Source organism: Adiantum capillus-veneris, chromosome 23 (assembly GCF_014529385.1).
Source record: "Adiantum capillus-veneris isolate H3 chromosome 23, ASM1452938v2, whole genome shotgun sequence".
Classification (NCBI taxonomy): Eukaryota; Viridiplantae; Streptophyta; class Polypodiopsida; order Polypodiales; family Pteridaceae; genus Adiantum; species Adiantum capillus-veneris.
Window position 1 is genome coordinate 101929716 of NC_140953.1, and position 66246 is coordinate 101995961.

General features: G+C 45.1%; 1 protein-coding gene across 1 annotated transcript; it reads right to left on the bottom strand.

Annotated features, from left to right (window-relative positions):
* Positions 1 to 728: 728 nt before the first annotated feature.
* Positions 729 to 52086, bottom strand: LOC147428257 (uncharacterized). The gene is made up of 8 exons (XM_086497303.1): positions 51954 to 52086; positions 50207 to 50338; positions 50021 to 50102; positions 4962 to 5016; positions 4187 to 4292; positions 3873 to 4076; positions 3703 to 3779; positions 729 to 1139 (listed from the first exon to the last, which is right to left on the bottom strand). Exons 2-8 carry the CDS (start codon positions 50327 to 50329, stop codon positions 1058 to 1060), a joined length of 729 nt encoding a protein of 242 aa, XP_086353429.1. The 5' UTR covers positions 50330 to 50338; positions 51954 to 52086; the 3' UTR covers positions 729 to 1057.
* Positions 52087 to 66246: the final 14160 nt, after the last annotated feature.

The following is a 66246-nucleotide window of genomic DNA, read 5'->3' on the forward strand; positions in this document are numbered from 1 at the left end:
GAGAGAGAGAGAGAGAGAGAGAGAGAGAGAGCATCTATATGACCTATGAGACATATACCAAATTACATGCATGTTTCATCTTATCAAAGACAAGTTAGAATTAGGAAAAGCTTAAACAGCACATGATACTTAACTAGAGTATGTTAACATCTATAACTTCAAGCAAATGTGGCCTATCAAACCCGAACAAGAAACATATATGTTGATGTTTTCTTTCGACAACACCTGATAAACAATGTCATCATGAAATTTTCAACCCATGTTAGCATACTGTATAATGCTCGAGGTCTTGAGCACAAATGTTTGCATCCAGAAAGAGTTCATTGCTTTACATCGACTGAAAACAACTCAAAGCTTTTTGGTCAACATACCACCCTATAATTAATGCATTGAGAATGTTTTGTGCTTTCACAAATACACTAATATTGGCATACATGGTTAAAGGCGTGCCAAGAAAGATGGTTTTTCTTCGACAATCAGTTGACTAGTCGCATCTCACACACACACAAGCCCGCGCGCGCACGAGCATGCGCACATGCAACTAGCAGCATGCACAGGAGCCAAGGAAGAGGGGGACTGATAACAAACAAGCATTCTCATCAATTGTAGGTCTCAAACAACAGGTGGCCAACCTTGCTTCTTTTTGCTATGGTCTCTAATTTAATTGTAATGGATTGATTTTGCCCCTTATTGGTTGAGCATAGCTCCCAATTTTCAATAATTAGGCAAGCTAGAAACTAATTTAGATTACACACATTGATTTCTCACTAACATGGCAAGACGAAACCACCACGAACATGTACTGTGAGCTTCCTTTCGGATATAAAATTCAGCATTTCACATAGCGGTCCTTCAACAATGAATTTTGAATTGAGGGGGACTTCTGTGTTGAGACTATTTATCAAGGACATCCAAGACTAAAACTACTTCAGCATTTCAGCTACTCTGCCATGTCCAATTTATAGCGAGAAAATTTTAAGCACTATTGAATGGAATATTGCTGCTACCATGTTCTAGTACGTGATGACAAGGTCAAAATGTGGCATCCGCTCGTTTGTCAACGACTTCTTGTTTGAAACTGCTCAAAAAATGCTTTTGAAATTTCATAGAAGTGCTCCTCGTCATGTGTTTTCTTGTCTCTGCAACAAAGGATAAAACCCTCTCTCTCTCTCTCTCTCTCTCTCTCTCTCTCTCTCTCTCTCACACACACACACACACACACACACACTACAAACCAATGAAGAATCTTCTATTGAAATGAGCATCTCAAAGGCACAGTTCGTAAGATCGATATACAAAATATACCGATCACACATGTAATCCCAAACTCCATAAAATATACATTAACCCCAAGGCTATTTCTTGGTTCTCAATCTCTCAAACCTCCCAACATATATATGTTACCTGCAGCGGAAGTGATTGATGGTGATAGAGAGGATGAGTGCTCAACACGTAGACAAGGTTCCTTCTACTTGATGAGAGAGATGTGCAATAGACAAGGTGAGAGAGAAGAGAGAATGATTCTGTGAGATAAGTCCCAAATTCTCCTCCAAAGGCCCCCTTCTCTATTGCTAGAGAGGCTTTTGCTTTAGATTGCACAAATGCTAATAAAATCGAACTAGATGCTGAGATGCCAATGGGATCATGCAGTTGATGATTGGATCTGAGAGGCCGAGGGCTGGAATCTAAAAACGCTAGTAAACTTGACTTGGATCTGCAAAAGCCGATGTGGAGGGTGCTGATGAGGGTGATGAGGATGGGGTGAAATCTGCAGACACTGGCTGATCTGAAGGCTGAGGCTGATCTGATGCAAAACGCTGGTGTGGATCTGCTACTAATGGCTGGGATTACTTACACTAGCGATGCTGAGAGGTTGTGGCTGATGATGCTGATAAAAAACACCAGGGATTCTGAGAAGGAAACACTGGGGATGGTGGTCCTGCTGAGGTACTGGATCGGGTACTAGGTGTTGAATGAATGAAAGGGAGAGCTCCTGGCTCTCCTCTATATTGCAAAGAGACTGGGTCGAGCAGAGCCACAATGCTAGATGATATCCCACAACTTTGCTCATAAATGTCACTTATTAATAAGTTGGGACCTACTGATAAGGAGTGCTTCACATGCTGTTAACTACTTAGGCCAGATACTAATGCTAGAGTCCTGTAATGGGAACACTCCCCAGTGCCTACACCTGGCAGATACTCGTGCACTAAGAGGGTTAGCAACTAATACAATGTGCCTGGACATGAACGTCCTCCGTACAAGCTCACAAAGGTGCCATAACACTTCCTAGGCTGTCCTAAACTCTAGGAGTAGGAGTTACAGCTTGTCCACATGCACATAGGGTTAGATGTGCACGTGGCAATACATTTTTATCAATTCCAAGAGGTGGAAAATCCTCCTCATACTGTGCCATAAGCACAACAATAGGAATCTCATCTTTATCTGTATTCTGAACTACCTGAACTCGCTTTATCCTTTTGTGCTTGATAATGATCTCAGTCGCTACGAGCACAAAGCGAGAGAGAGAGAGAGAGAGAGAGAGAGAGAGAGAGAGAGAGAGAGAGAGAGAGAGAGATGAAATGAAATAAAATGTTATATTAACGTCTTCAAAAGGCCAAAATGACCTGAACTCACTTTATCCTTTTGTGCTTGATAATGAGCTCAGTCGCTTCGAGCACAAAGAGAGAGAGAGAGAGAGAGAGAGAGAGAGAGAGAGAGAGAGAGAGAGAGAGAGAGAGGATTCTCTATGTTTAGTCATATATTTCCACGTCGAGCACATGGACATCAAATCTATTGCTGGTTTGTGGGTCTCTGAAAAGATTTTGAGACAATACCTAGAGCAAGATTGATGCATATAGTGTGTGACTTGGGCGGGCTGAAAGAGATTACATCGAGTATCTTGGCACTGTACAAGATTGTGACAGGTAGTGCGTACTACTAGAGGGACTATCGGAGGTAGTTCACTCCACCATTGGAATCGAGCATATGGACGTCCAGAAGATATTGTTCAATGTTGGCTGGCTAGAGGGGCTACAAAGACAGTTGGAAGAATTATAGAGCTATGCACAAGATAGAGATTTGACTGTCAACCTTACAAGACCAAGGTGATGAAATTTATAATTTAACACCACAACACAGTGACTGAGGGCATTAGCACTAGTGTTCATTTATCATGAGGAAGTGGTGAAGTATGTAGAGTCCTACACGTTTTAACAGGACTGTCTTATGAAAGGCGTGGCAGCTTCCAGACTAGGCTCGGAGCGGATGTGCTCATCGGTACAATTTCAGGAGGCATGCACTACACTATGGATGTTTGGTACATAGGTGACATCCACATAATTGTGCGGGGTACACATTTGGCATCTAGTTTAGACCATCACAGTCAGCAACAGTATACCAAAAGTAATTCAAAGCTGTAGTCTACATAGCAATGCTGGAGAAAAACCTGAGTCTGCCATCCAAAAATATAAAGTTTTACCTATGAATTAGGATTAATGGGTCAAGTATACACAAATTTTCAATTAAAGTTACAAATTTTTCCCTTTTTTTAATTCAAGAAAAGGTTTTCTTTTAGCAGGAAAACTTGTTGCACTTACGTGAATGTATAATATGAACAAATACATAAAATATATAGATGCGGATGTGGAAACAGACCTCTCTGTCATACCTAGAAACTATTACTAGAGGTAACAAACTGACCTGGCGTTTTTCTCTTGATGTTGTCGCAGGTATTCATTTGCCATATCAACATTTGAATTGAACAACTCCTTTGCAATCTTCAAAATTAAAAAAACAAGGGAGTGAGTGAAAGTTTTGCTGTCTGCACTGTATAAACAAGCATATGATTTATATCCTTTAGATATACTTACCTCCTTTTGTGTTTTTTCCCAATTCTTTCTTTCCATATCTAGCTGCAAATCATTCTGTTTGCGGTCTTCCATTTCCTGGCGTAACCGTGCATTGTGATCTTCAATCTGTTGATTCCAAGCTTCACAAATTCTCCTGGTTACGTTAGCTTCTTTCACGACCTCCCCATCTTGGAACTGATATCGTTGCACTGGTAAAAGTCCAACCTACACAAGACTCCCAATCTTCACATCAGTGTGTTTGTAATGAGTTTCAATCACATTACAGAATAATGCAAAACAAAATAGTTGGCAATAATGGGAGAATGCAAACACACTTTTTCACTGAGTTCATATGGTCGATGTTTCCACCGCTCTGTAAACTCCTCATGCTGTTTTGTCCAGCATTGCTCCAGAGTAGATCTGGCTTGAATTCTCTGTTTTCTGTTATTATCAAGCGAGGTTCAAGTCTCTTGTAAGACCTTTCTCAATCCAGTTGATGTTTTGTGGTGGTACCAACATAAGTGTATATGATGCCGTACATAAATAAACACAAGCTTACGCGGTAGTCTAACTGGATGTTCTAAATGCTGCACATTTGCATGCAAGTGCATGTAACATGATGCAAAAACTTCATACTCAGTTGCATTTATCCCAATACACAGGCATAAGCTCGTTTACTAGCCCCAAGAGTCAAGAGAGTTCTTGGACTCTATCTACTGTACATGCCTTCAATCAACTGCAAATGTTGATTCCAATTTTTATCTAGTCAAGACCTTACCTTTCTTGCATCACATAGCTACTTCATTGTTCGTATAAACCAATCCTTGTTTCCAGAACTCTACATCTAGTACAAGGTGGTCCTACCATGCTGCCATCCTCTCTTTGCCTGAGAGTCGTCTTGAGAATGTTCCAACTTGCACTTCATCGAGGGAGCAGTTTCACACAATAAAATTTTCTATGCTTTTATGTTAATTCTACCTGTATCTTCGTCGTAAGTGTGCAGACACACATACGCATGTGCAAAAATACATCTACAGGTGCAATAGATACATCCTCGTATGAAAACAGTTCTATCTCTGAAAAATCTGAACACAAGTCTAAGTTTCACACCTTAATTCCTCATCCTCTTTGTCCCAACATTGCTTTTCCAAAGCTTTTCGACTTTCTGACAACAACAAAATCCAGAGTAAAACTACATGCTTCCTTACCTCAAAACAACTTCCAAAGTACATACAGAATTGCAGGGCAATATATACAGAAGATAAAATAGATCAAGTTCAATCTCTGGATTGGACTCCTCTTATGTCTTCCTACTCCACTGCAGACAAAGGAATGGCCTGGTAGCTTATGAGGAATACTCTGGCAAATGGCTCCTCCATTGATAGTGGGGAGAGAGATAAAGCAAGGGGGTCCTTCAAGAGAGAGGGGTCAAGCATAACTCTACAGGGTAGGGAGGTTTGGCCACCATCGCACAGTAACTTACCCTCACACTAAAAGCCCTTCTGTGAGGCTCGCTGCTCGCTACGCTGTTCTCTCACCATCGCTGCCTTCCCCCCCCCCCCCCCCCCCCCCCCCCCTCTCTCGTGCTGCTCCTTTGCCATTGCTGCGCACGCCCTGCAGCCCCCGCTCACCCCCTGCAGCCTTGCTGCCCTCCCGCTAGCTCCTCGTCGCCCACCAGCACCCCTCAACCCCACCCCACCCCCCCCCCTCTTTCGGCCCCCAACCCACCTCCCCATCCCCTTGCTTGCTCAAGGCAGGGTTGCCGCCTCCGACCTCTCCTTGGTGCCCTCTCTTGCATTCGCTCTTCTCCGACTCGCCGTAGTAGCAGCAAACACAGATGGAGGATTTTGCTCCGCCACAGAGGGACTCAACGAAAGACCCCTCGCCCGACCCCGCGGAATCCACCATCCAACTTGCTCTTTCGCCGACAAAGCAAGCGAGCTTAGAGGCAGAGGTGGTGCACCTTCAGGCCACCTCAGATATCTGCAAGATTATCGGCACCAGACCTAGCACAGGGGAGGTGCGAGATCTCCTCCAGGCCCGCCTTTTAGCAGAGGTGGGCAAGATCATCGACGTACAGTTTCTCGGACGTAGCTACTATCAGATAGAGTTTGAGTCTTCCGAGATGGCGTCCAAGGTCATTGCAATGAGCCCCCTAGCCATCCGAGCAACTAGAGCTCACTTTCGGCAGAGGCACCATGGATTTGATCCGGCTACCAACATTCTCATTGAGGAGGCAGACCTTTCCATCTCAGTTTGCTTCCCAGGCCTGAGGAGAGAGTACCTCCCGCTCCTTTCCAGGATTGGCTTGGAGATTGGGGCTGTCCTAGAGACACCTCATCGCGGCAGCTTCTGTAGCTACCAAGGCAGCTAGCACACCTACAGTACGTGTTCTGGTTTGTGATACCCACACCCTCCCGAAGGTTGTTCTACTACCTCGGGTAAGTGGTGGTTGGTTCACCAGAATGTGGAGTATTCGGGCCTCCCGAACCAATGCTTTATTTGTTGACATATGGGCCATCTAGCAAAGGCATGTCCACAGAGGAGGCGGACCAGACCTTCAGTCAGACCCAGACCCAGACCCAGACCCAGCCTCCTAGGTCTGGCCAGACACAACAGACAGAGACACACGTAGCTCAAGCAAATCCCTCCTCCGAGCCTGGTGCCCAGGCAAAGGAGGGATGGTAGCAAGTCCATGGCCACCACGCCAGTTCAGCCCCCCTGGTGATCGCCCTACACCAGGGCACGGCAAAGGGTTCCCACAGGGAACCGTTTTGACCCCTTACAGCAGGACGAGGCGTTCCACCCTCCACCTCAGTGTCACCGCAGACAGCCCCTCCTCCCCCCATGCCACCCACCGCCACACCCCTGTCTCCATCTCCCCCACCCCCCCCATGCCTCCAGTTGCTGCCCCCTCCCCTCCTATTCCACCCACTATTCCCCTTGCTTCCTCATCCTCTCTTGCTCCTTCCCCACAGCCGGCTCAAGGGGCAGAACCTTCATCGTCTTCTAGGTCTCTTGATAGCGCTTTTTCCACGAGCCGCCTGGCGAGGCCTACGACTTTACACGCTTCCTCAGTGACTCTTCACCAGACTTTGAGGCGGCTTGCTTCAAAGTCCATGTACTGTTTCTTGTAGCTAGAGGGATAGATGCCCTCGACACAGCAGTTGGTTCTATTTTCCTCTATGTGGCAGGGACCAGTCAGAGTGGACTCTCGACTCTGTGATGGATTGGCTTCACGCTTAGGCTCTTGAGTTCTCTCACCACACGGGAGACTTGGGGGTTACAGATTTGGTACAGACTCTGTGTGTCACAAAGTGATGACGTGGCTACCGAGAGCAAAAAACCCTAATTTCTGCCAGAAACCCTAAAACCTGCAAACCCTAATTTTGCCAAAAACCCTAATCTACAAAAACACGAATTTCTGGAAACCCTAACCCTAACTGCTGGCTGAAACCCTAAAACTGGCGGCTGAAATGCCACGTGGCAAGCAGTACGGATTTCCGGAATTTTTTTTTTTAACGAGAAAAAGATCTTTCTATTAGTTAATGAAAACTGCCCATAGGGCTACAACCACCTCTGCGAGAGAGGGCTACAACAAACATGATGGGGAGACTCTCCCAATGAAAAAACAGCATATAGACAATGAGGCTAAATCAAGAGATGGGAGGAGGGAAGAGCCACACAGGTGGACGGTAGTGCCATCTGAGCACACCCTGGACAATGGTGTAGAAAGGCCCAGGGCGCCAGAGTCGAAGGAAAGCCTCGTGGCGCTCCCGCATGTGGTCGGAGCTGCCCTGTAGTCCCTCAAGCTGTCCTCTGAGAGTATGGATCAGCTCTAGCCAAAAGTCACGAACAGTCTCTGCTGGTGGCACAGGGCGAGCCTCAAAGATGCGAAAACAGCGGGCCCGCCAGATGAACCAAAGTGTCAAGCCATTGATGAGCTCCCAACACTCCTCTCTCTCACTGCACCACTCCTGTGGAGTAAGCTCTGTAGCAGGCTGGAGTGTAGGTCGCCCCCCCTGTATCACTATCATCCTGCTGGTGGAAGATAGCTCAAACTGAAGTGCCGGGCCCATGAGAGTGGACCAAGCCGCTGCCCCCAGTGTATTGTCGAGCCGTGGAGAGAGTGGGCATCAGCCGAAGAACTCATAGCCACACCTGCTGGGCCGAGGGACAATCCCAAAGACAGTGACGCTGACTCTCCACCAAATGGTCACAGGCTGCACATGCGGCCGAGAGACCACTATGCACTAGCCAGCTCCCTACTGCTGTAGCTCTCTATACGACCAGCCACTGAAACAAGGTGACATGCCTCGGCTGTCTGGAGTCCCACAGCCTCTCCCAAAAGGCTGCCAAGAACTCGATTGTGAGACCCTCCTCCTGCCAATGACGTGCTGCAGCGGGGCGGGCCTCTCTATGCTGCAAGTATATGACGTCCAAGCCGAACAGTGTACTGAAAGAAAGGGACTCCTGGGTGGTCTGCATAAGAGAAGGGGTCCCTCCATAGCCACTCACCAGGATCCCACTGCACTCGTTCCAGTGGACAACACTCCCAAGCCCATAGCCTCCAGTGTCCAGTCTCAAGAGCTGCTGGGTCAGGGTCTATGACGCAAGTCCTCCCACAGATGCCCACTACTCGGATCCTCTGAAACAGCACTCTGATACCTGCAGGGCCTCTACTGCAACTCGTTGTAGTCGTCCCCTACCCTGAAACTCGAAGAACAGGGCTGGGACAGTCTCTGAGCAGGCCCTGACTGAGATGAGAACCTCCAGTCGTGTGAAGGCTCCCATCCACCGGGGTGCTACTGGCTCGAGAGACATGAGCCACTCAGCTGGAACTGACTCTGAGATGTCCTGACACATGCTCTGCACCCCTCTCATGCCCTGTAGCTGGAACCCTGGCACCTCCTCTGACAAACCTGTGAATTCTAGCCAGTCACCTAGAGAGCGCGTTGGACCTGCTGCCATGGGACCCTAGGAAACATGAGGCCGACTACCAACCAAGTGGCCTCTCTGAGTGCTAACCATGGGGTTTCAGACGAGGGGCTGCCCCTAAGTAGGCGCTCCTCCGTGCACGTCGGCTGTCTCTGCTCCAGGCCACGCCGTAAGAGCTCCCAAGATCGAAGCAAACTCACGACGAAGCGGTCCTCCAGTCTCCTGCTCACACCAGCTCTACGCATCTCTGTAAAGATCCATCTGGTCGAAGGTTGCCAAGGGCCTCCTGACTGAGGCACCCTAGCACGAAGCCTCTGCAGCAAGAACTCCTTCCAGGGCTCCTCACCTGGAAGAAGTCCTCTGACTATGAAGGGCTCTGCTCTGCTATGCTGGATCAATGATCCCAAGCCCTCCCTGAGAACAAGGAAGCGTGATGACCTGCCAAGCCACCTTGGCTCGGGCTATCTGAGTGTCACATCCTGACCAAAGAAAGTTCCTGATCAGCCTCTCTACCTGGCTGATACAAGAACTCGAGAAGATACAGCAGGAAGTGATGTACGACATAGTCGCCAACAACACCTGGTTGGAAACTACTACTCTGCCAACCAGAGAGAGTCGTGATGAGCTCCAATGTAACAACTTTCTCCTGATAGACAGGAGAAGGGGAGCAATCTGCTGCTCGGGAGACGAGTCCAAACCAACCTGACAACCCAAGTACCGAACTGCAGTCCCTGGGGGAATCCACCTGAAACCCTCTCCTGGCATCCAGTCTGGCACAGGAGCACTACCAACCGAGAAAGCCAATGTCTTTCTCCAGTTGATCAGTGCGCCCGATGCACAACAGAAGGTCTCCAAAGCCTGCTCACATCTGTGAAGATTGGCCTCCGAGCCATCTAAGTACAGAGCTGAGTCATCGGCAAACTCAGCGTCCAATAGCTCATCTCCCCGAATAGGGAGTGCTAAGCCCCGTAAACCAACCTGTTGTGACACCAAAAATCTGCTCATCGCCTCCGCATAGAACAGAAAGAGAAAGGGGGCAAGAGGACAGCCCTGTCTGACCGAGCGTGTAAGCATGAAGCGATCACCTCTACCTCCTGCCAAAAGCCCCTGACTGTGAGCCTCTCTGTACAAGGCTGACACCTCTCTGATCCAAGCATCTAAGAAGCCCATCCTACGTAGAGTGCCCTCTAAAAAGTCCCAGTCAACTCTGTCGTATGCCTTCTCAAAATCGAGAAGAAGAATCACGAGGTCCTCACCACGGAGCCGTGCCAAGGCAGAAGCCTCCCAGAAAGTAAAGATGTTGTCAAGGATACTGCGTTCCTTGACAAAACCTGTCTGAGTCCCATGTATAAGGCTCTCTAAAAGTGGCTGAATCCTCAAACTCAGAGCCTTGGCAAGAATTTTGTAGGCTGAGTTGAGGATGGTGATGGGGCGCCACTATCGAATCTCATCCAAGGAGCCACCCTCCTTGGGAATGAGGTAGATCAGGCCCTCACTCGTGCTGTCAGGCATCACTCCTGTGTGCAAAATGTACTGAAAAGCACAACAGAGATCTGGGCCAAGCAGGTCCCAGTACTCCAAGAACAAGCTGGGAGTCAACCCATCCTCACCTGGACAGCTACCATGGGGGAGGGCCCTAAGAGCCGTGTGCAGCTCCTCAAGCTGAAGTGTAATCTCTAGCCTCTGACGCAACCTCAAACGCATCTCCTCAGTCACAAGACATGGCTGCCCAAACCTGCTCCCTGCATGCATCCTGCCGCTCTGACTGGGACTCAGCAGACAGTAACTCACGGCAGAAGTCAGTAGCAACTGCATGCATATCCTTGGGCTCACAAGCAACTGACCCATCGGGCCTCCTCAATTGACTGACCTTGGCATGCGAGTGCCGAGGTCCCACTGTCTCAAAAAGAGCACCAGTCACTCTGTCACCCACCTGAGTCCACTGAGATGACTGTCGGTGGAAAGCAAACTCATGACGCCTCTCCTCTGTGCTAGCAAGCTCCTGTCGAGCCTGCTATAACTGCTCCTCCAACCATGGACTGTCTGGATGCTGCTCCTGCATCCTCTGTAATGAAGCAATGCCCCGTCTGAGACGCTGCTCCGCCTCTCTCGCTGTAGCCCGACGAGCTAGAGACTCCTGAAGTAAAAAATGGCTAATCTGAGCTAGGCCTGAGGCCACTCTGTTTGCAGGAGAATCCTGTCTGTCCATGCCCTCTGTCTAGAGAGCCTCTACCCTCTCTCTGAGTGCTGAGTCCAACAAGACCCTCTCTGGGATGCGAAGCATCGTGCTCCCACTCCTCTGCATATCTACCACTGTGAGGATCACTGGTGCATGGTCCGAGAAGGAGGTCCCTGCCGAGATGCCCACACTGATCCTCCCAAGTCACTGAAGTGGTCACTAGTGTAGAAGCGATCTATCCGCGATAGATTCACTCCTCCCACTCTGCGGTCCGATCTAGAGAAGGCAAGACTGTCTGGGGGCCTCACAAAACCTGAGTGTTGCCATGTATCCGAGACCCTCAAAGTCATACACAACCTCTCCCGAGCTGCCAACTCGACTCCATGCACAGTAGCATGGCTACCACCATGTGGTAAGTACTACCTCCGTAAACCTGGAAAGCAGACCGAGATGGGGATGTCTGCCTCCTCTACTAGAACATCCGAAGCCGGGTCAAAACCATGTCTCCACTGTCGTAAGTGGGCACGTGATGCTCGGATGGCCAGTGGACTCATAGCTATGACCTTGGACGCCATCTCGGAGGTCTCAAACTCGATCTGATAGTAACCCCGTCCGAGAATCCGTACATCCAAGATCTTGCCCACCTCTGCGAGAAGGCGGGCCTGGAGAAGGTCACGCAGCTCTCCTCTGCTAGGTCGGGTGCCGAGAATCTTGCAGATGACCGAAGCCGCCTGCAATCGCTCTACCTCTGCGGCAAGGCTCGCTTGCTCTGTCGACGAGAGAGCAAGTCGAATGGTGAGCTCAGCGGGGTCGGACGAGGGGGCTTCAGGCGAGTCCCTCTGTAGCGAAGCTGGAGCCTCCATCTGTGTCTACTGCTGTGGCGTAAGAAGAGGGCGGCGGGAGGACGCTGCAAATAGGCGCGCAGAGCACTGCCCCAAGGGAGACTCAGTGCTGAAGGAGCCGAATGCAGGGAGCTGTCGGGATGAAAAGAACCGACCGGCCGGCGGATGGTGAGGGGGGGGGGGGAGGCGGAAGCAGGCAACAGGGACGGCAGTGGTGGCGCGAGCGGCAACAACGGGCGGGGGCGGGGACAGCTAGCGCGAGCAGGCAGGGCAGCGAGGGCTGTATCAGACTTGGACCCTCCAAGTCAAGAATCAACCGCGACAGCACCAAATAACCACTTCAAAACAAGTCACAGATCACAATAGATGTACACTGGTCCGACGGAGTCCCGTGCCTAGAGATATTGGCCCCAAAGACAGACACCCCTTTCGGTATTTCTTTTTATATTAATCAGATCAAAGTAAAAGAGAGTAGCTAGGGTTTCACTCTCAGACTCTGCGTCCAGATGCTCTGAGAAGTGAGGCCCTTACCACTAATTTATAGATTACAAGGGATGCCCAAGAGCAGAGCCCCAAAAGCTTGAAAGCAAAAGCAGATTCTCTCTCTCTCTCAATGAGAGTCGGTAAAAAGCAAGTTCTCTTTTTCTCTTTCTTTCTCCCAAATCATAGCAAAAAGCTGAGATCTGCGTCGCTCAAAATTTCCGCACAAAAAACCAAAAAAAAAAAAAAACTAGACCCTGACGATTTTCAAAAATTAGGGTTTGTGGCAGAAATTAGGGTTTGCAGGTTTTTTTAGGATTTCTGGCAAAAATTAGGATTTCTGTTGTCCGCCACGTCATCACTTTGTGACATACCCCCCTCTTGAAAGCATTGTAATCGACCGCGATTACGCCTGCAAAATAGACAAAAGCCATAAACCGTCTTAGCAGACACTGACTGTTAGTACCTACGTACTAGGAACACACATCTAGCACATGTACAAAATCGACAGTCATATCACACGACATCACAAGACATCACATGATATTCAACATTCATTCGGATCTTAGACCATGATTTATCGGCAATGTAGCTAACAATCACATCTAGGTCCAATCGGAACCTCATCGATGTCCGATTGACTAACCCCTATTGCAACCATGTCTATTCAAGATCAAGTAGACCAAAATGCTGCAGTCATTTCGTCTATCAGTTCCTGCACTCAAAAGAAGTGAAGAAACAAATCAATATCATTATCAGGAATTCCATTTCATAAAGTCATCCAGCAGAATACCGTCAGCTCTCAGTATCCCTGAAGCTCAAAGAGACATCAGTGACTTCAGTATCAAAATCAAGGCATCTGTTGACAAAGGAGCGGAGTAACTCCCCTCTTGTGCATCCCACTGCACCAGATCTTCGGCCAAGCTGAATTCTGGGTTCCGTTTGGAGTAGACTATGTTAAACCAAAACATCGAGGTAAAGTTTCACAATCCGAGGAGTATCTGTCACAAACGGGAGCGCATAACAATATAAAATATACTCGGATAAATAGAATTTATCACTTAATACAGAAGCCAAAGGATATAGAGAGAAATAAATAGAGAGAGAGAGAGAGTGACAAGATCGACACAGTACTGGGGACCAAAAGATGGGTTGGTTCCCCCCCTTAAAGAGAATCCTTTATTAGGGAGAATCTTTTTACAAGCACAAGAACTGGAGAAAACCCCTCCGTTCTAATTCTCTGACTCGATGGTCGTTCCTTCCCGTAAGGGAAATCCGAGAGACGGGCTCTCAATCCTTTTTCCGTCTGTACTCGGAGTCGAGACTCCACAGACAATTTTCGAATTCCAAGAATGGAATTCCCAAGCGTAGGCCGAAGCCTTTTCGCTTCTCCTTCGCGATGAAGTACCTACAAACACACGCAAACGCACGACAACAATTCGTATAGCGAATCCACAATAGATACCTGTCGCTCTTGCGCGGGAAAAGCGACTTCCGTGCTTCGTAGTCTCGCGATCTCTCAAGTCTTTTGGCAGCAGAGTCTTCTCTTGCTGACGTTGGTAACCTCCTTTCAGTGAGGGCATCTGGTGCTTTTATAGCTCCTTCACCACGGCACGAATAGCTGCCCACGTAGAGATCGCGACCGTTTTTTTTTTTTTTTCCTGTTCTACCTGAAATAGGGAGAGAGAATTCGCTGGCTAGTTTTGTTGCTTTATTTTCTAAGTGGCTGCCCACTTATTAAGTGGGCGGCCGACATATTTTAAAGTTGGTCTGAACCTGCCCAAAAACTCAATAAAACCTTATAAGTTAAAAACAATGCCTTTCACAACACTTCCCAGGCGTCCTTGGATGCAACCACATGCACAAATGCAATGCATACATAGATTCCTCGTGGAAAAGCGTTTGCTCTTCTCGAAAAACTCGTTAAAATATTCCGCTTTTTAAGAAAAGCTTCTCAGAACCCATCTTTATTCTTGTGCTTGCGTCTTTACGCGTATTCCTCTTTTCCAATTCGGATTTCCTCTCGACTATGGATATCCCCTTTCCGATGCACCCATCACCCACCTTGTGACGCATCAAGAATACCCATCACTAGTCCTTTCCTACCGAACTTACGGTACAATCCCCTTCACGATGCTCTATGTCACCCATCCTATGACGCATCAGAGATGTCCGTTCCCGGATGGTCGGATACTTCTTTACTGATGCTCCCTGTCACCCACATCCGTTGTGACGCATCAGAAGTACCCGTTCCTAGTGGCCTTACAGATATTCCTTTTCACATTGCTCCTGTCATTATTTTGAATGACGCACTAGGGATACTCTATATTCGGATGTCTCCAGTGAGAAAAACCCTCACTTAAAATTCCAATAATTCATTTTATGTCAGATAAAGCCAATTTAGCAACAGTATCTGCTAGGTCCTCCTCCTCCATCCACTTCGCATCAAATGCAGGAAAGTTCTTGAACTTAACCAAGAACCGCCTTCGGACTTTACCTTTCTTCGTATCCGTATGTGCCAAAATCTGTTCAGGAACAAGGGTGTCCTCGTTTTCTTCCACTGCGGGTTGCTCATCAAGCTCCCCATCATCAGGCACATCACCCTTAACAGGTTTCAAGAGACTCACATGCAATGCATTGTGAATCTTCCAAATATCTGGCAGTTTCAATCGGAAGGAGACATCATTTATCTTTTCAGTAATCTGGAAAGGTCCGTAGTATCGCATACTACGAGCTTTGGAAAAAGCCTCTCCTTTCCCTTTTTCTTTCGTAGGCGTGCCTTCTGAAAACGTAAGAGCAATCATCCTCCTTCCGTTTCAAGTCGCGACGATGGCGATCCGCTGCCTTTTTCTTTCGTTCTTGAGACTTCTGTAAAGTCTCGCGAACCTTGGCAAAAGCTGTATCCAAATCTCGCGAATATTCATCCGCTTCAAATATCTAATCTTTCGTGCTCAAGAAGGATGGAACCTTCGCAGCACTTTCAACAATCTCACATGGCGTCTTCCCCGTCGAAGAGTGTATCGTGTTATTGTAGGCAAAGTCCACCAAAGGTAAGTTCTTTTTCCATTGAGTCTTCTGATCCGAGATACAAGACTTCAATAAATCTAAAATCACTGAATTGGCAATCTCAAATTGCCTGTCAGTCTGCAAGTGGAACGATGACGAGAACTGCAACTGCGTGCCAATGTTCTCCCAAATTGCCTTCCAAAACAAACTCATAAATCTGGGGTCTCTGTCGGAGACAATCGTCTCACACGTGCCATGTAATCGGAAAATCATCGTGATCTTTCTGTGTTCTCGGGAGATCAAAAATGAAATCCATTGCAATACTTTTTCAGGGATCGATTGGTATGGGTAAAAGCTGTAACAATCCTTGTGCCTTATGCCTGTCAAACTTGACCTTCTTGCATACCAAGCAACTGCGCAGAAACTCTTTCACATCCTTTTTGAGTCTCGGCCAAAAGAAGTATCTCTCTACCCCCTTCATGGTGGTAGCAATGCCGCGATGACCCGTAAAAGGTAGACAGTGGCAATCAGTCATAACCTTTGCTCTCAACGGTAGTGTAACGCACAACATAGTCTTTTTTCATCAAGTAGCCTTCCCGAAGGGAGTATCCAGCTACTGTCTCCCCATCCCGTATCCGTGTGAAAATATCTGCAAAATCTGTGTCTGTGGCATACTGATCGACCATATCCTCGAAGCTCCAATGATGTATCGTGGAAATAGCCAGAACCGACGGCTTCCAAGACAAAGCATCTGCCACCACATTCTTTTATCCCTGCACGTGGACATTCTGGAAGTGAAACTGTGACAAGATGTTCGCCCACCGCATCTGCTTTTCCGAAAGCTGCTTCTGTGACAAGAAGTAGCGTAAACTATGATGGTCTGTAAAGACAGTAAAATCCGCTCTGAGTAGGTAATGTCGCCATTGAGTAAGAGCATGGATAACCGCCAAAATCTCTTTCTCATATGTCTGTGCTGTCATCTCTGGCCTAGAGAACAATCGGCTCTCATAAGCTATGACATGGCCTTCTTGCATCAAGACCGCACCCAGACTACGACCACAAGCATCACAATATACTTCAAATGACTTCTGCAAGTCCGACAAAGTCAAAACAGGTCCTGTAGTCAATTTCTCTTTCAAGGTCTGAAAGGCAATCACCTCTGTGGATCCCCACGAGAAAGGTACTCCTTTCTGTGTCAAGATATGCAAAGGGGAAGCAACCTCTGCAAACTTTCGTATGAACCGCCTATAGTACGAACACGGTCCCAAGAAGCTTCTAACTTCATGGACATTCCTCAAATCGGGCCAACCACGGATAATCTCTATCTTGGCTGCATCCATTTGCACTCCTGCTGATGAGACAATGTGTCCCAAAAAGTGTATCTTTGGTAGGAAAAAATCACTTTTCTTTGCATTAATCACTAATTTGTGATCTCGTAATGCCTGAAAGACCTGAAGCAGATGATCTCTGTGTTCTGCCTCATTCTTGGAGAAAACAATGATGTCGTCAAAGAAAGTGCCACCAAATAGCCTGTACTCTCGAAAAATCTTGTCCATCATCCGGTTAAATGTCGCAGGAGCATTGGTTAAGCCAAAAGGCATCACCAAAAACTCAAATAACCCAAAAGTCATCCGAAAAGCTGTCTTGTAGACATCTCCTGGCGCCATCCTGATCTGATGATATCCACTCTTCAAGTCAATCCTGCTAAAGCACGAGGATCCCTGTAACCTGTCGAGTATATCATCGATCCTAGGAACCGGAAATCTGTTCTTAATGGTGATTTCGTTGAGAGTGCTATAATCGATGCACATTCTCCAAGATCCGTCTTTCTTCAAAACCAACAACACTGGAGAGCAATACAGTGAAGTACTAGGCTGGACAAGACCCTTTTCCAAGAGGTCTTTCACTGGGTTCATAATCTTTTCATTCTGTACTCGGCTCACACGGTAAGGTGGCCGATTCGGTGGCGCGCTTCCACGTATCAGATCAATGGTTTGATCTTCAGGCCCTCTGAAAAGCAATCGGCATGAGTGTGGAGAAAAATCTTGGCGTTCTTTTGATCATGTCAAAACATATTCAACCTTTATCCATCGTTCAGTTCTCTCCCAAAAGAATGAGTAGGAAACTGAAGTTCATCAAGCTAAGCCCTTCATTTATCAAAGTCGCTTTCTCGGCCCGGTAGTCAACCACGGCGTAGTTCTTGTGGTACCAAGGGATCTGAGTAGAACGTCACTCGCGTGCCCTGAACACCCCTGTCATTGCAAACAAAGTTTGTCAATGCTTGGTGTAATCGCAACATCCCATCCGGGTGCCAATCGAACTACCTCCGCCTGTGGCATCAGTCTGTCGGGCGTAATTCCAAATCGAGCCGCCAAGGCCCAATTCCAAGTGAAAAGAAGTTGGCCTTGGCTCCTTCAAAAGAGCTTCCTAATCCTTCACTTTGCCCCAAAAGCGGCAAAGTTTGTACTTTCATTCATTAGATTCGGAGCAGGTCCCACGCCATGTGGTACCAGTTATGCTTTTCTATCTGCCTTTTCTGCCACGTTCCTCAGCTACTCTCGAACTCTCAAGCTTGTCGTCGTCTTTATCATTCTAATCTTTCTGTGCCTTTTTAGGGCACTTCGCGGAGATATGTACATGTTCCCCGCATCCAAAGCGCTTCCCCTCTCTGATGAAGCGAGCTCTCTCCTCAGGAGTAAGCTTGGGTGTGCATCCTTTTTCTCTGGGTTGCTCTTTTTCTTTCTACTTTCATTCCCAGAAGTTTGTTCGGCTCGTTGTGTCATGGCCTCATCTGTGGGGTAGGTCAGACTGCCAGAGTGAATGGCAAAGCCCCGCTTCGCATGACTCATCAACTCCTGAATAGAAGCTGACTTCTGTTCCAAGCAGTGATCTCGGATCTCTGTAGGTAGACCCAAGGTAAACCGCTCAATCTGTTCTCTCAACGAGATCTTCTTGAATGAAGAGGCAGGTAGAAAAGAGCTCCAGAATCTTTCACAATAAGCATTGATTGTATCTTTCTTGGTCATCCGAAGATGGTTCCAAGCAGCTCGTACATCTCGTTCATATTCTTGCGTCAACCAAGAAGAAATAAAAAGCTTCTTAAATTTCAGCCATTTAACTGGCGCAGTCTTGTTTAAAAGAAGCGTGGACCACCAAGTACGAGCATTCCCCTTAAAATAAGAGGCAGCTCTCCGAATCTTTGAGTGCTCTGAATAGCGTCCTCCCGCGAAAGCGATGTCAAATTGTTGTATAAAAGACAAAGCCTTCAAAGCATCTGAGTATCCTGAAAAAGTATCAAACTTGATCGAGTGGCCACCTTCCTTAAACTCTCGGACTTTCTTGCTTTTATCTTCGAGAAAGTCCTACTGGTTGGCTTTGTAAAAGTTCTTCTTGTTCGCATAAAAGTTTCCGTCATCGGAATCTGAGCTGTCTGTAGACGAGTCCTCAGTAGAACTGTCAATCTCTGGGCGAGATTTAGGCTTCTTTGCCTTTTTCTTGCCCTTTCCGAAGCTTTGTTGCTTGCTTCGATTTTTGCTTTTTCTGTCTTCTTCGCTCGAGTCTGAAGAGCTAGAAGAACTGTCAGAAGAAGAAGAAAAACTGGGTAAGCCTTCAAACTTGACACGCTTCTTCTGTTTCTTTGCCTTGTTGAATGTCGACCGACGACCCAAATATCCCGGGAAGTCGATGCCTTTCTTCTGCTTTTTGCCGTGCTTTTTGTCTTTCTTTTGCACGTCGAAAAGCAGAGCAATCCGTGCATCAACCATGTTCTCCAGTTCCTTCTCCGTATATTTCTTGGAGGCAGAAGGTTTCTTGAGAGCGGGTTTCGGGAGTGGTGTTGTGGTTCTCTGCCACTCCGTCTATACCTCTTCCAAAGAGGTCTGGCTCATATATTGTGCCATCTTTGGGTCCTTGGCAAAATTGAGCATCATCTTTGTTGCATCGCCAATCAATTGACAACGCTCCATCTCTTGCTACTCCGCCCGAGTAGGCGGGCCATACTCCGTGCCGGAATCTTCGTTGTGATCCCTGCCCGCATCTCCAGATGCAGAGGGAGTCGACTGATCATTGCCTGAAGCCATAGGTGCCGCGGAAAAAAAATTGGGGATCGGATTTCCCGTAGAAGAGAAATCGGCCGTGCTCTGATACCACTATAGCAGACTTGGACACTCCAAGTCAAGAATCAACCGCGACAGCACCAAATAACCACTTCAAAACAAGTCACAGATCACAATAGATGTACATTGGCCCGGCGGAATTCCGTGCCTAGAGATATTGGCCCCAAAGACTGGCGCCCCTTTCGGTATTTCTTTTTATATTAATCAGATCAAAATACAAGAGAGTGGCTAGGGTTTCACTCTCAGACTCTGCATCCAGATGCTCTGAGAAGTGAGGCCCTCACCACTAATTTAAAGATTACAAGGGATGCCCAAAAGCAAAGCCCCAAAAGCTTGAAAGCAAAAGCAGATTCTCTCTCTCTCTCTCTCAATGAGAGTCAGTAAAAAGCAAGTTCTCTTTTTCTCTCTTTCTCCCAAATCATAGCAAAAAGCTAAGATTTGCGTCGCTCAAAATTTCCACCAAAAAGAAAAAAAAAATCTAGACCTCCGCGATTTCCGAAAATTAGGGTTTGTGGCAGAAATTAGGGTTTGCAAGTTTTTTTACGGTTTCTTGCAAAAATTAGGGTTTTTGTTGTCCACCACATCATCACTTTGTGACAAGGGCAGTGGGTAACGTTGGGGGGGGGGGGGGGGGGGGGGGGGGGATGGCGCAGCGAGGGGGAACAGCAACAGCGAGCGTGAGGTGGTACGGATTTTCGGATTTTACGGGCTGAAAAAAAGTAACTTGGGTGACGCAATCTAGTTGCTTTTCTCTACGCAAGTTGTGTGAGGAGAGAGAGAGAGAGAGAGAGAGAGAGAGAGAGAGAGATTATCTGCTTTATTTTATGAAAGCTCTCTTGTGTGAGAGAGAGAGAGTTTGCTTTTGGAACTGAAGCTTTTGGGGCTCTGCTTTTGGGCATCCCTTGTAATCTTTAAATAAGTGGTTTAGGGCTGACTCTGCAGAGCATCTGGGCACAGAGTCTGAGAGTGAAACCCTAACCGCTCTCTTGTACTTTGACATTGATTTAATACATAAAGAAATACCGAAAGGGGCGTCAGTCTTTGGGGCCAATATCTCTAGGCACAGAACTTTGCCGGGCCAGTGCAAATCTATTGTGATCTGTGAATTGTTTTGAAGTGGTTATTTGGTGCTATCGTGATTGATTCTTGACTTGGAGTGTCCAAGTCTGTTACAGTGGTACAAGAGAACAGCCGATTTCTCTTCTACGGGAAATCTAATCCCCAATTTTTTTTCCCGCGGCACCTATGGCTTCACGCAAGGATCAGTCGACTCCCTCTGCATCTGGAGATGCGGGCACGGATCACAACGAAGATTTCGGCAGAGTATGGCCCGCCTCGGCCTACTCAGGCGGAGCAAAAAGAGATGAAGCGTCGTCAATTGATCGGCGATGCAACAAAGATGATGCTCAGTTTTGCGAAGGATCTGAAATTGGCAAAATATATGAGCGAGACTTCTTTTCAGGAAGTGCATGCGCAGTGGTAGAAAACCACTACACCACCCCCGAAACCCGCTCTCAAGAAACCTTCTAATCACAAACAGTATTCAAAGAAGGAACTAGAAGAGGTGGTTGGTGCACGGATTGCTCAGCTTTTTGACACGCAAAAGAAAGCTAAAAAGCACGGCAAAAAGCAGAAGAAAGACACTGACTTCCGGGGTTATTTGGGTCGTCAATCGACATTTGACAAAGCAAAGAAACAGAAGAAGCGTGTTCACTTTGAAGGAGTACCTAGCTCTTCTTCTTCTTCTTCTTCTTCTTCTTCTTCTTCTTCTAACAGTCCTTCAAGCTCTTCAGATTCGAGCGAAGAAGACAAAAAAGGCAAAAAGCGAAGCAAGAAACAACGCTTTAGAAAGGGCAAGAAAAAGGCAAAGAAGCCTAAATCTCGCCCAGTGACTGACAGTTCTACTGAGGACTCATCTACAGACAGTTCAGACTCCGATGACGGAAACTTTTATGCGAACAAGAAGAATTTTTATAAAGCCAACCAGTATGACTTTCTGGAAGATAAAAGCAAGAAAGTCCGAGAGTTTAAGGAAGGTGGACACTCGATCAAATTTGATACTTTTTCAGGATACTCAGATTCTTGTAAGGCTTTGTCTTTTATACAGCAGTTTGACATCGCTTTCGCGGGAGGACGCTACTCAGAGCACTCCAAGATTCGGAGAGCTGCCTCTTACTTTAAGGGGAATGCTCGCACTTGGTGGTCCACGCTTCTTTTAAACAAAACTGCGCCAGTTAAATGGCTGAAATTTAAGAAGCTTTTAATTTCTTCTTGGTTGACGCAAGAGTATGAACGCAATATACGAGCTGCTTGGAACCATCTTCGGATGAACAAGAAAGATACAATAAATGCTTACTGTGAGAAATTCTGGAGCTCTTTTCTACCCGCCTCTTCATTCAAGAAGATCTCGTTCAGAGAACAGATTAAGCGGTTTACCTTGGGTCTACCTTCAGAGATCCGAGATCACTGCTTGGAACAAAAGTCAGCTTCTATTCAGGAGTTGATGAGTCATGCAAAGCGGGGCTTTGCCATTCACTCTGGTAGTCTAACCTACCCCACAGATGAGGCCATGACACAACGAGCCGAACAGACTTCTGGGAATGAAAGTAGAAAGAAAAAGAGCAACTCGGAGAAGAAAGATGCACGACCCAAGCTTACTCCTCAAGAGCGAGCTCGCTTCATCAAGGAGGGGAAGTGCTTTTGGATACGGGGAACATGGACATATCTCCCCAAAGTGCCCTAAAAAGGCACAGAAAGAACAGAATGATAAGGACGACGACAAGCCTGAGAGTTCAAGAGCACGTGGCAGAAAAGGCAAGATGAAAACAGGACTAGTTCCAAATTGTATGGGTACCGATCCCAACACCATGGACGATAGTACAGAACTTTGCCAAGCTTGGGGCAAAGTGAAAGATCAAGAGGTCCTGATCTTCTTTGATGGAGGAGCCAAGGCCAACTTCATTTCACGGGAATTGGCCGCGCGGCTCGAGATCACTCCCGATCGGATGGGACCACTTGCGGAGGCAGTTCTAGCGGCACCCGGCAAGGACGTAGCCATTACACCTGTCATTGGCAAACTTAGGTTGCATTGTCAGGGGTATTTAGGGCATGAGGACTTCTTCATAATGCCTTTGGAGGGTTGTGATGTTCTCTTAGGGATTCCCTGGTACCACAAGAACAACGCCGTGGTCGATTATCGGGCGAGGAAAGCGACTTTGACTACAAAGAAGGGCAGAACCATTGTACTTGATATTAAACTGAAGGGCAAGTCTGTCCCTATTGTATTGGCTTCGGCCGTTTCAAAATTAATGAAATCCAGTATGTTTGTTTACTCGATCTTTATGAAAGAATTGAGTGATAAGGATAGGACAAATATGTCTAAACTTGATAAAGAACGCCAAGATTTTCTCCACTCTCACGCCGATTGCTTCTCAGAAGGCCTACCAAGCGAGTTGCCACCTGCTCGTCCTGAAGATCATACCATTGATCTGATACCTTGAAGCACACCACCGAACCAGCCAACTTACTATGTGAGCAGAGCGCAGAATGAAGAGATTATGAACCAAGTGAAAGACCTCTTGGAAAAGGGGCTTGTCCAGCCTAGTACTTCACCGTATTGCTCTCCAGTGTTGTTGGTTTTGAAGAAAGACAGATCTTGCAGAATGTGCATCGATTATAGAGCTCTCAACAAAACCACCATCAAGAACAGATTTCCGCTCCCTAGGATCGACGATATACTCGACAGGTTACAGGGAACCTCGTGCTTTAGGAGGATTGATCTAAAGAGTGGATATCATCAGATCACGATCGCGCCGGGAAACGTCTACAAGATAGCTTTTCGGACGACTTTTGGGTTATTTGAGTTTTTGGTGATGCCTTTTGGCTTAACCAATGCTCCTGCGACATTTAACCGGATGATGGACAAGATTTTTCGAGAGTACAGGCTATTTGGTGGCACTTTCTTTGACGACATCATTGTTTTCTCCAAGAATGAGGCAGAACACAGAGATCATCTGCTTCAGGTCTTTCAGGCATTACGAGATCACAAATTAGTGATTAATGCAAAGAAAAGTGATTTTTTCCTACCAAAGATACACTTTTTGGGACACATTGTCTCATCAGCAGGAGTGCAAATGGATGCAGCCAAGATAGAGATTATCCGTGATTGGCCTGATTTGAAGAATGTCCATGAAGTTAGAAGCTTCTTGGGACTGTGTTCGTACTACAGGCGGTTCATTCGAAAGTTTGCAAAGGTTGCTTCCCCTTTGCATATCTTGACACAGAAAGGAGTCCCTTTCTCGTGGGGATCCGCAGAGGTAACTGCCTTTCAGACATTGAAAGAGAAATTGACTACAAGTCCAGTTTTGAATTTGTCGGACTTGCAGAAGTCATTTGAAGTATATTGTGATGCTTGTGGTCGTAGTCTGGGTGTGGTCTTAATGCAAGAAGGCCATGTCATTGCTTACGAGAGCCGATTGTTCTCAAGACCGGAGATGACAACACAGATTTATGAGAAAGAGCTCTTAGCAGTTATCCATGCTCTTACTCAGTGGCGGCATTACCTACTCAGAGCGGATTTTATTGTCTTTACAGACCATCAGAGTTTGCGCTACTTCTTGTCACAGAAGCAGCTTTCGGAAAAGCAGATGCGGTGGGCGAACATCTTGTCACGGTTTCACTTCCAGATTGTCCATGTGCAGGGACAAAAGAATGTGGTGGCAGATGCTTTGTCTCGGAAGCCGTTGGTTCTGGCTATTTCCGCGATACATCATAGGAGCTTCGAGGACATGGTTGATCAGTATGCCACAGATATAGATTTTGCAGATATTTTCACACAAATACGGGATGGGGAGACAGTAGCAGGATACTCCATTCGGGAAGGCTACTTGATGAAAAAAACCATGTTGTGCGTTACACAGCCGTTGAGGGAAAAGGTTATGATTGAATGCCACTATCCACCTTTTACGGGTCAACGCGGCATTGCTACCACCATGAAAGGGGTAGAGAAATACTTCTTTTGGCTGAGACTCAAAAAGGATGTGGAAGAGTTTGTGCGCAGTTGCTTAGTATGCCAGAAGGTCAAGTTTGACAAGCATAAAGCACAAGGATTGTTACAGCCTTTACCCATACCCACGGGCCCCTGGGAAAGTATTGCAATGGATTTCATTTTTTATCTCCCGAGAACACAGAGTGGTCACGATGGTATCTGGACTGTTATTGACAGATTTAGCAAACATGCTCATTTCATTCCAGTGAAGAAAACAGTCAAGCCGGATCACTTAGCGAGACTGTTTGTGGCCCAGATCTTCAGATTATATGGCATGCCTGAGACGATTGTCTCCTACAGAGACCCCAGATTTACGAGTTTGTTTTGGAAGGCAATTTGGGAGAACATTGGCACGCGGTTGCAGTTCTCGTCATCGTTCCACCCGCAGACTGATGGGCAATCCGAGATTGCAAATTCAGTGGTTCTAGATTTATTGAAGTCTTATCAGAAGAATCAATGGGAAAAGTCCCTACCTTTGGTGGAATTTGCCTACAATAACACGATACACTCTTCGACGGGGAAGGCGCCATTTGAGATTGTTGAAGGTGCTGCGAAGGTTCCACCCTTCCTAAGCACGAAAGATAAGATTTTTGAAGCGGATGAATATACGCAAGACTTAGATACGGCTTTTGCCAAGTTCGCGAGACTTTGCAGAAGTCTCAAGAACAACAGAAAAAGGCAGCGGATCGCCATCGTCGCGACTTGAAATTGAAGGAGGATGATTGGGTGCTCTTACGTTTTGAGAAGGCACGCCTAAGAAAGAAAAAGGGAAAGGAGAGGCTTTTCCCAAAGCTTAGTATGCGATACTACAGACCTTTCCAGATCACTGAAAAGATAAATGGTGTCTCCTTCCGATTGAAACTGCCAAATACTTGGAGGATTCACAATGCATTTTATGTGAGTCTCTTGAAACCTTTTAAGGGTGATGTGTCTGATGATGGGGAGCCTGATGAGCAACCCGAAGTGGAAGAAAACGAGGAGATCCTTGTTCCTGAACGAATTTTGACACATAAGGATACAAAGAATAAAGGTAAAGTCCGAAGGCGGTTCTTGGTTAAGTTCAAGAACTATCCAGCATTGGATGCGAAGTGGATGGAGCAGGAAGGACCTAGCAGATACTCCTCAGATTGTGAAACTTTACCTCGATGCTTTTGGTTTAGCATAGTCTACTCCAAATGGAACCCAGAATTCAGCTTGGCCGAAGATCTGGTGCAGTGGGATGCACAAGAGGGGAGTCGCTCCGCTCCTTTGTCAACAGATACTTGAATTTGATACTAGAGTCATTGATGTCTCTTTGAGCTTCAGGGATACTAAAAGCTGACAGTATTCTGCTGTATAACTTTATGAAATGGAATTCCTGATTATAATACTGATTTGTTCTTGACTTCTTTTAAGTGCAAGAACTGATAGACGAAATGACTGCAGCATTTTGGTCTGATTGATCTCGAATAGACATGGTTGCAATAGGGGTTAGTCAATCGGACATCGATGAGGTCCCGATTGGATCTAGATGCGATTGCTATCTACATTGCCGATAAATCATGGTCTAAGATCCGAATGAATGTTGAATGTCATGTGATGTCCTGTGATGTCAAGTGATGTCTTGTGATGTGACTATCGATTTAGTACATATGCTAGATGTGTGTTCCTTGTACGAAGGTACTAACAGTCAATGTCTGCTAAGACCGTTTATGGCCTCTGTCTGTTTTGTAGGCGTAATCGAGGGTGATTACAATGCTTTCAAGAGGGGGGTATGTCACAAAGTGATGACGTGGCTACCGAGAGCAGAAACCCTAATTTCTGCCAGAAACTCTAAAACCTGCAAACCCTAATTTCTGCCAGAAACCCTAATCTGCAAAAACCCTAATTTCTGGAAACACTAACCCTAACTGCTGGCTGAAACCCTAAAACGGGGCGGCTGAAATACCACGTGGCAAGCAATACAGATTTTCGGATTTTACAGGCTGAAAAAAAGCAGCTTGGGCGACGCAATCTGGTTGCTTTTCTCCACGCAAGTTGTGTGAGGAGAGAGAGAGAGAGAAAGATTATCTGCTTTATTTTATGAAAGCTCTCTTGTCTTAGAGAGAGAGAGTTTGCTTTTGGAACTCAAGCTTTTGGGGCTCTGCTTTTGAGCATCCCTTGTAATCTTAAATAAGTGGTTTAGGGCTCATTCTGCAGAGCATCTGGACGCAGAGTCTGAGAGTGAAACCCTAACCGCTCTCTTGTACTTTGACATTGATTTCATACATAAAGAAATACCGAAAGGGGCGCAAGTCTTTGGGGCCAATATCTCTAGGCACGGAACTCCGCCGAGCCAGTGCAAATCTATTGTGATCTGTGAATTGTTTTGAAGTGGTTATTTGGTGCTGTCGTGCTTGATTCTTGACTTGGAGTGTCCAAGTCTGTTACACTATGGCCGTTGGCCAAGTTCTCAGTGACACTTCCGGACACAGCAGGATGTAGACACATAGTGGTACACTTTTTTGATGGCACGTAGAGCCCACCATGTTATGTATATATACATGAGGACTCGTGGACAAAGGAGGTAGCCCGATGGACGGCACTCTCTTCTTGGGCCTCGGTTGGACAGTCTTTACAATCACGTCTATGTTAGGGTTGCTCGAATGCGGATTATTCCCCATCCAAACCGGCCTCGAAGATAGCGAGGTTGGCTGATGTTACAGCATCGGTTTTCTCTCACTGACTCCATGAGGATTGTCTCATGGAATGTGCAAGGATTAGGAGGACCCCAGTTTCAGTGCCAACGGTGTGGGTTGCGTCAGGAGCTTCAGCGATGCCTTGTGGGTGGTGAGTTTGATATTCTTATACTTCAGGAGCATCAACTGTGTGAGAGCCGCATTAGACGATGTTGTCAGATCTTGCGTGGTCGCTATGAGACATTTTGGTCAGCTGAAATTTGGACCTGGTGGTATCTAGGGAGGGGTATGTATGACTATTGCGGACTCATGGCAGCAGGCCATTGTGGGCATAGGTATTATTATTGTGCCATGCAGGGCTCAGTGGATTACTATGCGGGTTTACAGTTGCCTCATTGGCTTCCTGAACATATATGCGCCAATGTGGCAAGTGCACGAGCAGAGTTTTGATCTCATATTGTAGAGTCTCTACCGCGTGCAGAGCAGTGGTGTGTTGGGGGAGACTTCCTTACCATCATACTTACTAAAAGTCAACTTCTTTGTGACTGGGTTGTTGGAGTCCGAATCGCGGCTTGCACCACTTGAGGAACTACCAACGTCTTTGGCTGGCTCGAACTTCGAAGCGAGAATGTGTCGGACCAACCCTTGCATGCGTTGTTCACTCTGTACCGCACGCTCTGCCTATCGTTCTGCAGCCGCCAAGCGCGCTTGATCACGCTCACGCTCCAAGACGTCCTGTTGTTCTGCTTTTCTTTCTACTTGTGCCATCGCAACGCGAGTCATTTCTTGTTGTTGTACCAACATCTCCATCATCGACTTGACCATCGCCTCCATAGGATTTGGTACAACTCGTGGCGTAGATGGGGAAGGGGGAGGGTCGGGAAAACCTCCTGGTGGGGAAAACTCTTCTTTGCCACTCCCATGCTCACCACCTGTATGCGAAGTATCCATTCCGCTTCGGGTGATGACCATGCACTATGATCTTTGGTTCTTAAGTTCACGAGGAACTTGGGTTCTTGCGGGTCTTGGGTTCTTGAGGGGCTTGAGTTTTTGAGGTTCTTGAGGTTCTTCTTTTGCTTGCAATCTGTGTTAGAGAAGGATCTTCTCCACCCGAGTTCTGCTCTTTTCCGCGGGCGCACCCCTTGGCAACCTTGCGCTCACACCAAGGTTGTTTTTTCCCACCTCACGTCGATTGGCCGGCCGCTAAGTGCACAATCCGCTCTCAATGAGTGAAAAGAGGCACAAGGGGAGGCTGGACAAGCCCTTCTTTCTTGGGATTCCTATCACTCTTCAAAAACACGATTAGGAACCGCACACGCCCAAGCGAACTTGGGTTCGTGCGACCTCAACAAGCAAAAAAAAAATTATGTGATTCTTGAGGTTTTTTCCTTAAGTGATAGAACACTTCCAAAGCTCTGGTACCAATGTTAGGTGCAACGGAATGAATGTTGTACTTTTCTCTAGATGAGTGCTCCATACTGTGCTCAAGGTTCCTTTTGTTCTTATGGAAGAGAGAGCCTTCCGTTCTTAATGAGAGAGTGCAATGATCACTAACAAAGTGAATGGACACTGTGCATGAAAGTGTGTAAGACTGATAGATAGAGAGAGAAGAGAATACGACACCAGAGACGTTGTAAAACCCTCCTCCGAAGGCCCCACTCTCATTGGCGAAAGTTTCAAAGTGGTCTACTATTGATTGCACAAACTCGTACAAGGGGATGACTGCGAACTGATGCAAGTATAGGCTATGTCGATGTCGACGACGGGGATGACGAGACCGACTCTAGGGCTGAAAACTGATGCACTTTATCTGCTGTCCAAAGACGCCAATGGCTGAAATCTGCTGCTGCCGAAAATGCAAGGAAAAACGCTGTTTTGCTGCAGGTTGTTCGTGTCTTTTGCTACCCTTAAAAAACGCAGATTTTGCGGCCTTGAAAGTGCTCCAAAAACGCTGATTGGGCTGGTTCTTAATGGCTAAATTCCTGAGGCTGTGGCGATGCTGAAAATGCTAGGGTCTGGGAGTCTAGGGCGATGAGGATCCTGCTGAAAAACGCCAGCAAAGGGGGAACTGTGGCGATGATGTTGTGGATGAAAAACGCCAGCAATGGGTGGTCTATGGCGGCGAGGCTTCTTGATGAAAATGCTAGATGTTGTGGGTTCTTGCTTGGAGGAAAAACGCCACCAAGGGGGGGATCTTGCTCTAAGAGAGAGGGGGAACCTGGTGCCTGTGGCCTGTGTTCTCCTTGCTCTTCTGTCAAATAGTGCTAGCTTAGGTTTGCTTATATACAAACTTACTCATTTTGCCCTGCCTACTTTCCAACAAAAGTCACTTAAATTAATAAGTGAAAAATGTCAAAAATAGGAAAAATAGATTAAATGCACTGGAAAATTCCCTGAAGGATTCTGATGGATTCTGATGGGAATGCTTATGATCATGCTGTGTGCAACCGGAGGATATGCATTTACACTAAGTGCCTGGGCATGCACGGTCTGCGAACAGACTCACAAAAGTGCCAGAACACTTGCTAATCTAGACTGACTGGACTGACGGAACCCTTGTCGTGCTGTAGCTTGTCCACGGACACATAGGGTTGGATGTGTCACGTGACAAAAGAACAAACTGAATAGACTTTTAGCACTTCAATAACAACTGAACTGAGAGAGAGAGATAGACGACCACGCGACAGGGAGTGGCGGAATACCACCCCAGAGTATTGGCCCCAAACCTTGGCGCCCCTTTCGGTATTTCTTTATATTGCATCAACACAGTACAAGCCGGTACTCCAGACTCAGCACCTTCTCCAAGAAGCATGCCAGAGAATGAGCTCTAACCTCATATTTAAAGCAGAATTACCAGGGAACGCCCCTACCAAGGCCTGGACCGCCGGAAGGGCGTTCCGACCGGCTGCAGGTGCCCGGAACGTCCAGGCATTCCGACAGACCAGGGAATACCGGAACGGCAGGGGGGAACACGGCCGGAACGTCTCGGAACGGCCCGAAACGGCAACAATGGTAAGAAAGCATAAAGGGGCAGATTTTGGGTGTGTGTTTTTCCTTATAAATTGCTCCCCCCTCACCCCTTTCCTTCCCAAATGCAACAAGCCTCAAGGCTCTCTCTCTCTCTTCCTCTACCCTCGCGCTCGGGCCTCAAGCTCTTAAGCTCTCTCTCTCTTGGGCTTGCCCTCAATTTTCAAGGCTTCAAGCTCTCTCCCCCTTGGTCTCAAAAAGTGAAGCCTCTCTCAAGCTCTCTATCTCAAGCATGCATTGTGTTTGTTGTGAACGTACTATTACCGCGCATCACCACACGATGCAATCAAGCCATAATAAGGTGGAATGGTATGTTTTTTGTGAGTATTAGAGTCAAGGGACTCTAATACTACTTGCATTCAAAGTTCAAACACATAACGCTAAAAATTGTATTATTTGGGTGTTTTTTAATGCCTCCCGTTTCGCGCCGTTCCCGTCCCGAACCCCTTGCCGTTCCCCCATTCCGCATGGAGGCCCGTCGTCGTTCCCGTTCCGCGTTCCGAGTAACTATTATTTAAAGGCCCTAGGTCCCAAAAGCAGTTTACACTGAAAAGCCTTCAAACTCAAAAGCATCTCGTCTAAAAGCAATGCTCAAAATCTGCCAGCGTAAAATCCGGAATTCTGTACAACTGCCACGTCAACAATCAGCGCAAAACGCAGAAATCCGTACAGCATGCCACGTCATCAACCAACGCGATTTCTTGTGTGTGTGTGTGTGTGTCCTGCTTTATTTTAATTCTTTATGTCACTTGGGGCCCCATCGGACGGGGTCCCCATAAGTTGGTAGGACTTCTTCTTCTGTTACTTGTTCTTCTTAGCGTTTAGGCCCCTCGGCCAGCATCTGTAAGTTGGCTCCATTCATCAGGGCTTTGACACGTCAACAGTTTGTTACATCTCCCCTTCTGCAAACAACTCAAGTTAGCTCAAAAAAAAAAATCCCAGGGTCATTCCGAGGGACATTCCGAAGGACAATCAATTTGCTCTTTTTGTTAAGGAGTTAGCTTCTCCTTTCGGCTCTTTTGATCAAGGAGTTAGCTTCTCCTTCGTCCATATCGGAACTCATGATATTCCGGCGTAGTAAAATTAGCCATCACGCCCAGACCGTATTGATCTTCCACGGGTGTCTTGATGCACTAAAATTACATACCCACGCAATCTCATCCAATTAGGAAAATTCAATAATTGGCACATCACAATGCAACACAAATGCTTACATATGCATGTTACAAGACATAGAAACATAAAGTCGTCGATGAACACTCCTCCAGCATAACCTATCAAGGTCTGGGCCGAGAGATATTCAACGACTCCCTCATCACTCCTCCCGCATAACCTAAAAAGGTCCGGGCCGAGAGATATAGAGGTCTTTTACAACCAAACGCCCCCCAGACCGCAGCCTGCGTCGTTTGGAGGTGCTGAGAGTAACCACTCCTCAGACTTCTTAATACTCCTCCCGCATAACCATCCAGGTCCAAGCCGGGAGTCACAACAACAATTATTTTACAAGCACACAACCAAACGCTCTCCAGACATTTTGTCTGCGTCGTTCGAAGGTTCAAACAATAGCAAAACAACATTTCTCACTACTACACCCGGCAGTAAAATCAACAATCATTGAAACCAGTATTAAAACCAGAGTCAAACATTTCAAATCGGCACCAAGACAGGTTCAAAACAGATACCATCCATTTCAAACAAATTCCAAACAGGATCACCAAACAAGTTCTCAAACAGATTTCAAACTTAAAAAGCAATCTCGACATCAACCGAGCTCGAAAAGTCGACTGACTTTCCATCCTGAAACCTGCACCAAAAATTAGGGTTAGATTCCTTCCGTAAGGTCGTAGCCGAGCGCAGCATGGTCCATCAACTCTTGGACAGACAATGTTTCTCTGGCAGTGACGGTAGTCCCAAGATAGCAATCGCACCGAACCTCCAAGGTTATCAACTCAAGAAGAGACATCTACTAAGAGATGTCGAGAAATTTCAAGATATAATCTGCTAGGGTTTCAATGGCAAGCATTTCAGGATACCCCACTCTGCCAGAAGTTGCACTCCGAAGGAAGATGTCAGAAACCATATAACTTCGGGCATAATTTTTTCTTGAAAGCTTGCCAAGTCCTTGCAAGTGTGCGGCTTGGTAGCTATAGACATCTGCATGGTAATGTCTCTGAGAAAAAAAGCAGCTCGAAACAAATCTTGGATCCTTCTCTTGCAAGTGATCTTAATGGCTTATGCCCTGTAAGATATGAGCGGTGAAGACGGGAGCGCGCCCAATGCGCAATGAAGTAAGGGTGGGAGTGGCTAATAAGTCCAGGTTGAAGGCCGAAGATACCTCGAATAAATTCCAAAAGTCTACTCTTTTGTGGGACCGGTATTCTTTCAGAAAAGCACACGCCTGATGCTCTGATCCCACTGTCACAAGATGGGCACCACGGGCCAATAGAAAAGAACAGATTGAACAGACTTTTAGCACTTCAATAACAATTGAACTGAGAGAGAGAGAGAGAGAGAGAGAGAGAGAGAGAGAGAGAGAGACGACACGCGACACGGAGTGGCGAAATTCCACCCCAACGAGTATTGGCCCCAAACCTTGGCGCCCCTTTCCGTATTTCTTTATATTGCATCAACACAGGACAAGCCGGTACTCCAGACTCTGCACCTTCTCCAAGAAGCATGCCAGAGAATGAGCCTAACCTCATATTTAAAGGCCCTAGGCCCCAAAAAGCAGTTTACAATGAAAAGCCTTCAAATTCAAAAGCATCTGGTCTAAAAGCAATCTTAAAAGCTGCCAGCATTAAATCTGAAATTCCATACAATTGCAACGTCAGCAGTCAGCACAAACGCGGAAATCCGTACAGCATGCCACGTCATTAGCCAGCATGATTCTTGTGTGTGTGCGTGAGTCCTGCTTTATTTTAATTCTTTATGTCACTTGGGGCCCCATCGGACGGGGTCCCCATAAGTTGGTAGGACTTCTTCTTTTGTTACTTGTTCTTCTTAGGGTTTAGGCCCCTCGGCCAGCATCTGTAAGATGGCTCCATTCTTTAGGGCTTTGACACGTCAGCAGTTTGTTACAGCAGAAGTCATTCGAAGTATATTGTGATGCTTGTGGTCGTAGTCTGGGTGCAGTCTTAATGCAAGAAGGCCATGTCATTGCTTACGAGAGCCGATTGTTCTCAAGGCCGGAATTGACAGCACAGATATATGAGAAAGAGCTTTTGGCGGTTACCCATGCTCTTACGCAGTGGCGACATTACCTACTCGAAGCCGATTTTACGGTCTTTACTCATCACCAAAGTTTACGCTACTTCTTGTCACAAAAGCAGCTCTCGGAAAAGCAGATGCGATGGGCAAACATCTTATCACAGTTTCACTTCCCAATTGTCCATGTGCAGGGACAACAGAACTTGGTGGTGGATGCTTTGTCCCGGAAGCCATTGTTTCTGGCTATTTCTGCGATACATCATAGAAGCTTCGAGGATATGGTCGATCAATATGCCACAGTTACAAATTTTGCAGATGTATTCAGTCGAATACACAATTGGGAGGTTATAGCGGGATATTCCATTCGGGATGGCTACTTGATGAAGAAAACGATATTGTGCGTTACACAGCCGTTGAGGAAAAAGGTTTTAATCGAATGCCATTGTCCACCATTTACGGGTCACCGCGGCATTGCTACCACCTTGAAAGGTGTGGAGAGATACTTCTTGTGGCCGAGACTCAAGAAGGACGTGGACGATTTTGTATGCAATTGCTTGGTATGACAGAAGGTCAAGTTTGATAGGCATAAAGCACACGGATTGTTACAGCCTTTACCCATTCCCACCCGCCCCTGGGAAAGCATTGCAATGGATTTCATTTTTGATCTCCTGAAAACACAGAGTGGGCAGGACGGTATATGGATTGATATTGACAGATTTAGCAAACAAGCTCATTTCATTCCAGTGAAGAAAACACTCAAGCCGGATCACTTAGCAAGATTGTTCATTGCCGAGATATTCAGATTACATGGCATGCCTGAGACAATTGTCTCCGACAGAGATCCCCGATTCACGAGTTTGTTTTGGAAGGCTATTTGGGAGAACATTGACACGCGGTTGCAGTTCTCGTCATCTTTCCACCCGCAAACAGATGGGCAATCAGAAATCGCAAATTCAATCGTACTGGATTTATTGAAGTCTTACATCTCAGATCAGAAGACTCAATGGGAAAAGTATTTGCCCTTGGTGGAATTTGCCTACAATAACATGATTCACACTTCGACGGGGAAGGCGCCATTTGAGATTATTGAAGGTGCTACGAAGGTTCCATCCTTCTTAAGCACGAAAGATAAGATTTTTGAAGCCGACCAGTACACGAGGGACTTGGACACAGCTTTTGCCAAGGTTCGGGAGGCTTTAGAGAAATCTTAGGAAAGACACAAAAAGGCACCAGATCGACATCGTCGTGATTTGAAATTAATGGAGAACGATTGGGTGCTCTTGCGTTTTGAGAAGGCACGCCTGAGAAAGAAAAAGAGAAAGGAGCGGCTTTTTTCAAAGCTTAGCATGAGATACCTTTCTAGATAAAAGAAAAGATAAATGATGTCTCCTTTAGATTGAAGCTGCCCGATACTTGGAGGATTCACAATGCTTTTCATGTGAGTCTCCTGAAGCCTTTTAAAGGCGATGTGTTCGATGATGGGGAGCCAGATGAGCAACCCGAAGGGGAGGAAAGCGAGGAGATACTCGTTCCAGAACAAATACTGGCACATAAAGATAGAAAGATAAAAAGTAAAGTGATAAGGCGGTTCTTGGTTAAATTCAAGAACTATCCCGCATTGTATGCGAAGTGGATGGAGGAGGAGGACCTCGCAGATACTCATTAGATTGTGAACCTTTACCTTGAAGCATTCGGTTTAGCATAGTCTACTCCGATAGAACCCCGATTTCAGCATGGGCAAATCTAGAGCAGTGGGTATGCACAAGAGGGGAGTCACTCCACTCCTTTGTTGACAGATTGCCCCGATACCTTGATTTGATATAGAGCCACTGATGTCCCTTTGGGTTTTAGGGATACAGCTTGTAACAAACTTGGACACCCCAAGTTTAGAATCTATCGTCGCGACACGAGGAGAATCACTTAAAATACTTCACAGCTTTAAAATCACATTTCAATTTGGTCAACACGGCCCGGCGTAGTTCCGTGCCCAGAGAGATTGGCCCCATAGACTGGCACCCCTTTCGGTATTTCTTTTATATTAATCTTTGAGCAAAGTACAATCCCCGCAGGAACCTCTGCTCTCAAACTCTACATCCAGATGCCTTGAAGAGTGAGGCCCTGAGGACTCTTTTATTCTTACAAGGGATGCCAAAAGCAAAGCCCCAAAATCAAAAGGAGTTAAACTGAAACCGGCCCGTAGGGCGGTAGGCGTTGGCTTTCACCCGAAATTCTTTACTTTAAACACACACACAGAGCACTTTGCAAAGAGAACCTGCGACGGGAGTTAACACTTGAATACACACACGGCTCGGAAGCTAGAATGCTCCGAGCAGACGCCGACAACCTGTAGGCCCCAAAATTGGCGCCCCTTTCGGTATTTCTTTATTCTTTAGGAGGGTAAATTACAAGGTAAGGTCCTGGGAATCCTTCACGTGTATCCACCTAGATACCATTTGATTTGGCCAAATTTCGGCAGCATAACAACCCCAAAACTTCAATTCCCCTGCTGGAACTCGCTTGCACTGTCGTATACCCTCTGATTCCTGTCCAAAAACAGTAAATTCAGCACGCTGTATTTACTGGGTTTTGCCCTGTTTTCAGCCCCAAACAGTCCCCTAACTGTCCTTTGCCAGTGGGGCACGATTCCCAATGATCCTGGCGTCCGTATGGCTGAAAAACAGTCAAATTACAACGCATACACAGCGCTGATTTTGCACCTGTACAGTGAGGTTATGACCCTCACCAGTGCCTGCTTTGGAGCAGCAGTTAGCTACCCCTGTTCCTGCTCAAGGAGGCTCTTGCCTCAGCACAAAAGCATGAACCCACACAACTGTACATCAGTCAAATGAGTAGCCCTCTTGTGGGGCATCACATAACTGCACGTAGGGGAGAAAGAGAGCAGTATGTAGCGTGCGGGGCATCACTCCCGTCACCATACTGTGCATAGAGGGCAAGGTAAGCATTCCATAGCTTCTGTACCTGTTACAATCCGCCTGTGGCTGAAAATGGCGCCCCCTTTGATGATATGCAGCTCGTTTTTGCCTCCCAAAGTGGCAGAATCGCTCACAAGCTGACACGTCGCCCAGTTTCCGAGTTTGGGCTTTCCCTGCTAAAAATATCTCAACTGGTGCGTAAGTTGACTTCGCGGCAGAGTTGTAAAGTGTTCCCCTAGTCATATCGAAGGTAATGACGCGAACACATTTCGTGGCCCAAAATAGCAGTTCCCTAAATTTTAGGAGATGCTTCCGTTGGGCTCCCACTGGTCTTCTGACCATCTATCCTCATTGGGACCGCATCCAAAAATGCAATGTGGCCCAACTGTCGGATACTTTTTGTTGGAAGTCCCACCTTGACTTTACGCCTTAATTGAGTTCACTTCCTAGTATCCACCAACTTGCTAAGTGCGACGGGGGGACCTATATGATCTTGCTCTGAGCCTAGACATCCTCTTACCATACGAATTCCAGTGCCGACCACTTCCCGTCTGCGGGTTGAATCTACCGTTCACATTGGCCATACAATGTCCGACCGTTTGCTACTTCAAAAAGAGGGTCTCAAAATAAATAAAATAAACCCTATTGGAAAGAAACCAACAACCAAGGTTAGCAGTTGCCACATCTCTGTGACATGGTTAATAACTGCCACGTCCTCGTGACATACCCCCCTCTTGAAATCGCAAACGTCCTCGATTGCATACCATAAATACACGCCACTGATGATCTTGTGCTATCAACACTCTTTTATCATCGCATGTATCCGCAAGAAAGGTCGTAACATACATAGATACAAATGACTTAATGAGGCCTTCATACTTTTGCCATTTCTATCTACGGCACTGAATTCATATGTACATTCGATGTACTAGCTCTATCATTACCCCTCCTTTGCACACGTTGGGTTGGGGCATAAGTAGGCTGTAACCCAAAGGCTTCAAGGTAAAGCTGCAATACATTTGGTGACTCTGACAGTTCATGCTCTTCCATCCACTTTGCATCCATAGGCGGATAGTTCTTGAACTTCACCAAATAGCGTCTTGCAACTTGTCCTTTAACTTTTCTGTCCTTATGTGCCAAAACTTGCTCAGGTACCAGGATCTCATCAAGTTCCTCAACTTCTGGCTGATCCTCAACTGGCATATCTTCTGGCACATCACCCACGAAGGGTCTTAGAAGACTCACGTGAAACGCATTATGAATCTTCCACGCATCAGGCAATTTCAGCCTGTAAGCCACATCGTTGATCTTGTCAAGCACTTGAAAAGGCCCATAGTAACGCATGCTGAGCTTAGGAAACAGCCGTTCCTTGCCCTTCATCTTCTTTAATCTTGCCTTTTCGAACCTTAAGAGAACCCAATCACCAGGTGATAGTAGCAATTCACGACGGTGACGATCAGCAGCCTTTTTCTGTTTTGCCTGAGTCTTCTCCAAGGCAACTTTAATCTTCTTATACATCTCATCCATGTTCTCAACATATCGATCTGCCTCAAAGATCTTGTCCTTTGTGTGCAAAATGGGAGGAACCTTTTTGCCGCCTTCAACAATTTCAAAAGGTGCTTTGCCAGTAGACGAATGCACCGTATTATTGTACGCATACTCAAGCATAGGCAAATATTGTTCCCACTTGCCCTTATTATCTGACACATAGCATTTCAGCAGATCTAAGACAGTAGAATTGGCCTCTTCTGACTGTCCATCAGTTTGTGGATGAAACGAAGACGAGAACTTGAGCGTAGTACCCATGTTCTCAAACAATCCTCTCCAGAACAAACTGGTCATGCGAGGATCACGATCACTGATAATCGATTGTGGCATACCATGGTACTTAAACACATTGTACATGAACAAGCGTGCCATCTGATCAGATTTTATCTTCTTCCTGACAGGGATAAAATGGGCCTGCTTGCTGAACCTGCAGATAATGGTCCATATACCATCATTCCCGGTTGGCGTCCTTGGAAGATCAAAGATAAAGTCCATAGCAATGCTTTCCCATGGCTTATCCGGAATCGGCAGTGGTTGTAACAACCCTGGTGCCTTTTGCCTGTCAAACTTGACCTTTTGGCAAACTATGCATGCTCGCACAAAGGCATCCACATCTCTCCTCAAGGTAGGCCAATAGAAGAACGTCTCTACCGCTTTAACTGTTGCATCAATGCCACGATGCCCTGCATACGGTGGGACATGACTCTCTTCCATGACCTTATGTCGCAGTGGCCTAGTGACACAAAGTCTGCCATGCATCATCATAAAACCATCTCTGAGGAGGTAGTGCTCGTGATGTTGCCCCTCTTGTAATTGTTCAAAGATCCTTGCAAAATCTTCATCAACAGTATACTGTTCCTTCATGTCATCTAACTCATGATGATAAGGAATTGACACAGCTGAAATTTGTGGCTTTCTTGATAACGCATCAGCCACAACATTCTTCTTGCCTTCCACATGCATAATCTGGAAGTGGAACATGGAAAGAATGTTTGCCCATCGCATATGCTTTTCGGATAACTTTGACTGTGTCAAGAAGTATCGCAAGGTCTGATGATCTGTTTGGACAACAAAATCAGCACCTAAGAGGTAGTGCTTCCAGCTAGAAAGCGCATGAATAACGGCCAAGAGTTCTTTCTCATAGACTTGCATAGTCCTCTCTGGCCCTTGCAAAATTCGGCTTTCATATGCTACTACCCGTCCATCTTGCATTAGCACTGCTCCGATGCTACTGCCACACGCGTCACACTGGACCACAAATGACTTCCTGAGATCTGGCAAAACAATAACTGGATCTGAAGTCAACTTTTCCTTTAAGAGACTAAAAGCTGAAATCTCTTTTTGGGTCCATCTGAAAGTGACCTCTTTCTTTTGCAATGCGTGAAGAGGCGATGCTATCTCTGCAAAATTTCTGATAAACCTTCTATAGTAGGAACACAATCCCAAGAAGCTTCTGACATCGTGCACAGTCTTCAAGTCTGGCCATGTCTTGATAGCTTCGACCTTTGCGGGATCCATTCTAACACCATCCTTTGAGACTATGTGGCCCAGAAAGTGGATCTCTTCGAGGAAGAATTCACTTTTCTTAGGATTGACAAGTAACCTGTGACTGCGCAGCTCTTCGAACACAATGGTCAAGTGACGCCTATGCTCCTCTTCATTCTTCGAATACACAATCATGTCATCGAAGAATGTTCCAACAAACTGTTGATGCGAGCGGAAAATCCGGTCCATCATTCTGTTGAACGTGGCAGGAGCATTTGTTAGCCCAAACGGCATCACTAAAAACTCATAAAGACCAAATGTCGTTCTAAACGCAGTCTTGTGCACATCCTCTGGGCGTATACGAATCTGATGGTACCCACTCTTCAGGTCTATCCTGCTGAAAATTGCAGCACCCTCTAAACGATCAAGAATATCATCAATGCGAGGAATAGGAAACCTATTCTTGATGGTATTCTTATTCAACGCACCGTAATCAATACACATGCGCCATGAGCCATCCTTCTTCTGCACTAGGAGCACTGGGGAGCAAAAGGGTGAAGAACTAGGCTGAATCAGCCCTTTCTCTAATAACTCCCCAACCTGGCCCATAATCTCTTTCTGCTGCGCCGCACTAACCCTGTAGGGAGGTCTATTTGGTGGGCTACACCCTGGCACCAAATCTATCCGATGGTCCTCAGGTCTCTCTGGCGGCAATTGCGACGGTAATGAATCAGAAAAACAGTCACTAAACTTTTGCAAAAATGCTGACCTTTCTTTATCTAACACAGATAAATTTGACTGATCCCTATCTGAGACATCACGTGCAAAAATCAAGTACACAGAAAGATGATTCTTTATTACAGAAGTGATAGCAGAAGCAGATACAATAGGGACTGACTCTCTTTTAAGCTTTACATCCAAGATGTGAGTTTTGCCCCTATGCTGTACAGTGATCTTTTTGTTGTAGGCATCCAAGACTCCATGCACTCGGAACATCCACGAGATCCCCAACAAGGCGTCACAACCTTCCAACGGCATGATGTAAAACTCTTCAGTGTCCACATACGACTGAATATGCAGACGCAGTTTTCCAATGATAGGAGTAACACACTCTGAGTGGCCAGGACATGCCAACCCTGCCTCTGCTGTGTACCCCATCTCTTCAGCTTTGATGCCGAGCTTCATAGCTAACTCTGGTGAGATAAAGTTGGCTTTGGCACCTGGATCAAAGAAGATGAGTGCCGTCTGATCCCTAACTTTACCCCATGCCCTGCATAACTCACTGGCATCTGTGCTGGGCCTGTCACCCACCATGTCTGGCACTAAACCTGCCGTGGGTTTAGGCTTCTTGCCTTTCTGGTCTTCTTTATCCTCTGAGTCAGCTGGCCTTTTCCTTTGTGGACAATTGATAGAAAAGTGACCAGGCTGCTCGCATATAAAGCATTTGTTCTCAGCCATTAGGACCTTCTTTTCCTCGAGCGACTTGCGCACAAAAGGCTTCCTTTTCTGTTTCTTTGCCTGCGCTCCAGAAGTCCCAGCTGAATCCTTGTCTTTGGTGGCCTGTTCAGACCCCTGTGACGCATCAGGAGCCGTTTTCACAAAGGGCTTCTTCACTGAATTTTTCTTCTGCTGCCCTCCTTTATCACTGCTCGGAAATCCACTGTCCTCTCCTTTCAACAGGGCAAGACCAGTGTTCGCAACTTCCATAAGCTGAGTAAGGGTAGCCACTCTATTCTTTGTACAATAATCGCGAAGCCCTTTAGGCAACCCACAACAATACTTCTCTATCTGCTCTGTCAATGGCACAAATCTGTAGGAGGTCACTGAGAGTAATGCTTTACAAAACCTCCTATTGTACTCCAGCAAGCTCTTGCACGAAGCTGCCGCAAGCTGGTGCCAATCTGTCAGGACATCGGCTTCAAATTCATTTGATAGCCAAGCAGATGCAAACATTTGCTTGAAGTAAACCCAAGTGGCGGGTGCCTGTCCTTGCATTAACAATGTCGTCCACCATGTAAGCGCATTGTCCTTTAAGAAAGTGGCAGCTTTCCTAACCTTCGAGGCCTCTGTAAAATTCTCTCCCGCATAAGCTGTATCAAACTGCTGGAGGAAAGTGAGTGCCTTTGTCTTGTCCTCGAAACCACTGAAGGTACTGAACTTTACTGCTGCACCACCCTCTTTGTAAGCCTTCGGCTTCTCTAGTGTCCCCAAATTGTCATACGGAATGGTCTGCAACATGGGCACTGTACTAGGCATGATCGGCACGTGTTGGCCATTCACATTTTGCGTCAGAGGTGCGATATCTGGCTGCTGTCCAGAAAAACCAGCCATGCCAAAATGACCCTGTGGCACCCCAAACTGGCCCTGGTTGCCGTGGAAACCTTGCTGCATGCCGATAGTACCATACATGGGGTTTGGCATGATGCCTTGCATACCCCCGAACACTGTTCCTGGCATGTACGGCTGACTTCCAGACGCATAACCAGCCATACTTTGGAACACTGATCCACCCCCGAAATACCCAGGATGTACCGTGGGTGGTGGAAAAACTGAGTGCATAGCCTGGTATCCAGCTCCCTGTCCATTCAAGACAGCATGCTGGCTCTGAAAGGTGGCGGGCTGAACTGGCATAACCTGTGGAATAGGCGTTCTAGCCACCTGTTCAAGCACGGGAGGAACCTGCTTTGGAGCCCCCGACTCCGCAACATGCGAGTGTTCCCTTTCCTCCTGCGCCTCATGAAGTACCTGGGCTTGAGCTTCAACAAGCTCCGTACGCGGCGTAGGTTGCCTATTTTGCTGTTGCACTGGTGGCGCTTGCAAGAATTCCATAAACCTCGGATTCTGCACCAACTGCGAAAAGACATTCACCGCGGCAACTAACTGAGTCTTAAACGCATCATCCTCAAGTTGCCCTGTCATAAAGCCCTGTACTACTGGAGGGACATTCACGTTGACAGGAGGTACATACTGACGTGGCCGTGAGCTCTCGCCAATCTCAAAAACCATAGGAATCTCCTGTCTGTCCTTTGGAGAGGAACCCTCTTCCATAATTCCCTTCCCCTTGTCGGCCATAGTGTAATCCCCGCGTTCTTGCACTGTGTGTCTTTACCCTGAACAATCCAGGCTCACTCTTTGAGGAAAAAGTGATTGATATCCCGGCAATGGAACCATGAAACCGGCCCGTAGGGCGGTAGGCGTTGGCTTTCACCCGAAATTCTTTACTTTAAACACACACACAGAGCACTTTGCAAAGAGAACCTGCGACGGGAGTTAACACTTGAATACACACACGGCTCGGAAGCTAGAATGCTCCGAGCAGACGCCGACAACCTGTAGGCCCCAAAATTGGCGCCCCTTTCGGTATTTCTTTATTCTTTAGGAGGGTAAATTACAAGGTAAGGTCCTGGGAATCCTTCACGTGTATCCACCTAGATACCATTTGATTTGGCCAAATTTCGGCAGCATAACAACCCCAAAACTTCAATTCCCCTGCTGGAACTCGCTTGCACTGTCGTATACCCTCTGATTCCTGTCCAAAAACAGTAAATTCAGCACGCTGTATTTACTGGGTTTTGCCCTGTTTTCAGCCCCAAACAGTCCCCTAACTGTCCTTTGCCAGTGGGGCACGATTCCCAATGATCCTGGCGTCCGTATGGCTGAAAAACAGTCAAATTACAGCGCATACACAGCGTTGATTTTGCACCTGTACGGTGAGGTTATGACCCTCACCAGTGCCTGCTTTGGAGCAGCAGTTAGCTACCCCTGTTCATGCTCAAGGAGGCTCTTGCCTCAGCACAAAAGCATGAACCCACACAACTGTACATCAGTCAAATGAGTAGCCCTCTTGTGGGGCATCACATAACTGCACGTAGGGGAGAAAGAGAGCAGTATGTAGCGTGCGGGGCATCACTCCCGTCACCATACTGTGCATAGAGGGCAAGGTCAGCATTCCATAGCTTCTGTACCTGTTACAATCCGCCTGTGGCTGAAAATGGCGCCCCCTTTGATGATATGCAGCTCGTTTTTGCCTCCCAAAGTGGCAGAATCGCTCACAAGCTGACACGTCGCCCAGTTTCCGAGTTTGGGCTTTCCCTGCTAAAAATATCTCAACTGGTGCGTAAGTTGACTTCGCGGCAGAGTTGTAAAGTGTTCCCCTAGTCATACCGAAGGTAATGACGCGAACACATTTCGTGGCCCAAAATAGCAGTTCCCTAAATTTTAGGAGATGCTTCCGTTGGGCTCCCACTGGTCTTCTGACCATCTATCCTCATTGGGACCGCATCCAAAAATGCAATGTGGCCCAACTGTCGGATACTTTTTGTTGGAAGTCCCACCTTGACTTTACGCCTTAATTGAGTTCACTTCCTAGTATCCACCAACTTGCTAAGTGCGACGGGGGGACCTATATGATCTTGCTCTGAGCCTAGACATCCTCTTACCATACGAATTCCAGTGCCGACCACTTCCCGTCTGCGGGTGAATCTACCGTTCACATTGGCCATACAATGTCCGACCGTTTGCTACTTCAAAAAGAGGGTCTCAAAATAAATAAAATAAACCCTATTGGAAAGAAACCAACAACCAAGGTTAGCAGTTGCCACATCTCTGTGACATGGTTAATAACTGCCACGTCCTCGTGACATAAACTCTCAAACTTAAAAGCTTTTCAAATTAAAAGCAATTGTTCAAAAAGCAACTGATCCCAAAAAGCTTTCAAAAAAAAGCATCAGCGTGATTTGCGAAAATCCGTACAGCAGCCAACAGAATTTCCGACCCTGCCATGTCAACACCGTACGACTGCCACGTCAGCAATGCACCACAATTTTCGAAAACTGTCCCTTGCTACCTGTGCGTCTGGGCATGCCACGTCACCAATTTGTGACATACCCCCCTGTTGAAAGCATTGTAATCGCCCTCGATTACGCCAACAAAACAGACAGAGGCCATAAACTGTCTTAGTAGACACTAACTGTTAGTACCTACGCACTAGACACGACACATCTAGCACATGTACAAAGACGACAGTCACATTACTGCATATGACAAATCACATTCAAAATCATTCCAAATCTCAGACTATGACTGCCAGCAACGTATTTAGTAACCACATCTAGATCCATTATGGACCTCACTGATGTCTAGTTAACTAATCCCATATTGCGATCATGTCTATAGAGATTTTTCGACTCAAGCACTGTCGTGTGCAAGTAGTCATTTGCCGCCTCAAGCACTGTCATGTGCGAGAAATCTTTTCCCTCAAGCACTATCGTGACCGAGAAATCTTTTCCGAAGACCCCAATCCATCACTAAGTTCATACTGAACAGAGTGGTCCAGTCATTCGTTCCATTGAATCAGACGTGATTCATGATTCGTTATCAGGTTCTTTCAGGAGCTGTCATTGCTCGATCTCATTCTTAGTCCTGCTCTTTTTTCCAAATTCTTTCAGAAAATATCAGATTTATTCAAAATTCAAAATCATCTTCCAAAACAAAAGTTTTGTTTCATAAATCCATAAAGCAAAATAATGCTAATTCAGAAAAAAGCTGTTCTGGAACGAGTATCGCCTCGTCCTGCTCTTTTGCCAATGTGCCAGTCATTCTGATTCTTGTGTCCTTTTGGGACACTTTGTAGCGATATGTCCTTGTTCTCCACATTCAAAACATTCCCTGCTTTGAAATATTAATCTCTTTGGTCTTCTGTCAGTGAAGGTCGTCTATCTTTTCGTCGATTGTTTCTACTATGACTTGTTGAAGGTTCATCTGATGGGTAAGTCAATTTACCCAAATGTATAGCAAATCCCCGCTTCGCATGTCCCATCAACTGTTGTATAGACTCAGACTTCTGTTCGAGACAGTAGTCTCGAATTTCTTTGGGAAGCCCACAACTAAATCGTTCAATATGTTCCCTAAAACTGATCTTCTTAAAGGATGAAACTGGTAGAAAAATTTCCCAAAATCTTTCACGGTAAGAATCCAATGATTCTGTCTTGACCATCCGAACATGGTTCCAATCAATAATCACATCTCGTTCGTATTCTTGTGTGAGCCAAGAAGAAATAAAGAGTTTCTTAAATTTCAACCACTTTGTCGCGCTTGTTTCCTTAACAACAGAGTGGACCACCATGTCCGTGCATTGCCTTTCAAAAAGGATGTCTCCCGTCTGATCTTGGAGTGCTCTGTATAGCGGCCTCCAAAGAATGCTATGTCAAACTGTAGGATAAAGGCTAAAGTCTTGGGAGCATCTTGAAACCCTGAAAAGTGCTCAAACTTTATTGCCTGTCCTCCCTCTTTGAATTCTTTGGGCTTTTTGCCCTTGTTGTCGAGGAAATCATTTTGATTGGCTCTGTAGAAGTGCTTTCTTTTGGCATAAAACCTGTGATCGTCAGAGTCCAAACTGTCGGAGGATGAGTCCTAGGTAGAACTGTCAGAAACTTTAGTCTTCTTTGCCTTTTTCTTGCCCTTTCCGAAGCTTTGCTTTTTGCTTCGCTTTTTCCCTTTTTTGTCTTCTTCGCTCGAATCAAAAGAGCTAGAAGAACTATCAGTCTCACAACTCAGAGCATCTGGACGCAGAGTCTGAGAGTGAGAACCCTCCCACTCTCTTGTACTTTGAACGCAGATTCATACAAAAAGAAATACCGAAAGGGGCGCCAGTCTTTATGGCCAATATCTCTAGGCACGAAACTCCGCCAGGCCGTGTTGAATCAAGTGTAAATTGTGTACTGTTTTGAAGTGAATCTCAGTTGTGTTGCGGTAGAATCTTGACTTGGGAGTGTCCAAGTTTGTTACATCCTCCCTTCTTGAAAGCAGAGTAATCGTCCACGATTCTATCTGCAAAACAACTCAAGTTAGAAAAATAATATCCGATGGTCATTCCAAGAGTCGTCCCGTTTTCTCATTCCATATCGGAGCTCTTGATATTCTCGCGTAGCAAAATTAGCCATCACACCCAGATCACGCTAATCTGTAATGGGTGTCATGATGCTAAAGTTACATACCCAAGCAATCTCACCCAAGTAGGACCATGGCACATCACGATGCAACATAGATGTTTACATATGCATGTTACAAGACACAGAAACACATAGTCACAGATGAACACCCCCCTCGCAAATAACCATCCAGGTCCACGCTCGGAGCTATTCAATGATCCTATCATCACTCCTCCCGCAAATAACGTAAAAAGGTCAAGGCCATGAGATATAGGAGCCTTTTACAACCAAACGCGCCCCAGACCGTAGCCTGCATCGCTTGGACGTTTCGAGAGAAAATGCTGCTCAAACTCTTTCTAATTTCCTTCTCAATACTTCTCCAGCAAATAACCAAGAAGGTTCGGGCAATGACTAAAATACCACTTTGCCATCATGCACTACTCCTCCTGCAAATAACATAAACAGTAAGGGCCAAACATTATCAAGCATCAATTCTTCCCCCTGGTACTCCTCCCAGGAAAGCCCCAGCCATGAGTAACAAAATGTTACCAAAAGCACTGAAACCAAAATCAAGCATTCTCAAGTCGGCACCAATACAAGTTCAAAATAGATAACATCCATTTCAAACAAATTCCAAATAATAATTTTTAAACAAAGTTCAAAAAGTATCTAAATACAAAGTAATTATTCACACGGTTTTCTTCAGACAGTTGAACTTTAAGGGCGATTGGCTTTCCTTTCTGCATCAAAGTGATTGTACGATTCCATATCTGGAGTGTCGCATCATTCTTGTCATGTCAAGGCATGCCCAAGAAAGCACTACAAATACCTAACTTCATGATGTGGACGTCTGCCTTTCCATGGTATCCTTGGATAGTGACTAGAACAGCACCAATGAGGGGTAACACTTTGAGTTTTCCTAGTGGCTAGTTCGGCTTCAAGAACTCCGGCTTGAGGATCGTACTCAAAGTCCATCTGCTTGAGGAAGTCTGGATGAATGGAATTCTCGGTGGCTACTGGGTCAAAGAAGATAAGTGCTTTGAAGCCGTTGATCTTGCCATAAGCTCGGCACAATTCATTGGAACTTTGGAGATTAATGCCATAAATGTCATGAACAAGTCCAATTGTAGGTCTAGCTTGCTTAGCCGGAGGTGGTCCTGAAGATCTGTCGCCTGTCAGAGCAAGGATAGGTTCTGCGGGTCTATCTGTTCATTGTGAACAATTATAAAAAGTATGCCTTGATTAAAACATCCAAAGCATCGGTGTTCTTATAATAAAGTTTCTCGTTGCTGTAGCGTCAAACGAGGCCTCTGTGGTTGACTGTCACGAGAATCCAGGGGATTTGTTCATTGTGGCCGAGGATTCTCACTCGAGCTTCCCTTTCATAAACTTGTATTCGACCGCAGCATGGTCAATAAGTTCTTGCAATGTTGATACTTGTTTAAAGACACTTCAAAACAATTGAACTGAGAGAAAGACACTTTACACAAGACACGGAGTAGCGAAGTTCCACCCTAGAGTGCACTAGCCCCAAACTGTGGCGCGTCCCTTTCAGTATTTCTTTATATTGCTTCAACAAGGTACAACACTAGCGGCATTTCTCTGCATCTCCGGCGGATAGAATGCCAAAGAGTGAGCCCGGAGTTCATATTTATAGGCCCTTTACCATCCAAAAACAGTTTACATGGAAGGCTTCAAGTCTAAAAGCATCTCGTCCCAAAAGCATGCACCCCATGGGTTGTCCGTACAGTGTGCCACTCAGCACCAATCAGCGCAAAACGCGGAATCGTCCATAAAGCCGACCAGGTCAGCGCATAACGTGAAAATCCGTATTGCATGCCACGTCATCAATCCTTTACGCAAACTATTATTGTGTGTGTCTGCTTTACTTTTAGGCCCCATCGGTCGGGATCCCATAAGTTGTTGGGGGTTAGGATTAACTAACCCTATATTAATAATAGGCCACTTGGTGAGGATCTATAAGTTGGTGAGGACTTCATCTTCTTCTGCTTTTGCTAGGGTTTAGGCCCCTTGGCCGGGATCTGCAGGTTGGCTAGAGTCTTCAGCAACTCATCGGCAGTTTGTCACACCTAAAACCTAAATATCAAAAGCTTGATGGCTGATTTCCAAAATTTGTGCTAACATCCTGACATGGCAGGCTGTACAAATTTCCGCGATTTGCATTGGCTGTTTTGGACAATTTTTAGCGCAAGTTTTTGGAAGCAGATGCTTTTGGTGCCAAGTGCTTTTAGAACTGATGCTTTTGGGGCTTTCATTTTGGGCTATCGATGGTGCTGTTTATAAGGACCCTTGGGGCCTCACTCTGGGAGCATCTAGACGCCGATTCTCGAAGAGAGCTAGACCCTCGGGGAGTGTCCCTTTGCGAAGAAGCAATAATAAAGAAATATTGGAAGGGGTGCCAGTCTTTGGGCCCATCTGGACGCAGTCTCTAAGAGCAGAGGTCCCTCGAGAGTTGTACTTTGCAATGATTAATGATAAAGAAATACCGAAAGGGGCGCTAGACTTTGGGGCCAATACCCCTAGGCACGGAACTCCGTTGGGCTGTGTCAACTCTCTCTCTATATATATATTGAAGTTCAATGAATTTGAAGTTTCTGTCGTGTGTTGCTACTATTGATTTCTCACTTGGGAGTGTCCAAACCCATTACACACATCATCACTTTGTGGCATTATATGTCACAAAGTGATGATTGTTGACATGGCACCACCATACAGCAGCAACACACAGAGAGAACACAGCAAGATTGATTACATGGCCAGCATTTTGACGTGGAAGCTTGTATGGCCAGATGCTGGTGTGAGTCCGTATGGTACGGATGCAGGTGATGTGGCAGCCAACACAAAAGTTGTTTTTAGACAATACTGTGTGCTTTGTTTAGCAACCACATAACCTGTAAATTTAGAGGCGTGAGCAGTTGTAAACACTTTCCCTCATTGATACAAAAATACATACTACCAAGGGTGCCTATGTAGGGGGCGAGTGCTTCTGAGAGGGAAGCTCAGCTTGTGCAGGGATTATTTTTTCAGCTGTTTCTAGTTCTGTTTATCGCCACTTTTGCTTCCAGTTGCAATCTGATGCCTCCATTTCCTTCCCCCGTTGATGTCTGTATACTCTTCGCGTGAAGATATATAGCACACGTCAACCAAACCAACACCCAAGTCTCTTTCCGAGGTCTCAACTCCTGTAAGATCCCCGAGCTTCACTAGCCCACATTGGGTCAGAAAGTATACCAGTAGTAGACAGAAAATAGGTCCCAACTCCAGTAAGATGCCTGAGCTCCATTAGTCCACGCTCAACAGAAAACCCCAGAGAATATACTAATAGTCGACAGAGAAAACCTCCATTTTCTTCCCTCCATGATGTCTGTATACTCTCTCACTGAAAACGTACACAACGCATCTGCTTTACCTCCGTTTCCTTGCCTCGTTGTTGTCTGTATACCCTCTCACTGAAAATGTATCTTGTGCCTGTTAATGAAGTCGTACATGCCTCTTGTTTTCTCAAAGAAAAGAAACTTGTGGAGAAGTCAAAAAGGATTCAGTGGATCCTAGCAGCTTAAATGATTCTGACAAGTCGAAGACCATAACCAATCTGCTTGCAGCAAAGGAAATTCTCTGAACAAAAAGTTCATTTAGAGAAGGTGATGCATAGTAATTGAATGGAGCAAGATGTAGCATGGTTACTAATCTGTGTCTGCAAAAAAGGAACCCTTAAACAAGTTAGCATGCAAATATTGGCAGTCATTTAAAAATACCCTCTTCCTTAAGTGATAGTTCCTTCTGGTGCCTTTGCTCTTCTTTCTCTTTTAGCTGATCGTCCAATTTGTTAACATCAATCTTTGAATTTTGCAGAAAAGGCCCACATACAATGGTAAGAAACAAAGGCTTTGGTATGAGGCAAAGTATCAATGCACACCTCCTAAGTTTCTGAGTCAACTTACTGCGATTGGGGCATTTGAAGCAAAAATTCTCGCTTTTCTTGCTTCATCGTCATAACGTCGAACTCTCGAAAAATCTCTTCCTCCTATAAAGTCATCCTTCACTTTCCTGGTTGATGTCAGCATTTTGACAATCTGAAACAGATCAAAATGGCATTGCTACTTTAATATTAAACCACCCAAAAAAAAAAACTGATTTCTTGATATATTTAGAAGGATGTTTTCCAGACATTGCAAGGCTCAATAGTTGCTTCTTGTTGCCCATTGCTTATTCTTAAATGTGTCTGACCATATTCAAGACATACACACAATGAAACAATTCAGATCGAAGCTTGACAGATTTTGAAGGATGTTTCCCACACATTGCAAGGACATTGGAAACTTGGTTTTCTAGGTGACTGATCGTATGCAAGATCCACGAACAAGGGGACCCGAGCAAGCTCCATCATATATTCCCACACACAAACTATCTTTGGTTCATCAAAATGCTACATGTATCACCAGCAGATGACACGGCACTATGATGTGGCTTGATATGGTATTTATGATAAAAGCCATTGTCATAAAAGAGCTATTGTCCACGCCCACCAGAGGGTGAGCCCATATTGACTCTATACGCGGGGAGATGAGATTGATGTATGTTTCTTGTGCTTGTCGTATGTGCCTCTATGGCTTGACGTGTGCAAGGTGGTTGATGGTTGACTCAATTTCAATGTGAAGATCTATATTGACTACATTTGAAGCCTTAATGATAGCACCCACAAAGATCTTAATAAGCATCCACAGCTGGACAATGTTAAAATCCTTGGTAATATCTGTTTTGAATCTAGAACCTCTCTTGATTGTTTCCCTTAAAAGTTAGATTTATCTACAAAATGGATTCACAATTATGTTCATCTCATAGATAATAATTCTTTCAAAGATTAAATGGTTGCAATAAATTGGCATGGAACAAATGTGGAAATGCCAATAATTCAAAAGATCGAATATATGAGAAATTTTTTCTATTAGTCAGATACTTCTAACAACCCTTGGCAAAGCAAACTTGACTGAAAAAAAGTTGTTAGTTTCTTCTTTTCCTAATGTGGTTTCTTCTTCATAGATCCTCTTTTTTTGCTAGAATTCAGTGTCTCATAATCACCCTTTTGGAAAAATAAATCACATCAAAAGAAAAGGTGGATCTGACATCCTTGTGGACATGGTAATACAAGATGGAAACAAAGGGCAGCTTTGCACATCAAAAAATATGAAGGCACCATAGGATTGTTTAAGAACTTCAAGATATCCCATCTTGTAGGCGATCGAATCTTGAACCTTTGCCAAGAGGCTCCCGACATCTCTAAAAGTTTTTCCTGCTTGCACATTTTTGTTCAACTGTGTTTGCAGCGTTGCCAATTTAGTTCTGCAAGGTCTCGCGTCGAAAAATGTTTACCAATTCTGTCTCTAGAAGAAAAAGTAGGCATACGAGGTGGGGCATTTGACAGAATCGCAACTTTCTCTGTAATCATGAGGAAGACACACAATTGATCGGTTGATGAGGCGAGCCCGGGGGTGTTTGCACATGACTGGATGGAGGAGTGAACGCATACGAGCAAAAGAACGATGCTCAACATCAACGGAGGGTGTCGGGCAGCATTATACGATCAAGACCCCCAGGAACCCTCAGATTATCATTTATCATTTAATCTTACAACTTTCACAAGCAAATTCGCATTTGCATGCAAAGAGAGCGATGATAGAGTCGGCGTACCTCATCTCAGAATCGGCGTTTTGCTCTGTTTCGTATGACGCAGAGGGAGGGAGGGAGGGAGGGAGGAGAAACTTTAGCGTCGTATCCAAAGAAGGGTCTCGAACTCAAGTTAATTCGTTAGATAGGAGTTAGGTTGCATTCAAAACTTTGGCACCAGGTTGATCCACGTGTCTGCCGCACGGTTTTTACTTCGTTAGCTGTATGCTCGCATTCAAAACTTTAGCACCACATTAGAGCACTAAAAGTTATAGATGAGATCTCACTGCAAAATGCGGTCTCCTAGAGCATATTGGTTGCAAAATATGTTGAGCATGGCTATGGCGAGGAAGCTTTGGTCTGTATGTGAAGTGAGATTTCTTGCAAGACGAGGATATGCCCAGTCAGGGCTGACCAAGGAAGCTGTGCGGTTTTTTTGTTGGATGCAACATTTTTGTTGGATAGGGTCTAGATGCTTCTTTACAACATGAGGAGATAATATGGGCTTTTAGCCAAACAAAGAGTATTACACTTGCATGGTTGACCTTCTCAGGTTGATCTTGATGGGGATCCTCTTTGGGATGTCGTCTCGTGGGGCGCGTTAATTGCAAGATATGCCCCTCATGGATGTGGCAAGGAAACTTTGGGCTGATTTGGCCTAGATGTGAAGGGAAGGCCTCTCTCCACATTCAATTACCTATTCTTTCACCTTGAAGGTGATTTGTTATGCTTTGGTCGATGAGTATGTGTGATATATCCTATAGTTGGGTGGATGCCACGCCTTCACTCGGAGCTTGGGAGTCGTGGCCTAGTGTGGGAATTGCCTCTTATTCATGACAAAGGTCAAGAGGGTCAAGTGGTGTCAATAAAAATGGGAGTTTACCATGCAGGGAGGCGGCGCCCTCACGGGTCCACAATAGGGGGGTGGTGGTAGCTCCGTGTGTGTGTGTGTGTGTGTGTGTGTACGTACATGTGCGTGCGCGTGTGCGTGCGCGTGTGCGTGTGTGTGTGTGTGTCTGTCTGTCTGTGTGTAGCTTGAGAACAAAGCTCGATCAAGCACGTTGTGATAGTCGCTTGAGAGTAGAGCTCGATCAAGCACACGATAGTAGAGCAGCCAACCACACATGTTCCCAACTGGGTTGGTTGCCAAGCATGCTAGCTACTCCCAATTTTTGATTGCACTGTGCTACTCTCTTGGCATCAACTCCATCTACTAGCCAACTCTATCTAACTACGTTGGTCAGCAACCTTGTTGTGCGTGAGGCCCTACTCACTGACCATCACCCTCGCCATAGTCAGACTACGGCTTCAAATCCCACCGTGACCTACCACTCATGTTACACTTTGTCCAGAACTGGAATTTGAATGCACGTTCTCTCACGAGAACCAAAACTTGAGTCTAGAACCATAGTTGGCTACTCGCTCATCATCTACTATCCGATCCTTTTGTTGTCCTTACTGTGCAACTAACTTCATTCCGTGGAAACCGCCTCTAGCATTAGCCTACATAAACCATCTGATTAAGCATAATATTATGCTCGTCTGATTTTTTGTAAGAAAGGCTTCTCGTGGCGCTGAAGATTAGGCCAGGCAATTGAAGAAGCTAATAATATACTTGTGTTTTTTGTCTAATGAGTAGCCAACTGAGCAACAACCCATGTTCAAAGGCAATTGAGTAGCTCATAGCTGGCCGAGTCAATTGAACAACTTATAGTAGAGCAATAGCTCGTGTTCGAGTGTTCTGAGATTGGGCATCCTCCTGTTGTAGGTGGTTAACTACAATTGGGATAGCTGGTGTGTAATGGTTAATTATTGTGTTGTCTTTTATTTTTACTAATAATGAGTTGAAGATGTGTAAATTGGAACTTTGGGAGTTGAGGAGAAGACGCCGGCAATAAATTATCCTCTCAACCATTTTCATTTGCATAGTGTTATAGTTGATTTTGCCAATAAGCCACTATGGCTCGCTTGTAAATAATCAATGAGAACCCACCCTATGCAGGGTTGTGCAATAAGTGATAGCCACCACTCAAAGATCACTAAAGTGGAACTAAGTGTAAAGAGGGGTCTCCAATTTTTGGCACCGAAATAACAAAAATTTAAATACCAAACCCCACAAGAGGTGTTGTGGAGTTTGGGGCTACAATCTTTAGGCGTGAGATGCTCTTAATTTTCCCTTTCCCCTCTCTTAACCTATGTATTGGGCTATGGAGCTTCTTTATGTCATCTTCCTTCCTATGTATCCTTCCTTCCTTTCTTTGTGTACTATTATGTGTCTGTATGTCAACGTCTCCATCTCTTTTGTTTTGTGTCAACATGTTCCCCTTCTATCTCTCTCTTTTCCTTCTCCATCATGGAAAGGTCAATGGTTACATTTCATGGCCAAGGGTGCAAGCCCATCCTTGCCCCTAGCAATGATATCAGAGCGAGGCGGCGCTCTTGGAAACGCAACCACCATGGAGATGAAGATTCATACAAAGGCTTAAGAGAGCCATAGCTTGGTGTACACATAATGCACTTAGGTAGGCCATTATGGACGCGTGTTGGCCGAGGAAGTGCAGGGAGTGTGAAAGTTGTGCAAGGAGAGTGTGGTTATGGAAGTTGGTGCAAGCATTGGATGTACTTTGTCGTGCTACTAGGTGGAGAATGTTTAAGCGCTTGAATTAGATGTCCTTGCATTGTACACCACTTACTTAGGAGCTAGAGCGATAAGGGACATGTATGGGGTTCCCACGGGTCCTCTCATTTTTTAACACAAGAAAACGTGAATACTTTCAATAACTCCCCAAAAAAAATGGAATGGGGTCCACATTGGTCATGGTGCACTAAGGCATAGCTGCCCTGGATAGGGTAAAAAGTCCCCATTTTCACAAATGAAACTATCAAAATTTTGAAATTAGTGTCAATGTACAAATGGAACTATCAAAATTTCTTAAAATGACAATATTTACAACCCGTACACATATTACGGAGGGGGTCATGTTGACTATAGAAGCACCGTAGAAAGAGGGGTATATGGGTTCTTTAGAATTTGTAGATAGGGGGTTGTGCCCAAGAAATCTATGGACAATATGGCATTACGACCAAACATCATGTTAAAAGGTGTCATTTCAGTTGATGTTTTGTAAGCTACTCAGTATGCCCATAAAGTTGAATGTAGCTTTGGGTCCCAATCCGCTCTTGATTCACCTACTATTTTTGTGAGCATTGTGCGTAAGATTTTGTTTGTGTCTCAATGTGCTCATTAGATTGAGGGTGATAGGGTGTTGATTTGTGATAAACTACCATGAATTCATCTAGCAAGAATTCTATCACTTCATTTATAGAATGAGTCCCTCTATTGCCAACTATTTCAATTTGTAGCCCATATCTTGTAAAGATATTCTCATACAGGAATTGTACTATCATCCTTGCATCACTTTTTTGTGTTACCTTTGCTTCTACCCATTTAGTCAAATAATCCATGGTGGCCACTATGATGTATCGAGTATGTGTGTGATATGCAGGAGGTGCTATAAGTCCTACAAAATCTATGCCTCATTTAGTAAATGCTCTTGCTCCCATCATTAGTGGTAGAGACATTTTGTGTCTCTCTGCCTAGGTATCTTGGTTTGCTAGCATTTGTCACATCTTTTCGGCGGCAATTTCTTGGAATCATCTCAACCGCTTGGAAAATGGGATGTCACCTATGTGAATGTAGCGCAAGTGATCTCAAGGCACCTAGTTCCCTGCATGTGGGGGGATAGATACGGCATATTTTATGATGTGCTCCTCCATGAACACTGAAATCTCAATAAATGCATCCGTGTGGAGAGTAATTTTGTGGCGTCAAGATCGGGGAGACGAGTGAAGAAGGTGTGAAGATCCGGTTTTTCTTGTCCCTGCGATTCTTGAAGCCAAGGAGCTTTTCTTTCCAATGATGATCCAAGTTTGCACGATTTTAAACACAGTGAGGGCCAATAGCAGATGGTTGCATGTATACCCAAGCCCCTTTGGTGAACTCTTGGGACACCCACTCACCATCTATGCCTCTTGTATTGTGGCATGCAAGTGTTGTGACCTCATCCTTTGGCCGCCTTTGCAGAGTAGAGTTGGCCATGGGTGAGCAACCAAAAATTAGGAGGAGGAGGAGGACCTTGCTTGTTGCTACAATGCAGGTGGGAGAAAGGGAATGAGATTGCTTGGTGTGCCAATGGGAGGTGGTAGTGGCAGAAGGGGGGTGGAGCATGGTGGCAATGGAGATAAGAGAACGTGGATAAACCTTGCTTGGTGTGGTAATGGGAGGTGGGAGGGGAGGAGAGAGGAGCTTCCTTGCTGCAACAATGTAGATGGTAGTAGAGAGAGAGTATTGGAGTAGAGGGTGATTGGGAAGGTTGCAATCAAGGAGGGCTTGGAAAAGGGATTTTAGAGAGAGAAAATCACTTTTTAGGTATGGAATAGTTTTGGGGGGCTTTGGATAGTAGAAAATGATGTTTCAAAATCTTTTGAAATTTTTTGAATTTTAGGGGTTTTTGGTGCACGTTTTGAGTTTTGGAGCTCAAAAAATGCTTTTTTGATAATGAAATACGTTTCGGGCGGTTTAAGAAGATCAGATTTGATTTTTGTAAATTTTTAAAATTTCAAATTTTTGAGTTCTTCACAACAAGGTCAAAAAGGAGAGAAACTTGTAGGTTCCAAGTGCCCCCCCGTCCCCCACCTTCTCACTAGGTAAGAGGCCATTAAGAAGTGTAAGACTAATTTGTCCCCCTACTTTTTTGAGGGCATAGAGTATGACCACCACCCTCTTCTCATTGCATGGCCTCTAATTAACCTTAATTTCAAAGGACCCCTAGAGGGTTCATAATTTTCCTAATGATCTCTCAAAATCTCAACCTTCTATTGTACAAACCTCTCACCTAATCACATAAAAATCCTTGAGAAAATCAACTCTGACTGACTCCAAACTTCATAGGCAACATATCAAGACTATATAGAACACGGTGTGTGCGAACTATCTCTACGCATGTGGGCCAATTGTGGGGGGTACATAATTTTGTTGTTTTTGTACATAAAAGTGTGGAGAAATCAAAGAGTGAGTAAGTGATTTAAAAATATGAAGAGAAGCTAAAATTTGATCAGCTTGGGATCGTGAGTTGAGGTTTTCAGTTGTGAAGAAGGAAGCCCTTGTTGCTGCAACTTACAATGGTGCGTGGGTGTTGTGTAGTTGAGGTGCTTGTGTGTGTGTGTGTGTGTGCGTGCGAGGGCCTTAAGCTTTGATTGGAGAGTGTATCTCTCATCAAGAAGGAAATGAACATGGGTGATAACCTCTGCAATTTGACCCCTCTTCTTGCTTTTTGGTGATGGAAGTTGCGTGAATCGGAACTGCTACAAACGGAGGCATGGAGTTCCCTGCAAAATAGCAAAATAACACATTGCAACCATAAAACCGACAAATTCTCATACCTGACGAGTCTCGTAGCACAAAATCAAAGCCATATACAAACAGATAGAGAGAGAGAGAGAGAGAGAGAGAGAGAGAGAGAGAGACTCTGAGCGAGAGAGTGTAAGAGAGTGCGTGCAGATGCACCTCCTAGAGTGGAGTGCTACGCCAGCACGACGTGAGAGAAGAGAGGAGAGGAGAGAAGAGCAATGCAAACACTGGGTGCAATCTCCCCCCGTGCAAGAGTGACCATTTCCCTCTTGCATGTATTTCATTTATAGATTTCTTGAATGGTCAATTTGATTACAAACTGGTCGGCCGGTCATAAATGGCCAAAGCTCATAAAAGAGCACTTGAATAATAAAATGTACATAAAATATATATCCATTCACATAGGCCTAGCTCGATCAAGACTTTTCCACCTATCAGCTGCAGTAAATACCAAAATATCAATTCCATAACATACCTCTCCGTTGGAAAGTGATTGTCCTCAATTGCAAAGATAAGAATCTGCAAACAATACTTGTCAAAAATAGTGATTAGAAATTTGTGTTTAAAAAAAACATATAATAAAAATAGTGAAACTAAATAACATTGCATATGCCTGCCGTCATCCACACACTACCTATTCTAGTGTCCCATACCACTAAAATAAGCAATATATGTCATATCCTGATTAATCAGGATATCATTGGTCACACTCATCATTTAATAAGTCAATTCTCATCAATGTCAATTGCAATTCCATAAATATTGTTGCGACAAAAATCATCATATAGAGAATCCAACTCCAATTGCAATTCCAAATATAATCCATATCCAAAATATCTTTCATTTTCTATACCTGGGTAACAAAATCATGCCAATTACAATGGGGGTCAGCCACTGCAGCATGATTTTGTGATCGGTGTTGCCTAAACCGGCGAATCTACACCCGACTTACTGCCTAAATCGGCGAATCTGTACTAATGCTGTCTACATCGGCGAATCTGCATTTGGTATTGTGTAAAAGTGATGAATCTGCAATTTATCAATGTGCTGCCTAAATCGGCGAATCTACACAAAGATGAGCATTGACACACTGCCTAAATCGGCGAATCTGTGTGCCTGTGACCAATGGACTAGACATGGCATAAAAAGTGAAAATTAAAATGATCTGTCTGATATGAAATTGGAATAGAGTATGGAAGCATGTACCAAATGTTAGCGATCATTGCACACCAACTGAGCTCATGTAAGTAGTGGTATGACAAGTCATCTCAAGAAGAGTCCAATCAAAGAAAGTAGAACCCATGACATCAGAAACAATGGATTTTGCAACATAATGTAAACAAGTAAAGAAGTTTTGTCTTCTTAAAACCATCTGAAAAAAATTATTGCCTGCTACAAAGATGCTTGGGTATCTATAGGAGTGTGAGAATATCTGCAAAAAGACTCACTTAAAAGAAATCAAATATATTAAATATTAATTTATCAAATCACTATTAATTTTCTAAAAAACAAAGCACTAAAAATAAATTTGTGTTAAAATTCAACAACAATCTAATCATACACTGAATTTACGTGGCCAAAAGTCGGAATATCTGGAGTCGGTTGCTTGTAAAACTGATAATTCGAAAGAGAATTTGTACAAAATGGGAACACTCATAGTGATAGACATATAGGGGACATGCCATGTTAACAGTGAGAAGTCGACATGAATGTGGGATATATTTGCTTACGATTGGCATGAAAAGTGGAAATATAATGCACAAAGAGTGTGTAATTTAAAATTTAGGTAGACTCATTTGAAAACAATGCTAAGTAAACATAGAACACAATTATGAATATTTTAATAGCAATAGCAAGAACTTATTAAGTTTATGAGTAGTTGCAAGAGGGCAACTTGTGTTCAAACAATGTTGAAGCACTTAATTTTGGTTGAAAGTTTCATTGAAAAACTGCTTTCCAACTTAGTGACCATGTTCAACTAGAATGAACAAAATTGCTCGAGATAAGCTGCAATTCTGAGGGTGGTTAGTGTATGATACTAGCATCCAAATTATATATGAGCCCTGCCTGTTGCATTGTTCAAGTACCAGGTAGATGTGTGTTCTCTAATGTATTTATTATTATTATTATTAAATAAATAAATAAATAAATAAATAAATAAATATATATATATATATATATATATTCAATGCAATTAGTGGATTATTATACATTGCAGAATTGTGAAAAATATAACATGATTGACGTCAGTTATCAGGACATAATAGTAGGGGGTGGTTGGGGGTTGTGAAAAGAAAGAGAGAAATGAAATGAAATATTATGGTACCCATCTTTAAAATACAAAAATAACCTACGAAAACAGTGAGACAATCCTTATGGAATTAATACAATGTCTGGGTACAAAAATAGACTAAAATCAACGTCGTCATCATCGTCAAGTCCCGTGGATGCCTGGCATTAGGCGTCATCGCAAAAAGTATTGCATTAGTCATGGAAGAGCGTTGTCAATGTCCACCATTGTAGGGAGTATTGGGGAAGAGAGAGAGAGAGAGAGAGAGAGAGAGAGAGAGAGAGAGAGAGAGAGAGAGAGAGAGAGAGAGAGAGAGAGCTTTTTTTAAAGGTGTTCTGTGGGTATTATATCCTTCAAAGTTGCTAAAGATGACAAATGAAGCCCTACTACATTAGAGCTAATCCATCATGGAAGCGTCTAACTCCTATCATCTGGACATGCTCCACCTTTGCGTCTACATCCTTGTGTAGGGACGACACACTGAAAAGCTCATCCTTGGTTACCTTGACTTTGTGAGCATCAACCATGTGCATACTCTTGCTGTTTTGGTGTCCACTTTCTATCTCAAGGCACACCCAAGTGGTAATTGATCAGGCTGAATACACTGCACGGATCTCCTTGGAGAGTTGGAGAGACCTCTAATGACAGGCGTAGCTTATGTCCACAGAGTTCGACTCGCAGAAGAAACGCTTTTGAAAGAATGCAAGGCTGGACTATCAAAACTAGCCATTCTAGAGAAACTAGCCATGTGTATGATGAATATGCTCCCGCAATTTTCACACAAGAAACCATTGGCTACCTTGTATCTCTTGACATAATGTCTGGAGAGGAAGATCCGGATAATATTTTGGGAAAAGTACCAAAATGCCCCTCGAATTTCAAAAAGTTTCCTTAATATCGTTCGTGCAAGGGCTTCCAGCAAGGGTCTGCTCAATGCTCACAGTTGAGCAGCTTCTGGGTTTGTCCCTTTGTTAAATTGTTTTGTCCCGGACACCGCGCAAAGGAGCCATGTAGGGTACTGCTGCTAGTGTGGGTAGGTGGGGTGGGATGGTGGGCAGGACGGCTTCATGTATGCTGAGGGGTGTGGTTACGACTCCTTGCCTCATATTATTGACGCCCTGATGATAGCTCCCAAGTCCGTCCATCGGTTAAGCTCATCTGCATCGGCTGCGATTGGTTATGTGAAGGAAGTGAGTGGTAGGGTAGCATCGCAGCAGCAAAATGACGCATGTGGCTATGCACGGTGGAGGCACGAGGGGGGCGTGTGATAGTGGAGGAGGTGGCGGCCAACTTGAGCCGAGTGAAGAATGGAGGTTGTTGTTGCTACTACACGATACAGGAAAGTGGGGAGAACGGTTGTGAGTGCATGTTGGTTGGCAGGCAAGAGTGAAAGGGGTGGTGGGGATCATGTTGGCACTCCTAGGTAGAGGGGGGGTGATGAGGGCAATTTTCGTGTGTGTGTGTGAGATAGGGAGAGAGTGAAACGCTGCGTGATTGTTTTATATGAAGAGGGAGTGAGTGGTGAGTGTGATTGGACAGGCTGTGCTAGGGGAGTAGCTGCATGGCGGGGAGGATAGGGAGAGAGAGTTGATGGGCTGTTGCAGCTTATGAGCTAGAGAGAGAGAGAGAGAGAGAGAGAGAGAGAGAGAGAGAGAGTGGACACACACTCGATGGCGGCATGTGATCATCTGCATGTGTGGGCTGAAGACATGTGTGTTGCAATCAACTGCGCCCTTGTATGGCCATAAAAAAGATGGTGGGTCCGACTGCGAGAGAGTGGGACTGCGACTCCGAGGGTTGCTGGGGTAGGCACGGCTGTAGAGTGTGGCTCGTGATCGTGGGAGAGAGAGAGAGAGTTCGATTGTGTGTGTGGCTCAGCCTGGCACTAAATTAGTTGACGGCACTGCATACATGGTTGTTTTGTTCCACTACTTGCCTACTGGTGGTTGGGGGTCGAGTGGTTCGGCACCTGTCATGCGATGCGTCTGGCCGAGAGCTGAGTGAGAGATAAAGGGGGAGACGTGGGGCGGCTATGTGCACTGCAAACAACTGGTTACATGCTTCCTGAGCATGAAAAGGAAACAAATAGAATTAAAAAAAAAATGGACGTCGCTAGCTGTTTTGATATCCTTTGCCTTACATGGTGCTCACGATGCTAGCTATGATGGCATCAAACGGCTGTTGGTAGCGATGTGCAACTTGTCTGATGTACTTACTGTGGCACGACAATAACGATGATGCACACAGGGACGAGCTGGTTGGGGCGATTATTGTTGCATGTTGCCGATTATGCTGCCGCGAGCAGTAGAATTATTTATTAGTTATTTTATTTTATTTTTTTCACGTTCGAATTGTTGAACCCTTCTCAAGGTTGGTTCCCGCTATGACTCAAAGCTGAAGTCGACTCTGCAAACTTTCCAATTTAATTGTTCATCAAATCCCTTTCTAGAGCCTCCTTGAGCCCTTGAGCTCAAAGCTTATGGAAGAGATCTTCCAAACAAGTCGCAAAAGACCTACTTCTTCAAACTTACGTATAGTTGAAGGGACTTCCATATATTTCTACAGTGCTAAAAGACTACATGGATTTTTATTCTCTGCTTCTTCTTCACAACTTGGACAAACCTCTTCAAGCTGGATTCTTCCAAAGGTCTCTTGGGCTTAATCTCTATGACATTGGAGCTTCGTTGCTACTTCTCTTCTTCGCCTTCTGTACTTTCTGTTTTATAGAATCCGATCATAGGTAGATACACCGTCTCTTTCAATTTATGTACCTCTACATTCTTAATCTAATCCTATCTACAATATTTTGGCATAAATACCCTTAAACATTTAAAACCTCCTATGCGTCATTAAAACAATTGCGTTGTTTTCAGGGGTAATTAGCCAATCCTAAAACCACTAGCTATTCACTATGTTTAACACTAATTTCTACAAGTTTAATCGTTCAAAGGCATGTGCAAGTAGAAGAAGAATAGACAAACAATTATTAAAAGAAAGTATAATACTTAGCTTTTCATTATCAAGATCTTCAATTTGTAGAAAGTAGCCTATGCGCTGATACCATTGCTACAGACAAAGGCGTGGAGTTCCCTGCAAAATAGCAAAATAACACGTTGCAACCATAAAACCGACAAATCCGCATATCTGACGAGTCTCGTAGCACAGAATCGAAGCCATACACAAACAGAGAGAGAGACTGTGAGCAAGAGAGTGTAAGAGAGTGCATGCAGACACACCTCCTAGAGCGGAGTGCTACGCCAGCACGGCATGAGAGAAGAGAGGAGAGGAGAGAAGAGCAACACAAACACTGGGTGAAATCTCCCCCTGTGCAAGAGTGATCATTTCCCTCTTGCACGTATTTCATTTATAGATTTCTTGAATGGTCAATTTGAGTACAAACTGGCCGGCCGGTCATAAATGGCCAAAGCTCATAAAAGAACACTTGAATAATAAAATGTACATAAAATATATATCCATTCATATAGGCCTAGCTCGATCAAGACTTTTCCACCTGTCAACTGCAGTAAATACCAAAATATCAATTCCATAACAGGAACTCTCTTTTACGCATGTACCTGCTACTTAGGTTTGGTAGTAAATCATCTTTCAAAGGTTTTTCTAATTTGTTGTTTTCATAGATGAGACTATCACAATTTGACACTCCACACATCTGATTTTTCCTCTCTTGTATACAATGGTAGCATCTTCAATGTGCATGGTTTGCTCTTTACAAATAACACGGAGCCAATGCCACCATAAAGTGACTGGAACCCTAGGTTTTGGTGATCAAGCTCTAGGTTTATCTCTAGAATAGGGGTAGATTCATAAGTTACACTTCCTTCTTAAGCACTCCTTCTTAACTTAGATTATCTTTATTCATCACTGTTCTCATTCATAACTTCTCAAGCTTGACCTCTTGTAATCATGAGTTTTTATATAACTCATGATTGACATGGTTTTTGATGGGTTTATGTGCATGATTGGGAGCAACTATGGAGCCCCATCTCGTATATATAAGGGTTGATGAGATGGTGTGAGGCTATGGTTTTTATTATCAAAACTGCAAAGGTTTTTCTTGGTTTCTTTTCCCAACATTTAGTGTGTTTTTTTTTGCTTCCTTGAGGCCAACCTAAGTTGCATTTATCCGCCTGTATATTATAAATTGTACGTATATTACGGAGTTATACATTGTATATCTGTATTATACACGTATATCCTATTAAAACGTATTTTGATCGAGCTATATTTCGATCGAAATATAGCTCGATCGAGATATGGTTAGACTTATTAAAAAAGGTGCCACGACAGTTCGAACTAACTGCCGCGATTGCGATTACTAGAGAGAGACAGAGTTGCCGGAGCTCTAGAGAGAGAGAGTAGTAGAGAGAGAGCACATCAAAGCCGAGCAGACACGAGCCGAGACAGAGAGAGAGCAGGTGATTTTTCTTGAATTGTTTTATGTTTTTTTTTTTGCAATTTATTAGCTAACGCTGTTGTTGTGGAGCTTTGTTCACACCTCAGTGTTAGTTTGTATTTTGTTTTTTACTAGCGCTGTTGTTGTGGAGATTTGCTCACACCTCAATGTTAGTCTGCAGGTTTAGACACCCGTCCTTGACTGTCTTGATCCTCGTGACACATTGCAAGGGGGGTGTAGACTTTAAACGCTTCGTCCTTAACTGTTGCTGACCTACGTGTCGCACTGCAAGGAGTAGCTTAGGTTGTACAATTAGGCTTTTTGTCCCTGGTTGTCGCTGACCACCGAGTCGCACTACAAGGAGGAGTTAGTTATCTTACATCTTTTCTTCCTGGTTGTTGCTGACCATTGCGTCGCACTATTGGAAGATCAGATTTAAAAAAATAGATTCCTCGTCTCTGGTTGTTGTGTTGACCACCGTGTCGCACTGCAGGGAGGGGTTTAGGGTTTTTGTTGCTGACCATCACGTTGCAGTGCAAGAAGATTGGATTTAATAGATTCCTCGTCTTTGATTGTTGCTGACCACCGTGTCGTACTACAGGGAGGGGTTTAGGATTTTTAAATCCATCGTCCTTGGTTGCTGATGACCATCACGTCGCACTGCAAGGAGATTGTATTTAATAGATTCCTCGTCTTTGGTTGTTGCTGACCACCGTGTCGCACTACAGGGAGGGGTTTAGGGTTGTCAAATCCATCATCCTTAGTTATTGTTGACCATCGCTTCGCACTGCAGGGAGATTGGATTTAATAGCTTCCTCATCTCTGGTTGTTGCTGACCACCGTGTCGCACTGTAGGGAGGGGTTTAGAGTTTTTAAATCCATCGTTCTTGGTTGTTGCTGACCATCGCATCGCACTGCAACAAGGAGATTGGATTTCATAGGTTCTTCGTCTGTGGTTGTTGCTGACCATCGTGTCGCACTGCAGGGAGGATATATATATTTTACATCCTTCAATTCTGAATGCTTTGACCATCGCGTCTTTCATTACTGTTGTTATTATGGTCTATAAAATGTTTAGATCTTTCATTACTGAAGGTTATTATTGTCCATGACATGTTTTTGTTTAGAATAATTTACAATCATATATGTCAAACTTTTATCTATTCTAGATTTACCTTACTTATATTTGCTTCATGTATTTTCAGGCAGTTATGGTAGAGACAAAGTTAACGCGTCAGCATCGCAAAATCATTAGTGATGCTCTAATTTTGTCTCTCTATGGAGCTTCAGACGATCATTTGCGACGAGATTTGAGGCAAAGTTCGATGATTTTGTGATTGAACTTGTGGAACAGTGTTGGCTGAAGCTGTGCAGTGCATTTCCGGTTTCGTTTGACCCAGCTCTGCGCACTATTGGAGTGATGCATAACACAGTAAAGCAATTATTAGGTCGGGTTAGTAGAAGTTTTGAAAGTATGGTTCATCCAAAAATCAAAACCAAACCTGGAATCAAAGAGCGAATGCAGCTTGTAGCACAGCTACATTCAGAATTGAAGTGCAAAGATAAGATCGAAGGCTGTTCAAAATGTCATAGGACAGAAGAGGACGTACCTCCTCCATCAGGTGTTCAGTCCTTAGCTGTACACCTAGATGATACGATGTGTCCTCCTGTCCTACACTTACTTGGGGAGCATTCCATCTTTCACTTGCAAGCACCCCAATTAGGTGAGGGACGTTTTGCAAATGTGAAATAAGTATTAGTGGCTCATCCTCTCTTCAAAGATCGTATCTATGCAACGAAGATATACAAAGACCAAATAGGAAGCAAGCCAACATTATAGATCGTGCTAGAGGAGGCAACTGCTACATCTGTTCAACATTGTGGCATGATATTGCCCCATGCTCTTGTTTGGTATAACAAAAGACCTATGTTGATCTTCAAGCTTTGGAATGGAGGTCATCTTGAGCAGTGGATTCAGGCATGTCATCACGATGGAAGCAAGCCTGCAATCAAAGAGTTCCAACACACATCTGGAACTGTACAGCAGTTCATAGACAATATATTGCCAATCTGCAACGCTCTTCTGTAGATGATTAAATTCGTGCATAGTCACGAATTTATTCACAATGATCTACACACTAGAAATATTCTACTCGATTTTGGAGAACGAGAAGTGTATGCTAGCATTGCGGACTCGGGACAA

Coding starts and splice junctions, on each gene's coding strand:
- LOC147428257 (XM_086497303.1), bottom strand. CDS start 50,329: ATGCTGACATCAACCAGGAAAGTGAAGGATGACTTTATAGGAGGAAGA. Junction 4,293..4,961: donor AAAGAGGATGAGGAATTAAG/GTGTGAAACTTA, acceptor TGATAATAACAG/AAAACAGAGAATTCAAGCCA. Junction 1,140..3,702: donor CATCAAGAGAAAAACGCCAG/GTCAGTTTGTTA, acceptor CCTTTGTTGCAG/AGACAAGAAAACACATGACG.